The sequence below is a fragment of the Helianthus annuus genome, chromosome 11 (assembly GCF_002127325.2).
Source record: "Helianthus annuus cultivar XRQ/B chromosome 11, HanXRQr2.0-SUNRISE, whole genome shotgun sequence".
In the NCBI taxonomy this organism is placed as follows: domain Eukaryota; kingdom Viridiplantae; phylum Streptophyta; class Magnoliopsida; order Asterales; family Asteraceae; genus Helianthus; species Helianthus annuus.
This window is the reverse complement of record NC_035443.2, coordinates 161,497,735-161,569,823: the sequence shown is the minus strand read 5'-3', so window position 1 is coordinate 161,569,823 and position 72,089 is coordinate 161,497,735. Positions and strand designations below refer to the sequence as shown.

The 72,089-nt window shown below is 40.0% G+C and overlaps 2 long non-coding RNA genes across 3 annotated transcripts; both read right to left on the bottom strand.

The window, feature by feature from the left end:
- Positions 1-67,111: 67,111 nt before the first annotated feature.
- Positions 67,112-67,808, bottom strand: LOC118484110. The gene is made up of 2 exons (XR_004872742.1): positions 67,686-67,808; positions 67,112-67,589 (listed from the first exon to the last, which is right to left on the bottom strand). It is a non-coding gene; the product is annotated as an uncharacterized LOC118484110 (long non-coding RNA).
- Positions 67,809-69,173: 1,365 nt separating this feature from the next.
- LOC110887252 lies at positions 69,174-70,239 on the bottom strand. Of its 2 annotated transcripts, XR_002563181.2 has the most exons (5): positions 70,039-70,239; positions 69,885-69,962; positions 69,699-69,779; positions 69,517-69,585; positions 69,174-69,443 (listed from the first exon to the last, which is right to left on the bottom strand). It is a non-coding gene; the product is annotated as an uncharacterized LOC110887252 (long non-coding RNA). The 2 variants fall into 2 exon arrangements; XR_004872741.1 differs by having other exon boundaries at positions 69,885-70,239.
- Positions 70,240-72,089: the final 1,850 nt, after the last annotated feature.

The window sequence follows — 72,089 nt, the reverse complement described above, 5'->3', positions numbered from 1 at the left end:
TGTCAAACAGTAAATTATGATATGAGAAATTCTATGTGTTGAGATGAGTGAATTGCAAAGATACACCAAAGGACAATAGAGTTAGTGTATTAGAGTTCCAAATTGTTTTAAATGGTGAAATAATGTGATAGTACCTACTATTAGTGACTATATTTTTCATGCTATGTCCTAGAGATGGAAATATAATAAAAATAAGTTGTTTTGACATGACTAACCATTATATTATATTTTGTAAAGCCAATGTAATATATTATTTGTTTCGCATTTTTACTATATGTAAATGGGTACTACTTTCAAATAAATATTATTTTAGTATTTATTATACTATGTAAAATAACTTATATTTATTATGTAATATAGATTACAAAATACTGTAGTGAAGTTATTACATTTACAAAATATTTTAGTATTATGATTTTGTAAAAGAATCACTATTATTTATAACTTTTAAATGAAAGTTGTGAATAAAAGGGGTAAAAGTATTTGTAAAATATTTTATATAACACTGGGTCAATTCTATGTGATTACTTATTTTTATTTTGAAACCATATAGCGTTGTAAAATGTAGTTACAAATGTTATGGTGACGATTCTTTATGTATTACAATGTTCTTCTAACCCAATGTAGTCGCTGACTACTATATTATTCTTACATGGTTATTTTCTTGCTAGAGTGTTATAGTACATAGTTATCACAAAATATGTGATACATAATTATTTGTATATTTTTATTCGTCCCTCTAATTCTGGTATTGTTTTATAAAAATATGTCTTTTCTTTTTAGTACAAAGTAAAATATTTTTATATATAATTAAAATTTATTAAATAAGTATGATGACTTAATTAACTAGTCATTATCACGGCGGATATTGGTTAGTGCTGCCTTGTTTAAGCATAGGTGGCCAGTCCATGCCTAACTAAGGCTAGGCTATTCAATACATGCCCCTGATAATAACTTTAGTATCTGAAAATAATACTAACACTATTATTATTAATATATTATTACTAATAATAAAACTAATATTAATTCCCAATAATAAATGCATAAGCTTAAATGAGAATATACTTTAAACAAAATTTTATACGTAAAAATATAATTTCTTTACCTTAATGGTTTAAATTTTTTTTTTTTAATTACAGAAATACTATATTGTAAGTTTCTATATATAATCAATTAAGTTTATACAATGTTTTTCGATTGATGAAAGGTAAGAAATATCACGAAAGGCTCGATTGGTTGTAAGGACTACGGAATTTAGGACATGAAATGGTGGAGCATTATTATAGCACATAATTGTGTTAAGATTGCTTTTATAAAATAAATAAATAAAGCGGATTCAATATAAATAAATAATTAAATCTTAGATTAGCGTAATCTTTAATTTTGTGAAAATGTCATCACAAAGTGATCGTGATCAAAGAGATGATTTGATGAATTAGAAGACTAAACAAGCATATTATGGTTTTAAGAGAATTGAAGTGCTTGTTAGGATTATTTTGAATATGATGGTTTCAATCCATCATATGGGACTTTGAATTGAGTACGTATTGCGAGCAAGTTAACTGGGTTTGGATAAAACGAGTTTTAATAAGAAAGTTCAAACATGATCACAAAGAAACCATGTTTCCCTTTCAAAAGAAAATCGAGTTTTTCAATAAATTCATTGATTCGATATTAAAGAGTCATTGCTTTGTAAAAACGCGGTTTACAATGCAAAGATCAAGTATAGCGGAACGATATTTGAACTTTTGATAAAACAACAAATTGAAAGGATGCCTTCCTAAGGTCTTATAACTCAAATGAACCACATGCGCAACAAATAGTGCATGTGTATCGTGTGGATTTACACAAGAAACGAAATGGATCAATATTTGCTATTATGAAAGAATTCTTTATGGTATGATGACCATTAAAAGAACACGAAAGTCAACTTATTATAGGCAGAAGTTAGAATTGCAACGAAAGAAATATAAGAACTTTATCTGAAATCTCGTGTGATAACCGTTGTTACGTGACAGTACCAAGGAATGTCGAATGAAATGAAATGAAATAGGGAATTTGCAAAACTATATGACTTCTTTTGTAGTGCTAATAATTATGAATCAGGTTAGACTATGCACCGATGTTTGTGAAATATTGTTCCAACGTACCTCAGCGACATTTTGATCGTTTGTAAGATCATGTGGCAAAGTGCCGATTTTTGATTTAGGAGTTCTTTTACTGATGGAATTAGTGTAGGTATCATCGTGCCTAATTTATATTTTTCAAAGATCTTGCCTTTGGAAGTCGTGTGTGATAAACTTCGACATCTGTGGATGTATAATTTAAGTTTCATGTGTTTTCTTGTGCATTAACTTTACCAGCTTCTTACTGGCGTTAGTAGTTTATGGTAACGTATTGGAAATTCTTATATTTTTGATGGTGTCCCAACTTAATGGGTTTCCAGTATTATTTTGTTGCACGAGTTACGAGGTAGATGATCAAACGAAAGAATGTTTGATATCAAAATTAAAGATATATGCGAGAGATTCCTGATAAAGAAATCTATATACATATGCTTGTGCTTTATTCTTAATTGACTTTTGGAATTCCTTATAGATATACATATCTATATTATATATTTCACATGTTGTAATATACATACCTTTCATAGGGTTAAATGTATATAATAGATTCATATTTCCAAAAACCAGTCAGATATTTGGTCATGATACTATTTAGGGAAATCTTGTTACTGGTTTGACATACCATTTATCCCGTCTTATCCGGTTCGCGCCGGAGCGGTAATTTCAGTATATCCGGACAAGCTGGAGAGTCTGCTACTCTATACCCAGTTTTGCCGGAGAAAATTTTCTATTTCCCATAAATAGTATCTTTTCAAGATTTTAAAAGTGTCTCTTTTATTAGGACTTTTATCCAGAATCAAGGAAATTTGTATTTCCATAATATATCTTTATTCGTGACCAAGTAATACTAATAAACAAGAATAAGTAGCAATTAAATGCTATTGCCTGCTAGTCGTTATTCTTATTGAATAACAATTATACTTATATATATACTTATATAAGTAATTTTATCATGAAGCTTATATTAAGACAAAATTCTTAAGTTCGAGTCTAAATATCATTCAGGGTGCTATTAGATAATATTAAGTTTCTAATTCTCCGTTTAAACTTAGGTATTATTATAACACCTATTTGTGTAAACAAGTGGCTTAGCTTATACTAAGGCATCTTTTCTTATGTTCAAGTCTAAATGTTATCAGATGTGCTACCAGTTAAGTTAATAGCAATCTCCTAACTCTTTTATTTAAGCTTAAGTATTGTTATCACAACACTTATAGGCTTAAAGTAGTGGCTTAGCTCTGATACCACCTTCTGTCACGACCCCCGACCCCATCTAGCCGGAATTGGTGTCGTGAGCAGTCCAGTGGTACCGGTGATTATTTTGAAAAACATTGCAGCGGAAATTTCATCAGGACCGTGAGTTAGGAAAAATATCAGAGTTTAGAAACACCGGATTTTATTTAAATCGATGGAATAAATTCCAAGTTTTACAAAGGTAGCTTTTAATGAAAACAATATTTCTTAAGTTGATTTAATTAATAAAATAAGCCACTTCTTGAAGTCATTTAGTGCCGGGTCCAATCCTTACTCCAATCTACTGTAATTACCTGAAACGCGTTTTAAAAAGATTTTGTCAGCGGGAAATACTGAGTGAATTATTCATTTTACTGAAAATGACACGTTTTATGATTATTCACAGTGTTAAGATCTTTTACGCATGTTTCTGATATCAACCAACTACCCACAGTATTTGTCACTCGACCGAATCTGTGACAGTGGTCATATCACCATTGGCTGCCCCAATGAATGATGTAAATCAATTAAATTAGGTTCGCCCACCTAAAATGATTTAAACTGTAATATTGTGCACAATACCCCACATACTGGCTGTAATTTGGTGATTACATCAACTTAATCACTGGTATTATAATCTCGGAAAATGAATTTGGAGTATTGGAAAATAGTTAATAACTCACAAACGGTGAGAAAAGAATTTATAAAAGAAGAATAACTCACTAATCATCATGCAGGATTGAGTTAACAAACTTCTTGATTCTACTTTTCCCGATAATTAAGCATGTACTTTATTATTCTGGATCTTCTGATGATTTAATAGTTTGTTTGATTGTAAGGGTGTTGTTGGGAGTGTTTTTGGTGGTTTAACAGAATAGAATACGTATTGGTGTAAAATCCAAATCAAACCTTAACGGTAGTCATGAGATTCGAACCTTAACGAATTTCACAAAAACCGGGTTAATGATCAATACAGCAGTTACGATAATTTCCCGAGATCAAATTCTCACAATGAATGACCAAGTGCAATACTTCAACTCATTTATCAAAATGACAAACGACAAAGTATAGTACTTCAACTCGTATATCGAATTATCGACAACGACAAAGTACAATGCTTCGGCTCATTTATCGGATTACCGACAAACGATAAAGCATAGCCCAATGTGGGCGGCACTTAGGCATTCCTTGGATATATTGATCACTCGGAAAAGGAATCGTAATAGCGATTGAGTGATTATTGGTTAGAACACCAACGTATAGAGAGAAGAAGAAAAGAATTGAGCAAAGAAAAATGAATCCTAAGCTTCTTATTTATAGCAAGCAGGCAGGCAGCTCAATTTCATATTCTGGTCGATGTGGGATTCAAGTGACGTGCTTGCTAGCTAGCTTGACGTGCTAGCTAGCTAGCTTAGTTATTTTATTTCAGCTGCTTAACTCGTTTTTCTTGTATAACTTTTAAAATATAACGTTTTATAAAACGACGAATATGTCTTTAGAACGAGCATATTTTTATCTACGTTTTAACCTAAGTTTCATTAAAAACGGAGTAAGGAAAAAAAATAATATATTTTATTATTAATATTAAACGTTCTTATACGACCTCATATATATCTATTTTTAATAGACCTTTCTTAGCTTAATTAATCTTGTTAGCTTAATTAATATTGATTAACTGATTAATTAATCATACTAAACTTAATTAGGGTTTCCTTATTGCATAATTATCATACTAAATATTAATTTTTTGTGAGGGTTGTTACATCCTCCCCACCTTAATAAAAATCTCGTCCTCGAGATTTGAACTATGATATTTTCTTGGGGTTATGTTTCTTCTTTTAATTAAGAGGAATAATGTAGCGTTGAATGGAATCAAAAGATATTTTGAGGGGTATGGACATTTTAAAAATAAAAATGATTTGTTAATGATTACCCGAAAATCAATATTGTTTACTTAAATGGTAATAGATAACAGGATTTAGTGTATTGTAATCTGAGTACATAATTGTACCAAGAAAATGACGAATCAAACGAATGACTCATGAATAGGGTTTAACACAGGCTACAACTCTATTCGGATGCTACAAAGCGTTGGTAATGATTTGAAAGAATTCAATAATGATGACCGAATAAATTCACCGTTTTCGAAATTGTGAGTTTCAAGGAAGCGAATCTAGATATTTCAAAAGATGAGATGTTCAAACGAATGAGATGAAATGGTATAGTTTTTCAAGGTGATTGGGTTCAAGCCAAAAGATATATGATCTGTAGATTCTTAAAATGAATGTGAAGAACTTTTTGGAATTAGTAAAATTCTTTGTCAGAAGAAGACTTACCTTGATTGGTACCTAAGGAAGACTTAGAATTGACGGGTTCAAAAGGAAATAAAAGCATAAAAATGATTTGTCAAACAGTAAATTATGATATGAGAAATTCTATGTGTTGAGATGAGTGAATTGCAAAGATACACCAAAGGACAATAGAGTTAGTGTATTAGAGTTCCAAATTGTTTTAAATGGTGAAATAATGTGATAGTACCTACTATTAGTGACTATATTTTTCATGCTATGTCCTAGAGATGGAAATATAATAAAAATAAGTTGTTTTGACATGACTAACCATTATATTATATTTTGTAAAGCCAATGTAATATATTATTTGTTTCGCATTTTTACTATATGTAAATGGGTACTACTTTCAAATAAATATTATTTTAGTATTTATTATACTATGTAAAATAACTTATATTTATTATGTAATATAGATTACAAAATACTGTAGTGAAGTTATTACATTTACAAAATATTTTAGTATTATGATTTTGTAAAAGAATCACTATTATTTATAACTTTTAAATGAAAGTTGTGAATAAAAGGGGTAAAAGTATTTGTAAAATATTTTATATAACACTGGGTCAATTCTATGTGATTACTTATTTTTATTTTGAAACCATATAGCGTTGTAAAATGTAGTTACAAATGTTATGGTGACGATTCTTTATGTATTACAATGTTCTTCTAACCCAATGTAGTCGCTGACTACTATATTATTCTTACATGGTTATTTTCTTGCTAGAGTGTTATAGTACATAGTTATCACAAAATATGTGATACATAATTATTTGTATATTTTTATTCGTCCCTCTAATTCTGGTATTGTTTTATAAAAATATGTCTTTTCTTTTTAGTACAAAGTAAAATATTTTTATATATAATTAAAATTTATTAAATAAGTATGATGACTTAATTAACTAGTCATTATCACGGCGGATATTGGTTAGTGCTGCCTTGTTTAAGCATAGGTGGCCAGTCCATGCCTAACTAAGGCTAGGCTATTCAATACATGCCCCTGATAATAACTTTAGTATCTGAAAATAATACTAACACTATTATTATTAATATATTATTACTAATAATAAAACTAATATTAATTCCCAATAATAAATGCATAAGCTTAAATGAGAATATACTTTAAACAAAATTTTATACGTAAAAATATAATTTCTTTACCTTAATGGTTTAAATTTTTTTTTTTAATTACAGAAATACTATATTGTAAGTTTCTATATATAATCAATTAAGTTTATACAATGTTTTTCGATTGATGAAAGGTAAGAAATATCACGAAAGGCTCGATTGGTTGTAAGGACTACGGAATTTAGGACATGAAATGGTGGAGCATTATTATAGCACATAATTGTGTTAAGATTGCTTTTATAAAATAAATAAATAAAGCGGATTCAATATAAATAAATAATTAAATCTTAGATTAGCGTAATCTTTAATTTTGTGAAAATGTCATCACAAAGTGATCGTGATCAAAGAGATGATTTGATGAATTAGAAGACTAAACAAGCATATTATGGTTTTAAGAGAATTGAAGTGCTTGTTAGGATTATTTTGAATATGATGGTTTCAATCCATCATATGGGACTTTGAATTGAGTACGTATTGCGAGCAAGTTAACTGGGTTTGGATAAAACGAGTTTTAATAAGAAAGTTCAAACATGATCACAAAGAAACCATGTTTCCCTTTCAAAAGAAAATCGAGTTTTTCAATAAATTCATTGATTCGATATTAAAGAGTCATTGCTTTGTAAAAACGCGGTTTACAATGCAAAGATCAAGTATAGCGGAACGATATTTGAACTTTTGATAAAACAACAAATTGAAAGGATGCCTTCCTAAGGTCTTATAACTCAAATGAACCACATGCGCAACAAATAGTGCATGTGTATCGTGTGGATTTACACAAGAAACGAAATGGATCAATATTTGCTATTATGAAAGAATTCTTTATGGTATGATGACCATTAAAAGAACACGAAAGTCAACTTATTATAGGCAGAAGTTAGAATTGCAACGAAAGAAATATAAGAACTTTATCTGAAATCTCGTGTGATAACCGTTGTTACGTGACAGTACCAAGGAATGTCGAATGAAATGAAATGAAATAGGGAATTTGCAAAACTATATGACTTCTTTTGTAGTGCTAATAATTATGAATCAGGTTAGACTATGCACCGATGTTTGTGAAATATTGTTCCAACGTACCTCAGCGACATTTTGATCGTTTGTAAGATCATGTGGCAAAGTGCCGATTTTTGATTTAGGAGTTCTTTTACTGATGGAATTAGTGTAGGTATCATCGTGCCTAATTTATATTTTTCAAAGATCTTGCCTTTGGAAGTCGTGTGTGATAAACTTCGACATCTGTGGATGTATAATTTAAGTTTCATGTGTTTTCTTGTGCATTAACTTTACCAGCTTCTTACTGGCGTTAGTAGTTTATGGTAACGTATTGGAAATTCTTATATTTTTGATGGTGTCCCAACTTAATGGGTTTCCAGTATTATTTTGTTGCACGAGTTACGAGGTAGATGATCAAACGAAAGAATGTTTGATATCAAAATTAAAGATATATGCGAGAGATTCCTGATAAAGAAATCTATATACATATGCTTGTGCTTTATTCTTAATTGACTTTTGGAATTCCTTATAGATATACATATCTATATTATATATTTCACATGTTGTAATATACATACCTTTCATAGGGTTAAATGTATATAATAGATTCATATTTCCAAAAACCAGTCAGATATTTGGTCATGATACTATTTAGGGAAATCTTGTTACTGGTTTGACATACCATTTATCCCGTCTTATCCGGTTCGCGCCGGAGCGGTAATTTCAGTATATCCGGACAAGCTGGAGAGTCTGCTACTCTATACCCAGTTTTGCCGGAGAAAATTTTCTATTTCCCATAAATAGTATCTTTTCAAGATTTTAAAAGTGTCTCTTTTATTAGGACTTTTATCCAGAATCAAGGAAATTTGTATTTCCATAATATATCTTTATTCGTGACCAAGTAATACTAATAAACAAGAATAAGTAGCAATTAAATGCTATTGCCTGCTAGTCGTTATTCTTATTGAATAACAATTATACTTATATATATACTTATATAAGTAATTTTATCATGAAGCTTATATTAAGACAAAATTCTTAAGTTCGAGTCTAAATATCATTCAGGGTGCTATTAGATAATATTAAGTTTCTAATTCTCCGTTTAAACTTAGGTATTATTATAACACCTATTTGTGTAAACAAGTGGCTTAGCTTATACTAAGGCATCTTTTCTTATGTTCAAGTCTAAATGTTATCAGATGTGCTACCAGTTAAGTTAATAGCAATCTCCTAACTCTTTTATTTAAGCTTAAGTATTGTTATCACAACACTTATAGGCTTAAAGTAGTGGCTTAGCTCTGATACCACCTTCTGTCACGACCCCCGACCCCATCTAGCCGGAATTGGTGTCGTGAGCAGTCCAGTGGTACCGGTGATTATTTTGAAAAACATTGCAGCGGAAATTTCATCAGGACCGTGAGTTAGGAAAAATATCAGAGTTTAGAAACACCGGATTTTATTTAAATGGATGGAATAAATTCCAAGTTTTACAAAGGTAGCTTTTAATGAAAACAATATTTCTTAAGTTGATTTAATTAATAAAATAAGCCACTTCTTGAAGTCATTTAGTGCCGGGTCCAATCCTTACTCCAATCTACTGTAATTACCTGAAACGCGTTTTAAAAAGATTTTGTCAGCGGGAAATACTGAGTGAATTATTCATTTTACTGAAAATGACACGTTTTATGATTATTCACAGTGTTAAGATCTTTTACGCATGTTTCTGATATCAACCAACTACCCACAGTATTTGTCACTCGACCGAATCTGTGACAGTGGTCATATCACCATTGGCTGCCCCAATGAATGATGTAAATCAATTAAATTAGGTTCGCCCACCTAAAATGATTTAAACTGTAATATTGTGCACAATACCCCACATACTGGCTGTAATTTGGTGATTACATCAACTTAATCACTGGTATTATAATCTCGGAAAATGAATTTGGAGTATTGGAAAATAGTTAATAACTCACAAACGGTGAGAAAAGAATTTATAAAAGAAGAATAACTCACTAATCATCATGCAGGATTGAGTTAACAAACTTCTTGATTCTACTTTTCCCGATAATTAAGCATGTACTTTATTATTCTGGATCTTCTGATGATTTAATAGTTTGTTTGATTGTAAGGGTGTTGTTGGGAGTGTTTTTGGTGGTTTAACAGAATAGAATACGTATTGGTGTAAAATCCAAATCAAACCTTAACGGTAGTCATGAGATTCGAACCTTAACGAATTTCACAAAAACCGGGTTAATGATCAATACAGCAGTTACGATAATTTCCCGAGATCAAATTCTCACAATGAATGACCAAGTGCAATACTTCAACTCATTTATCAAAATGACAAACGACAAAGTATAGTACTTCAACTCGTATATCGAATTATCGACAACGACAAAGTACAATGCTTCGGCTCATTTATCGGATTACCGACAAACGATAAAGCATAGCCCAATGTGGGCGGCACTTAGGCATTCCTTGGATATATTGATCACTCGGAAAAGGAATCGTAATAGCGATTGAGTGATTATTGGTTAGAACACCAACGTATAGAGAGAAGAAGAAAAGAATTGAGCAAAGAAAAATGAATCCTAAGCTTCTTATTTATAGCAAGCAGGCAGGCAGCTCAATTTCATATTCTGGTCGATGTGGGATTCAAGTGACGTGCTTGCTAGCTAGCTTGACGTGCTAGCTAGCTAGCTTAGTTATTTTATTTCAGCTGCTTAACTCGTTTTTCTTGTATAACTTTTAAAATATAACGTTTTATAAAACGACGAATATGTCTTTAGAACGAGCATATTTTTATCTACGTTTTAACCTAAGTTTCATTAAAAACGGAGTAAGGAAAAAAATAATATATTTTATTATTAATATTAAACGTTCTTATACGACCTCATATATATCTATTTTTAATAGACCTTTCTTAGCTTAATTAATCTTGTTAGCTTAATTAATATTGATTAACTGATTAATTAATCATACTAAACTTAATTAGGGTTTCCTTATTGCATAATTATCATACTAAATATTAATTTTTTGTGAGGGTTGTTACAGGAGACCTGTCTCTGACGGGACTTCGACTAGGACTCCTAGACCCCCCATTGTAAGGTGCAGAGCGCGCTCTTACCGGTGAGCGTGAATACAATCATTCTCTACTATACCTTTTTCCTCGAGTGAAAACGACCTATATAATTTAAAAGTATAAATAATAAATACTTCGAAACGTTTTTTCACAACGACAAGAAAGCCAAACCGGAGAATCAAACAATCAAACACAAACCTAGATTGATGCCTTCTCTTGGGAGGAGGTGAATACTTACGGCTACGAGACCGCGATCTTGCATAGTGCGGAGATGGAGAGTAGCGACGCGGTGGCAATCGTCTGCAGTCACTGTATCTGCTTCCCCTTCCACCTCTGTGTTCGTTTGTTCATAAATACCATTTGTGCATTAAATACTTCAAAATTCGGACAAATATAATATTTAATAGTATTAGTGCAGTATATAGTTTGTTCATATATACCATTTGTGTTCGTGAACATTGGTTTGTGTTCGTTTGTTTCATGAAGGTTTGTTTGCTTTCGTTATCCAAACTTAACAAGCGAACACGAATAGAAAATCGCGTTCGCTTAGTGTTCATGAAAAGACCATGAACACATATATTTTCCTTAACAAACGAACACTAACAAGGCCTTCTTCGTGTTCGTTCGGTTCGTTTGCAGCCCTAGGTAATAAAAATTCAAATATACTAGCCTGCGTTCTCTTGATCTCATATCAGCCGGTTTCTTCCGATTCTCCTCAGCAAAAATAAACGTCGGCTTTCTCCCTTGAAAAACCTGACCATCCATCTGCTATTTCGCTTCTGCTGCACCGGCTGAGTCAACAAACTGAACAAATCCAAACCTCTCTGGCTCCCTGCACACACAGTTAAAAAAAAAAAAAAAACTCAACCAACAGTAAAATCCGAAACAACTGACCTTATTTAACCTGTTTTTAACTGATAATTTAATAATTAGATTTCAGTGTTATGGTAGGTCACAGTGTATATGTATGAGTTGAAATTCTTCAACACTTGGAATCTTGAAATCTTCTAAATGTAACACTTGGTACTCAGTTCTTAATATCAAGAGAAACCTTAATACATGATTCATGCCTTCAAAACTTTTACTTCACTTCATTGTTAAATGGCAACAATCTTAATGGACAATCCAATATAAGATATAAGATTAACAATAAAACATCTACAAAACACAAATAAAATAAAGAGTAAATTGCCTTTTTTGTTCATGAGGTTTGGCCAATTTTGTGACTTTCGTCAAAAGATTTGTTTTTCTGCGTCTGGATCCAAAAGGTTTGAAATCTTGTCAGTTTCATCCGGTTCGTTAATTACATCCATTTTTCTCCGTTAAGGTTAAGTCAGGGGTAATCCCGTCTTTTTTGTTAACTTCAAAGGCAATTCGCAAATTCTGGATCTTCCCCAAGGCCTCCGGTATATTTTACTTTGACAACATTGGAGCTTGAGGTTGTTCAACATGAACCTCGTGTTCGGAAAACTACATTATTTAACAAAAGTTTTCAAAAACTTGGTACTTAAACACACACACAGTACTTAAGCGCACACACACACATATTTGAATTTTTTATTACTGTCCTATCTAGTTCTTCTAATCCGTCAACATCATGTTCAATGGAAACATCGTGTGAACCAAATTAAAACTACATTAATTAAAACATATTTATATATATACACATATATATAGTCATGAGAGAAAGAGAAATAAAAAATTGATTGTTCGTTATTAAACAAATGTTATTTATCATATTTTAGAGGGCTACTATTGTAACTTGTAGGATATATATATATATATATATATAAACCTTTTGCATCCGCTGTTTTAGTTAACGAATGAAATCATGAGTTGATATTGAGTTGATATGGTATCAGAGCCAATCAACTCAGTGTTTTAAAAACCGGTAAATACCGGCCGGTTATACCGGTATTACCGGTGCCGGATGCAAATCCGGTACGAAACACCCCGGTAAATGAGTGAAACGGCATAAGATTCGTACCGGTGGTAAAATCCGGTATACCGGTTTGAACCGTAATACCGGTACCGGCCCATGGTTATTTTGGTTTGGGTTTTTAGTATTCTTTAGTTTCATCAGATACATATACAATCGATCAACATTCAAAACCATCATCACTTACGGTTCATCACTTCATCCACAAGATTCAGCTCCATCTTCATCGATTTATCACTCCATCTTCATCATGCTTCCAATTCCATCTTCATCGGTAGTTTTACTTATTTCAGTAAAACAATATGAGAGTAAATAGATTCACAAGTGGGTCAAAAAGTGAAAGACTTGAAGCAATTCGATGTATCTCTCTCTCTCTCTCCATATATATATATATATATATATATATATATATATATATATATATATATATATATATATATATATATATATATATATATATATATGTCTATACGGGTAATACAATGTTATGTGGAAGATTGTATTTTGAAATTTGAAAAAGAAAGAGGACATGATAATAGTTATATTATAATTTAGAGTTAATTGCAAGGACTGTCCTTTATCTTTATAACCATTTGCAGGCGTTGTCCTTTATGTTTAAAGTTGACGAGTTTTGTACTTTATGTTTTCAAATCATACACGTTTGGTCCTTTAGCCCTAACCCAGTTAGATTTTTATGTCAAATCTGGTCATGTGCAATACACATGAGGGTAAAATTGTCTTTTCACCCTATTCTTTAAAAATACATATAAAAAAATTATATATCGTAAAACAAAACCTTCTTCTCCCCCAAATCTCCAATAGATCCCACCATTCTCATCCCCCAATCTTCCCCTTCAACACACGTTATCACCTCAATTGATTTCGGGACTTACTTATTTCTTGATGTTTAGTTATCTTTTCGGTTAGTAATGTAAACCTCGTTGTGCTGATTATATTGCAGATAAACGTGAAGATTAAAATTGTTTCTAGATCGCCATGTGGAGCCACAGCTGCAGAGGCTAAGAAAATTCAAGCTAGCTGGGTTGTATTGGATAAGTATCTTTCATTTTTTCTTTAATTTTTAAATTAATGAAAAACAACTAACATTTAGTGCCAATTTCATCTTCAAATACTGCTGCTTCTGTTTTGTTCTATTGAAACTCATGCCTCATTGTTTGACGGAGCACTTCTAGATCTTGAAAAAGTACAACCTGAATATAATGTAACCATATACACTTTAATTAATAAATTATATAATGAAACAGAGATATTTTTCATTTTTTCTTTAATTTTTAAATCAAAGTATCTTTCATTGAGCAAAATTCAACTTTTGCAGGAAGCTTAAACATGAACAAAAGCGATGTCCACTGCCTTCAACAAATCAATCATCTGAAAAACAAACAAAAAACAAAAACTCATCTCTCGATTCCATTCGTGGGCATGTTGTTACTCCAACAAGCAGCCCCGAAGTATTCACCGCACCTGAAGCCGGAACCTCATCAGTCTCAAGTTCTGATCCGGGTACTTCACCGTTTTTCATCCCGGTAACCAACAGTTTGTTAAAAAAGGATAAGTCATTAGCTGGAATTGAGGTGATAATGTGTGTTGAAGGGGAAGATTGGGGATGAGAATGGTGGGATTTGTTGGAGATTTGGGGAAGAAGACGGTTTTATTATGATATATAATTTTTTTATAGGTATTTTTAAAGAATAGGGTGAAAAGACAATTTTACCCTCATGTGTATTGCACATGACTAGATTTGACAAAAAAAATCTAACTGGGTTAGGGCTAAAGGACAAAACGTGTATGATTTGAAAACATAAAGTACAAAACTCGTCAATTTTAAACATAAAGGACAACGCCTGCAAATTGGTATAAAGATAAAGGACAATCCTTGCAATTCACTCTATAATTTATTATGTTAGTGAAAAAAATTAAAACTGATAAGTTATGTCAATATAATTCATTTACGTATGTATCTCTATGGAATTATAGAGTTAACTAGTTTATCCGGTTGAACCACCCGGTTCTACCGGTTGAACCATTTTTAAGACCATCCCGATATTATTTAAAAGCCGGTTTTTAAAACATTGAATCAACTTGTAAACCCTAAACAACTATTCCTGCCGTCATCAACAACCAAACAATTACTGCTTTTTCCGGCCAACAGCCTTCAACCTGTCAACACAGTGGCGGATCCAGGAAATTTTTCCACTGGGTTCACTTTGGGTCGGATCGGGTAAGGTTCATCACATACTAAAAGTACATACAATAATGAAAAGAAAATCATCATTAGAAAGTAATCTATATAAACCAAGCAAGAAATCGAAGTCAAACTAAGAAACCAGCTCTGAAGAAACACTAGATAAATGGTCGGAACCGAAGTATCTAGGGGGTTTGAATCCGCATAAAAGGGTTAGTTCTCTCTCGATTGATTCAGTTGCTACCAAGCTTCTTCTCCGGTGATTCTGCAAAACAGAGCACCGTTAGCCTCGTCAAGGGGAGAAGAGGGTTCTCTCCTTGACCCGACTCCGGTGTGAGAATAAGTATTGGTAATGGAGAAGATAAAGTATTTGAGAAGTGAATGTGATCTGGGTTTATACCTGAATAGTTCTCGTATTTATAACCGGGAGTTTGGGAGGGAAAACCTGTTATTGAAAAGATAACGGAAGATGCTAACGCCGTAGTGGTTACATTTTCTTCCGTCAAGTTCTTTTAAATCCATGTTAAGTTGCCTTGATCCGATGTGAATGCACACGGATCGTGACTTGATCTATGGCTGGGGAATTGCCACGTGGAAAGTGATTGAGTGGAGATCATTCTCCAATCCCATGCTATTGTTGTGATTTCGGGAACGTTTGTGGTGGTGACACGTGTCCAGATGGTTATAACCGTCTGGGTGGTGCACGATCCTATTCTTTCTAGAAGACTATTGTTGTAATCTAGTGTGACATCTTACTGTGTGTACACAGCTGAATAAATCCCAAGTCTGGGTAAAATGATATCCAAGTTTGGATATTTGGGTGGAAGTATTGATCTCAGGGTTTTAACCCTTTACTAAATGGGAGGCGGCGCAAGGATTTTATGTTTTCCTTTGGGCGCGCGATTATCGCTTGTTGATTACTTCTTCCCTTCTGTAAGACTAATGCGCGGTCGCGCAAGGTTAAAAGGTTGAAAGGCCAGTTGGTGGTACGGTCTCAAATCCTTTTTATGAGGTTTTTGGGACCTTACCCCTTCAAGTCCCCCCAGTCTAGTGTTGTACTTATGCAAATAAGTGGAGCACTGGACTTAGGAGAGAGAAATGTTTTTGGGGCGCGAAAAAATAAGAAATCTTCTGTGAGAAGATTGAATTTTTGTAAAGATTTTTTTTTTAAAAGGAAAAAATGTGGCTTGTAATCATGCTCTGACATGTAATGACGTCAACTGTCAGTAAGAGTGGGTATTTTTCTCATTGGTCTTGAGATTTGTAATGGCGCTTTGTCAGGCTTCATTAATGAAGAAATGACCCTGGTTCCTGTAGCGCCGTTTGGGTGTGACATATTTCTGACAGTTAATGATAGATTTCTCCTTTTTCGAGGTTGAGTTCTTGTGACGCCCCAGGAAAACCGGGAAAACCATACAACTTAACTAGCTTCCTCAGTGAGTGCCATCAAATTTCGGGACGAAATTTCTTTCAACTTAGGGATGATGTGACAACTCGAAATTTAGAACCTTTCCTGTATCTCGATGTAACATGCTTGAACATTTCGTGACTAAGTTAACTTGTTAAAGTTACTAATATAAGTGAACTTTTATGTGAATATGTGTTTTGATTGTATGTATGTATATATATATATATATATATATATATATATATATATATATATATATGTGTGCGTTTTATGTGAACCGAGAACAAAGGACCCGACTCGAGACCATGAGGTCTCGAGTGAACAGTAACTAGTAGACCGGTTTGGGCCTTTGGCCGGTTGGGCCAAATGGGCCGTAAACCCTTAACCGGCTCCTAAGCCCTTTAGGGTGCAATTGTGAAACAAGTATATATACTATGCTTTTAACCATTTTGCCATTCTTTGGGCAACCAAACACACTCACTCTCCTACACACACTCTCCTATCTTCCCTCTCACTAAAACCCTAAGAAACACAAACACACACTTTATTCTTGGTTAGCACTAGGATTTTCGGCTCAAGCTTGGAAATCGACACTTGGAGTTCACCTTTCCTACCTCTTAACCGGTTAGTGATCCTTATTGTGTTTTGTGCTTGGATTGATGATTATGACATTATGGTTGCTTGCTAAGTTGTTTATACATGAAATGATTGTTTATGATAAAGGTGTTGGCTTGATAGAAAATTATTACTTGTTGTCAAAGGATGATATCATATGTATGATAATGATGAATCGGTTAAACATGTCTTGATTTTTGGTTGATGATGTCTTGTGTTTAAATAAAGTTTGAACCACTAGTCTTGATGAGCATGAAATCGGGTTGTATTTGTCATGTAATCGGATTAATATAGGACCGAATTGTGGTATTAAGTTCAAGTGTTTTGATAGTTGTTCATGTTATAATTAGGATAAATGCATAATGTGCTTGAATAAGAGTTGAATGTGTTATGAGTATGTTTTGAATATATGAAGAACATGATGAATAAGTGAAGAACAACTTGAATATGCAATGAAGGTGTTTTGAATATTTGAAATCTACATTGTTTGATCCATTTTGGGTAAATATTAGACAACAAAACATGTTTAGTGGATAGTACATAATTCTGCATGATTTTCATTGGATAGTACAAACTGTGAAGGATCAGCAGGTGCTGGGGAGTCGAAACCCCCGGTTGCGACTCGAGACCACAGCATTACAAGCCGAGACCACAGGTTGCGAGTCCCGTTGCGACTCGAAACCTTAGCATGATCAGCCGAAACCATGGTTGCGACATAGGTTGCGACTCGCAACCATCCATGATCAACACAAACAGCATAACCCGCAACCATGCTTGCGAGTCCGGTTGCGACTCGAAACCTCGCTTATTGGGCTTGCCTAGTTATGGGCCTACGTTAATGGGCCGGGCTTATGGGCTTCTGTGTTAACTGTTTAATACGTGTTTTGGGCTTAAGTAGTTGGACTGAACTTGTGGGCCAAATGTGCTACTGTTAATTGAATATACTGTGCACTGTTGTTGAACTGCCATGATAGAACTTGTATGCCGTGATTGCTACTTGTACGTGCACTGCTTGGTTTGAATCTGATAAATGGTATCTATGTTAGGACATAGTTGACCACTTGCAACTTGATTGACCTTTCTGTGATTAACTGCCGAGCAAACCAAGGTGAGTTCACACCCTCTACAAAGCATGGGATTCCCTGGGTTGGGAACGGGGTTAAGGAACGAGGATTCCTCGTCCTCCTTGGGTAGGACAGCGATGGTTCAGGAATGTAATTCCTCGTCCTGGTGGACGGATAACTCGTACTAGACTGAAACTCTATCACGAAGTCCCTCCTTTTTATATCGACTTAATCGCCGGGCCAATGGCGAGCGGGTCATTAGTTAGATAGCGCTATTTAGGTCTGACAAACCTCACACCGTGCCGCAGAGGACGGGCGTGAACTAATGGATCTGGGGCACGTCAATGATGATAGACATTGACAGTCTCAGGGCACATAATCATGACTACAGTCAGCAGTCGATATGGTAACGAGTCTAGTGTACGCATGGGGTAGCCCCCACGGCCGAAATGCCTGATAACTATCATGGGGTAGCCCCCACGGCTGGAATGCCAGAGTATCTGGGAATGATTAAGTCACGTTTTCAAACTATGGGGTAACCCCCACGGCAGGATGCCAGATAAAGGAAACTGTTTTCGAAACAACTAAAACGAACACCCAACTGTGAACTCACTCAACTAGTTGTTGACCCGTTACTACATGCTTTGTAGGACCATAGGTACTCAGCTGGAGCTTGCATGGAGGAGAGTCGTTGTGGGACATGGATAGCTGTGTGCCATGTTAAACTTGATACAATTAAACTTATGTTTTAACCTTTGAGACTTATGCTTCCGCTTGCAACTTAAACTTTGTTTTGTTTGAACACCAATCGTAATGGTTAGACTTTTATAACTACTTATATGCTTGTTCAATATGATTGGTGGCTGGATCCTGGTCAGTCACACCTCCAAGCGGTAGTACTCCGCGGGTGGAATTTGGGGGTGTGACAGATTGGTATCAGAGCCATTGGTTATAGTGAACTAGGTTTTAATAAAGGAGAAACGTTTTTGTTAAAACCAGACTATAACCGGTATAGTGCTCAACGGTCCACAACGACACTTCACTCCGCATGCAAGGCTCGACATTCTAGGTGATATGATATGTGTATATTGCCTACTTGTTAGTTACATAGTACATTGCCCATGGTATGCTTGATTAGTATAACTACTGTTGTTTGAATACGTGCGTGCTTACTCTATCCTACTATCGTACTTTCACGAACCTCTCTCACTCGTGTTACTCTTGATATGAAGAATCATGTCTGGACGCGTTAACATGACACAAGCCCAGTTGACGGCTTTGATCAACGAACGAGTTGCCGCAGCACTCGCAGCTGCATACGCAGGAGGTATATCCTGCAGTCCGAACTTATCCTAGGATCTTTAGGATCCTACTCTCGTGAACCAACCTTTGTGTTAAACTCTGCCTTTCTTTCACCTACCTTAGGTCAACATGCTCAGGCACCGGTGTGCACTTTTAAGACCTTTATGGACTGCCGACCCACTACTTTTAGCGGAACTGAAGGAGCAGTAGGTCTCCTCCACTGGTTTGAGAAACTAGAATCTGTGTTCGAAATGTGTGAATGCCCTGAAGCGCGCAGGGTGAAGTATGCTACTGGTACTCTCGAGGGTTTAGCCCTCACGTGGTGGAATGCTCAAGTGCAAATGCTGGGGTTGGTTGCTGCCAACGCCACCCCATGGGAAACTTTCAAGGAAATGATCAGGGAGGAATACTGCAGTCGCGATGACATTCATAAGTTGGAAGACGAGTTCTACAACCTCAAGATGACGGGATCAGAGATTGAGGCGTATACTAAGAGATCGCATGAGCTTGCCTTGTTGTGTCCTACTATGGTGGACCCTCCGTATAAGCGAATTGAGCTCTATCTCAAGGGCTTGGTGCCAGAGATCCAAAGTCATGTGACTTCAGCAAACTTGGCCACTATCCAGCAGGTTGTTCAGTTGGCTCACCGTCTCACTGATCAGGCGGTGGAGCAGAACAAGTTACCAAAGCGCATAGGTGCTGCAACTACTTCTGGTACCTCTAGTGAGAACAAACGGAAATGGGATGGAACTTCAAGCAAGGGTTCAACTTCTGTGCAATCTCAGTCTCAGCAGAGAAAGACTGACGACCACAAGAGCCCCAGTCAGCAATCGTCTGGTGGTCAAAGTCATGGTGGGTACAAGGGGAATCACCCCAAATGCAATCGTTGCAACCTACACCACAGTGGGCCATGCACCAGGGGCAACTGTCATCGGTGCAACAAGCCTGGTCATGTTGCAAAGGATTGCAGGAGCGCATACCCCGCCAATCAGAATCGTCAGCAACCTCAACAGAATCAGCGGCAGCAACAGGGTAACAACAAAGGGTGCTTTCAGTGTGGAGTTGAAGGCCACTTCAAGAAAGATTGTCCCCAACTGAACCAGAACAACAACAACAACAATCAGGGGAATGGTAACAATGGGAACCACAACAACAACAATGGTGCCAGGGGACGAGTGTTCGTGATTGGTCAAGGTGAAGCAAGGAATGATCCCAACGTGGTGACGGGTAAGTTCCTTCTCGACGACTTTTATGTTACAGTCTTATTTGATTCGGGTGCCGATACTAGCTATGTGTCACTAGAAGTTAGTAAAATGCTTAAGCGTATTCCAACACCCCTGAGCGACAAGCACACTGTAGAGCTAGCTAATGGTAAGAGTTTGGAGGCCTCACACGTAGTCAAAGGTTGCCAACTTATTCTCGCTAACCAGACCTTCTCTATTGACCTTATTCCTATCGTCTTGGGTAGTTTCGACGTTGTCATTGGGATGGATTGGTTATCCCAACACCGAGCAGAAATTCTTTGCAACGAGAAGATCGTTCGTATCCCTGGTTCTGGTAATGAACCACTCATGATTCGTGGCGACAAGAGAAGTGCTGTTGAGAACATCATCTCTCTCCTTAAGGCCCAGAAGTGCTTACGAAAGGGCCACACTGCGATTTTGGCTCTAGTTACTGATACCTCGGAGAAAGAGAAGAAGCTAGAAGATTTTCCAGTGGTACGTGACTATCCTGAGGTATTCCCTGAGGAATTACCTGGTCTTCCACCCCATCGCCAAGTCGAGTTTCAGATTGAACTAGCTCCTGGAGCTGCGCCTATAGCCCGTGCACCTTATCGTTTAGCTCCATCAGAGTTGGAAGAACTCTCTACGCAACTACAAGAACTCTTGGATAAGGGTTTTATTCGTCCTAGTTCATCGCCCTGGGGAGCTCCAGTACTATTTGTGAAAAAGAAGGACGGTACCTTCAGAATGTGTATCGACTATCGTGAACTCAACAAGGTGACTGTGAAGAACCGTTATCCTCTACCGCGTATTGACGACTTGTTCGACCAGTTGCAGGGGTCGAGCTACTATTCGAAGATCGATCTGAGATCGGGATATCACCAGCTGAGAGTTCGAGAAGAGGATGTCTCCAAGACAGCCTTTAGAACCCGTTATGGCCACTATGAGTTCTTGGTCATGCCGTTTGGGCTAACAAACGCACCCGCAGTTTTCATGGACTTGATGAACCGAGTATGCAAGCCTTATCTGGACAAGTTCGTTATAGTCTTCATCGACGACATCCTGATCTATTCTAAGAGTCAGGAGGAACACGAACAGCATCTACGACTTATTTTGGAACTCCTTCGGACAGAACAGCTTTATGCAAAGTTCTCGAAATGCGACTTCTGGCTTCGTGAGGTCCATTTCCTAGGCCACGTGGTAAACAAGGATGGGATTCACGTTGATCCATCCAAGGTAGACTCTATTAAGAACTGGCCTGCGTCACGCACACCAAAGGAAATTCGCCAATTCTTGGGATTGGCAGGTTATTACAGGAGGTTCATTAAGGACTTTTCTAAGATCGCACAGCCTCTCACTTCGCTAACGCAGAAAGGCGTTGTTTATCATTGGGGAGATGCACAAGAATTAGCCTTTCAACATCTAAAGGATAGACTTTGTAGTGCACCTATCCTTTCACTGCCAGAGGGCACAGACGATTTTGTGGTTTACTGTGATGCATCAATTCAAGGTCTTGGTTGTGTATTGATGCAACGAGATAAAGTCATAGCCTACGCCTCACGCCAACTCAAGGTTCATGAAAAGAACTACACTACGCATGATTTAGAGCTGGGAGCTGTCGTTTTCGCACTCAAGCTATGGCGACATTACCTGTACGGAACCAAGTGCGCCATCTACACCGACCATAGGAGCCTAGAGCACATATTCAAGCAGAAAGAACTGAATATGCGACAACGACGATGGGTCGAGCTGCTGAATGACTACGAGTGCTCCATCAGGTATCACCCGGGCAAGGCCAATGTTGTGGCTGACGCCCTAAGTCGAAAGGACACTGCGCCTAAGCGCGTAAGAGCTTTACAACTCACGATCCATTCTAGTCTACCTTCGCAAATACGAGCTGCTCAGATAGAAGCACTGAAACCAGAAAACGTAAGGGCCGAAGCCCTACGCGGGTCAAGACAACGCTTAGAACAGAAGGAAGACGGTGCTTACTACGTAACAGGACGCATTTGGGTCCCACTCTATGGCGACTTACGAGAACTTGTGATGGATGAAGCACACAAATCTCGCTACTCGGTACACCCTGGTTCGGACAAGATGTACCACGATATTAAAACTACGTATTGGTGGCCTAGCATGAAGGCCCACATAGCAACTTACGTCAGCAAGTGTTTGACTTGTGCGCGAGTCAAGACGGAATATCAGAAACCCTCAGGCCTACTCCAACAACCAGAGATACCACAATGGAAATGGGAGCAAATTTCCATGGATTTCGTTACTGGCCTACCTAGATCCCAACGCGGAAACGATACCATTTGGGTGATCGTGGATCGACTCACAAAATCCGCACACTTTTTGGCAATTAAGGAGACGGATAAATTCTCCACTTTAGCGGAAATATACCTCAAGGAAGTTGTTTCGAGGCACGGGGTGCCCACCTCTATCATCTCTGATCGAGATGCACGTTTTACTTCGGAATTGTGGCAAGCAATGCACAAGTCTTTTGGCTCACGTCTAGATATGAGCACAGCGTATCACCCACAGACGGACGGGCAGTCCGAGCGCACTATTCAAACCTTAGAGGATATGCTACGTGCCTGTGTAATCGACTTTGGCAACAGCTGGGAAAAGCACCTGCCACTCGTGGAATTCTCGTACAATAACAGCTACCACACTAGCATTAAAGCTGCTCCGTTCGAGGCATTGTACGGACGTAAATGCCGGTCACCTCTTTGTTGGGCAGAAGTGGGGGATAGTCAAATCACTGGTCCGGAACATGTGGTAGACACTACTGAGCGGATTGCTCAAATACGACAACGCATGGCGGCCGCTCGAGACCGTCAGAAGGCCTACGCCGATAAGGGCAGGAAACCACTTGAGCTCCAGGTTGGGGAGCGGGTATTACTCAAAGTTTCACCCTGGAAGGGTGTGGTTCGTTTTGGTAAACGAGGCAAACTCAACCCACGATACGTTGGACCTTTCGAAATCATTGAGAAAATAGGCAAGGTGGCCTACAGACTGAACTTACCAGCAGAACTCGGTGCAGTTCACAACGTTTTCCATGTGTCGAATCTGAAGAAGTGTCTGTCAGATGAGACCCACGTAGTTCCTCTGAAGGAACTCACGATCGACGAACAGTTGAAATTCGTCGAGGAACCAGTCGAAATCACGGACCGGGATGTTAAGGTCCTCAAGAGCACTAGAATACCTCTCGTTCAAGTTCGTTGGAACTCACGTCGCGGCCCAGAGTTTACCTGGGAGCGCGAAGATCGGATGAAACAAAAGTATCCCCAACTGTTTGCAAACGGTACGACCACTACTGAGGCTGAAGCTACGGAATTTCGGGACGAAATTCCAGATCAACGGGGGGAGGATGTGACGCCCCAGGAAAACCGGGAAAACCATACAACTTAACTAGCTTCCTCAGTGAGTGCCATCAAATTTCGGGACGAAATTTCTTTCAACTTGGGGATGATGTGACAACTCGAAATTTAGAACCTTTCCTGTATCTCGATGTAACATGCTTGAACATTTCGTGACTAAGTTAACTTGTTAAAGTTACTAATATAAGTGAACTTTTATGTGAATATGTGTTTTGATTGTATGTATGTATATATATATATATGTGTGCGTTTTATGTGAACCGAGAACAAAGGACCCGACTCGAGACCATGAGGTCTCGAGTGAACAGTAACTAGTAGACCGGTTTGGGCCTTTGGCCGGTTGGGCCAAATGGGCCGTAAACCCTTAACCGGCTCCTAAGCCCTTTAGGGTGCAATTGCGAAACAAGTATATATACTATGCTTTTAACCATTTTGCCATTCTTTGGGCAACCAAACACACTCACTCTCCTACACACACTCTCCTATCTTCCCTCTCACTAAAACCCTAAGAAACACAAACACACACTTTATTCTTGGTTAGCACTAGGATTTTCGGCTCAAGCTTGGAAATCGACACTTGGAGTTCACCTTTCCTACCTCTTAACCGGTTAGTGATCCTTATTGTGTTTTGTGCTTGGATTGATGATTATGACATTATGGTTGCTTGCTAAGTTGTTTAGACATGAAATGATTGTTTATGATAAAGGTGTTGGCTTGATAGAAAATTATTACTTGTTGTCAAAGGATGATATCATATGTATGATAATGATGAATCGGTTAAACATGTCTTGATTTTTGGTTGATGATGTCTTGTGTTTAAATAAAGTTTGAACCACTAGTCTTGATGAGCATGAAATCGGGTTGTATTTGTCATGTAATCGGATTAATATAGGACCGAATTGTGGTATTAAGTTCAAGTGTTTTGATAGTTGTTCATGTTATAATTAGGATAAATGCATAATGTGCTTGAATAAGAGTTGAATGTGTTATGAGTATGTTTTGAATATATGAAGAACATGATGAATAAGTGAAGAACAACTTGAATATGCAATGAAGGTGTTTTGAATATTTGAAATCTACATTGTTTGATCCATTTTGGGTAAATATTAGACAACAAAACATGTTTAGTGGATAGTACATAATTCTGCATGATTTTCATTGGATAGTACAAACTGTGAAGGATCAGCAGGTGCTGGGGAGTCGAAACCCCCGGTTGCGACTCGAGACCACAGCATTACAAGCCGAGACCACAGGTTGCGAGTCCCGTTGCGACTCGAAACCTTAGCATGATCAGCCGAAACCATGGTTGCGACATAGGTTGCGACTCGCAACCATCCATGATCAACACAAACAGCATAACCCGCAACCATGCTTGCGAGTCCGGTTGCGACTCGAAACCTCGCTTATTGGGCTTGCCTAGTTATGGGCCTACGTTAATGGGCCGGGCTTATGGGCTTCTGTGTTAACTGTTTAATACGTGTTTTGGGCTTAAGTAGTTGGACTGAACTTGTGGGCCAAATGTGCTACTGTTAATTGAATATACTGTGCACTGTTGTTGAACTGCCATGATAGAACTTGTATGCCGTGATTGCTACTTGTACGTGCACTGCTTGGTTTGAATCTGATAAATGGTATCTATGTTAGGACATAGTTGACCACTTGCAACTTGATTGACCTTTCTGTGATTAACTGCCGAGCAAACCAAGGTGAGTTCACACCCTCTACAAAGCATGGGATTCCCTGGGTTGGGAACGGGGTTAAGGAACGAGGATTCCTCGTCCTCCTTGGGTAGGACAGCGATGGTTCAGGAATGTAATTCCTCGTCCTGGTGGACGGATAACTCGTACTAGACTGAAACTCTATCACGAAGTCCCTCCTTTTTATATCGACTTAATCGCCGGGCCAATGGCGAGCGGGTCATTAGTTAGATAGCGCTATTTAGGTCTGACAAACCTCACACCGTGCCGCAGAGGACGGGCGTGAAGTAATGGATCTGGGGCACGTCAATGATGATAGACATTGACAGTTTCAGGGCACATAATCATGACTACAGTCAGCAGTCGATATGGTAATGAGTCTAGTGTATGCATGGGGTAGCCCCCACGGCCGAAATGCCTGATAACTATCATGGGGTAGCCCCCACGGCTGGAATGCCAGAGTAACTGGGAATGATTAAGTCACGTTTTCAAACTATGGGGTAACCCCCACGGCAGGATGCCAGATAAAGGAAACTGTTTTCGAAACAACTAAAACGAACACCCAACTGTGAACTCACTCAACTAGTTGTTGACCCGTTACTACATGCTTTGCAGGACCATAGGTACTCAGCTGGAGCTTGCATGGAGGAGAGTCGTTGTGGGACATGGATAGTTGTGTGCCATGTTAAACTTGATACAATTAAACTTATGTTTTAACCTTTGAGACTTATGCTTCCGCTTGCAACTTAAACTTTGTTTTGTTTGAACACCAATCGTAATGGTTAGACTTTTATAACTACTTATATGCTTGTTCAATATGATTGGTGGCTGGATCCTGGTCAGTCACGCCTCCAAGCGGTAGTACTCCGCGGGTGGAATTTGGGGGTGTGACAGTTCTCTTTATATGTATTTTTGAGACACTTTGTTTTCTTAGTTGATTCTTATCAAAGGAAATGAAACGTTCTTACCATACTCGTCTCTTGCTAGATGCTCTTAGGGTGTATGACGCTGCCGAAGGTCTCGTTCTTCTTTCTCGTTCACCACCACTTACCATTGTTCCGGTAAAGAAGCTGGTCAAACCTGCTTCCCCTGCAGTTGTTGATTCTGACTGCAAATTTCTCCAGCACACTGATGTTACTGCTGGTGCTGATACTGCATTGGATGTTGATGGATTAATGGCCCGGTTCCCGATGCTTCAGAGAGGGGAATGCCGGTTGGTGTATCGACACCGGAAAATTCGTCGGGGTGGACAGGTGTCCATTGTTGATGACGGTTCCGGTGCTGATTAAACTTAGGACCTGCTTCTGTCTTTTGTTAATGCTTTTCTTTTTTTTTTTTTTGAAGATCATTGCTATGATCTTGTTAAGTGCTTATGTTACACTTTTTTGATAATGTATATTGTGATATACTTCTATTCCCGTAGGGTTTAATTTTTGTATATGTGGATTACAATATGTTGCATGTTTATAATTACTTTTGGATAGGTAAGGTGAATGAGGGATGGTATTGTGCTCATGTGTGAACGTTTGTCAACAGCTTGTCTGTTTTTAGACTGTTCATGAGGTGTACAATGTTTGACCATATCGTTTTCGCGCGAACCAAAGGAATTTCATGCAATTTGTAATAAACAGTGATGTAAGTAAAAATGATGTTCGTATTGATAAAAGCGCAAGGCTTGTGATACAAGATATAATAAGGAAATATATTGCCTGTATGTTCTTTCCGCTTTTGTAGACTTGGTTCACATGTAACACCTGCGCAACTGTTGTGCGTTCCAGGTACGGGGAACTAGGGTCCCATCAATCCTTTTTAGGGTATATGCCCCTCTGCCTAAGACTTCGTTAATGACGTATGGTCCTTCCCACCTTGGTGCTAATTTGCCAGGTTTTTCGGCGTTTGAAGCCTCGTTGTCGCGCAAGACAAAATCTCCGGGGACAAAGGTGCAAACACGCACACGCGCATTGTAATATTTTTCGAGCTTGGATTTGTACCTTGCTTCTGTTATGGCAGCATTCTTGCGCCTTTCTTCCAGAAGATCCAAATCCAGTCTCCGTTCTTGTTCGTTGTTCTGTCTTTCCATAGCCAACATACGCGGTGATGGTAAGCCTATCTCGGCTGGAATGACGGCCTCTGAGCCATAGACTAGACTGAACGGAGTTTCTCCGGTGCTAGTCTTTGGCATTGTTCGATGCGCCCAGAGGATGCTGGGAAGTTCGTCAACCCATCCTCTGCGCGTTGTGCCAAGTCGCGCTTTTATGCCATCAACGATTTGTTTGTTTATGCTTTCTACCTGACCGTTCGCTTGAGGATGCGCAAGGGAGGCAAAGTTGTGCTCGATTTTCATTTCTTTGAACCATTTTTGAAGGTCTTCCGCGGCGAAGTTTGTACCATTGTCGGAAATAATGCGCAATGTTAATCTAAATCTGCAAATGATATGTTCCCATATAAATTTGCAGATTACCATTGCTGTTGTTGAGGCTAAAGCTTTAGCCTCCACCCATTTTGTGAAGTAATCCACCGCGACGATGATGAATTTTACTGCCCCTGGCGCGTCCGGAAATGGGCCGACGAGATCGATGCCCCACTGTTGGAAAGGCCAAACGGAAGTAACGGGAATTAGCGGATTTTTGGGTTGAAGTGTCTTTGGTGCGTGGCGTTGACATGCTTCGCATCTTCTTAATAGATCCACTGGGTCCATGTGCATTCCTGGCCAGTAGTACCCGGCGTTCATTATTTTTGCCACGACCATGCGCGGTCCCGCGTGTATTCCGCATAATCCCTCGTGGATTTCTCTGACTAGGTACTGAGCGTCTGTTTTATCAACACAACGTAGTAATGGGCCCATGAATGATTTCCGATAAAGGACGCCATCCGCCATCTCGTAGTTTATTGCTTTATGTTGTATTTTGCGGGCTTCTGCCTTTCCTTCCGGGAGTTTTCCGTGTTGAAGGTACAAAATAATTGGAGACATCTAGGATGGATTTCCCATTTCTATGACGCTTACTTGCTTGAGATGAATGGAAGGATTGGATAATACCTCTATGCATATCTCCTTTGCTAAGTGTTTAAAGCTGGTAGCAGCTAACTTGCTTAGCGCGTCAGCATGTTTGTTCTCGCTTCTGTTTATGTGATTGACTTTGAATGTTTGAAATTGGTTGATCAACATCCGCGCTTGTTCAAGGTACAATGCCATAGCTTCTCCCTTCGCATCATAACGACCGTTAACTTGTTCAGCTACTAGCTTTGAGTCAACGTTGGCTTCAAGGTTTCTTGCCCCCATTTTGAGTGCTAGACGAAGACCTGCTAAAAATGCTTCGTATTCTGCTTCATTGTTGGTGCTTTGGAAATCTAAGCGTATGGCATATGTAAGTTCGTGATTATCCGGACTGACTAATCGGAGACCTGCTCCTGCTCCGTCGTCGTTGGAAGCACCATCTGTGTGTAAGGTCCAGACTCTGTCGTCAAAAACAGGCGTCGGGTTCTGGATTGCCTCACATTCTTGTATTTTATCGATGGGAACTTCAGTGGCGAAGTTTGCTAGAACTTGCCCTTTGATTGCTGGTCTTGGTCTGTAAAAAATGTTGTAGCCTCCCAGCTCGATGGCCCATTTAGCTAATCTTCCCGCCACATCAGGTTTTGACAAGATTTGGCCCAAATGATAATTTGTTAGAATTGTGATGACATGGCCTGAAAAGTACCTGCGCAAATGTCTGGATGCGTGTACTAGCGCTAGAACCAGTTTTTCTATCATTGAGTAACGGGTTTCAGGGCCGGTGAGCATTTTGCTGATATAGTAGATTGGAGTCTGGATATTTTCCCGTTCTACCATTAATACTGCGCCTACTGCTACCTCCGCGGCTGACAGATATAAGATTAATGGTTCTTTTTCTTTTGGCGCAGTCAGTGTTGGTAACTGAATTAAATATTCTTTCATTTGCTTGAATGCTGTTTCTGCTTCAGGTGTCCATTGAAAAGGAGTTTTCTTTCCGCAGTTTCGCAGCGTACTGATAAATGGATAAGATTTTGCTGCACGATTGGCCAAAAATCTGTTCAGAGCTGCTAATCGTCCGGCGAGCCTTTGCATTTCTTTGACTGTTGCAGGTGATGGCATTAGCTGAATGGCCTGTACTTTCTCTGGATTAACCTTAAAGCCGTCTTTTGTAACTATGAAACCCAAAAATTTTCCTTCTTCCATGCCGAAAGAGCACTTTGTCGGGTTCAGTTTTAAGTTTACGCTTCGTAAGGAATCGAACGTGCGCTGGATATTGTTGAGCATTGTCTCCTCTTCATGGCTCATGATGACGAGGTCATCCATGTATACTTCGACAGTTTTGCCAATATCTTCGCTAAAGACTGTGTCCATTAAGCGCTGATACGTTGCGTCTGCGTTGCGCAAGCCAAACGGCATTTTTGTGTAGCGGAAGATGCCTTTATCTGTGCGGAACGCGGTTTTTTCTTCGTCTTCCTCTTTCATCTGAACCTGGTGGTAGCCCTTATAACAGTCGAGAAAGCATTTCCATCTGAACGATGCTAAAGAATCGACTTTCTTGTCTATCTCTGGAAGCGCGTAGCAGTCTCTGGGGCATGCTTTGTTGAGGTCTTTGAAGTCTACACACATTCTCCACCCGCCGTTATGTTTTTGCACCATAACTGGATTGGCAACCCATGTATGGTATTTTACTTCGCGCAAGATTCCCGCATTGAGTAACTCTGTTACTTGCTCGTCCATCGCTTTTGCTTTTTCTTCACTGAAGCTGCGCCTCCCTTGAGCAACCGGTTCTACTGACGGTTTAATGTTTAAACAATGTTGTGCGATGTCGCGTGGAACTCCAGTCATGTCTGCTGGGCACCGGGCAAATATATCTTTGTTGTTAGACAACAACCTTTTCAGTTGTATGCGTATTGTTGGTGACATGGCTTGTCCTAGCAGAATAGTTTGTTCTGGGTATTCGCTGTTCAGAACCCATTTCTCTGGTTCATTTGGTGCCGAAGATTTGACTGCCTTTGCTGGTGGTTCATCGTCCACGGACATGACTTCTTTGCTTGAATAGAGAATTGCAACTCCGGTTTCTGTCGGAAATCCACAAGCAGCATGTGGAATGGAAGGGATCATACTGAATTCTCTTTGTGACCTTCTCCCGAGCAAAACATCATGACGCGATGTTGCTGGCATGACCATGAAATTTACAGTAACTGTTCGTGAATGTTTGCCGTCTGATAAGGTCACCGGGAAAGCGATTTGTCCTAACGGGAAAACAGCTTCATTACAGAATCCGGTGAGGGGAAAATCGACCGGTTCTAAACGTGTTTTATCTTCTGAATCGAGCTGTTTAAAGCACTGTTCATATATGATGTCTATCGAACTTCCTGGATCTATGAACATATAGTCTGTTCGGTAATGTCCAAAAATACCAGTGATAATCACCGGTCGTTCTTCCTGAGGGCCCCCAGGAACAACAGGGAACACGACTTGTTGTTCTCTCCAGTGTTGATCATAGTTTCGTTTATTTGGTCTTTGTGACGGACCTCCTTGAACCATGTGTATTTGCTTTCGATGTCTGCTATCTCTGTACTGGCTGAATTGGACGTCTCCCCAAGGTAGGGTTGATGGGTCTAATTCTGCAGTGTTGATTCCTTCCCCAGATCTGATGTTTGGGGAACCAGATCTGGCGATTGTGTGTAAAGCAGCTTGGCATCTGTTAACCCCATGTTCTGGGGATCCTTCTATTTGGAAATTGTTTCCGATGCTTGGTCGAGGACCAGGTTGTTGGTGAGAATATGAATTTTCTGCCATGTGCAAAAACAGAAAAATGGAATGAACTGAATCGAAACAAGGTAGAAACTAGAAAAACTGAGAAAACGGTGGGCGCCAATGAAGAAACACTAGATAAATGGTCGGAACCGAAGTATCTAGGGGGTTTGAATCCGCATAAAAGGGTTAGTTATCTCTCGATTGATTCAGTTGCTACCAAGCTTCTTCTCTGGTGATTCTGCAAAACAGAGCACCGTTAGCCTCGTCAAGGGGAGAAGAGGGTTCTCTCCTTGACCCGACTCCGGTGTGAGAATAAGTATTGGTAATGGAGAAGATAAAGTATTTGAGAAGTGAATGTGATCTGGGTTTATACCTGAATAGTTCTCGTATTTATAACCGGGAGTTTGGGAGGGAAAACCTGTTATTGAAAAGATAACGGAAGATGCTAACTGTCACACCCCCAAAATCCACCTGCGGAGTATCACCGCTTGGTAGCGTGACTGACCAGGATCAAGCCACCAATCATATTGAACATATAAATATATAGTAAAAGTTATCCATCAATACGAAAGGTGTTTATCAAAACCAACATAGTTAAGTGTAGCGGAAGCATTAATGTAAAACCCAATCATAAGTATTAATGTATGAAATGACATAAGTAATCTGTATCCATTTGCCCACAACGACCTGCTCCTCCTTGTGCAAGCTCCATAATGTACCTAAGGTCCTGCAAGGCATGCAGCAGATAATCAACAACTAGTTGAGCGAGTTCACAGAAAGTAAGTTCATAACAGTAATGCGTAAGTTCATCTAGTGGGGGCTTCCCATGCAAGTATATACTACTGGTGGGGGATTCCCACATTTATCCTTAATAATGGGGACTTCCCATTATGGTACTTACTAGACTATTTGCAACCATGTGTTCTTCTTAAACCGAGAACAGGAATACGTACAAGGTCACGCAGGATTTACGTGAGTGCCCTTCCCCGAGGACAGTGGTACGCGTGGGGTTTACGTAGGATTTACGTAAGTGTCCTTCCGACCCGGAAGACAGTAGTGGGTGTTAGGTTACGCAGGATTTACGTAAGTGTCCTCCCGACCCGGGAGACAATGGTAGATACTAGTTTACTTAGGTTTTACGTAAGTGTCCTGACTATCCTGAGGACGATGGTCTATAGTCTAGTGAATGCGTAAGTACGAGTAATCATTTCATATCAAACATTCCAACCCAATTCCCAACCCGGGAATCCCATGCCTTGGCTGGGTGAACTCACCTTGGTTTGCTCGGCAGATACACAAAAAGAGAGGGTTCTTGAACTAACAGTGGTCAACCACGTCCTAACAGGGTTACCATACAAGTCAGGTTTTGGCTCAAATAAAGTACACAGGTATACCACAAGATAGCATATAGGAAACACATTCGGATCATGGCAAGCACACAATGTCACGTTCAACAGTTAACTAGAAATTCCGGATTGGGCTCGCATAAGCTTAGGGCCTTGTGAGAGTGATCCATAGAAGCCCAAACTACCCGGCCCAACTTATAACACGCAAGTGCCATTGTGCGATCCAAGCAGACTTGTGTGATCTGCTTGGGTTGTGCGATTCATCTAAAACCCGGCCCAAAGATTAGAAGCCCAACTGGTGAACATATAGCCCAAATAACAATTAAACAACAATCTTGTGCGACCCGGTTAACCTTGTGCGACCAAACTGGGTTGTGCGATCGGCCCTAATACTCAGCCCATGTCTACAGCCCAACAGATAATATGCGGCCCAACAGTTAACACTATTATGCGATCCAAAGGATCTTGTGCGAGTCAGATGGGCTTGGGCGGTCCAATAACAATAGTAATAACTATCTAACATAACCACGGCCCAATCCAAATAGACCAAGATCAACTTGTGCGATTAGGTCAATCTTGTACGACCGAGAGCTTGTGCAGTTGGATCAGATCTTGAATGATCTGACCTTGTGCGATCGGCTGACTCGTGCGATTGGGCCTCTTGTGCGACAGGAGGTCTTGTGCGATCGATTCCATTATTCCGGATATCATGCTCATTTAGTTACAATTATCAATTACCCTCAACAGTTTCCAAGTTTACAATAGTTAATTAACAGTTTCTATTCTAGCAATCATCGATCAAAACATGGTTGTTACATCCAAATCACATGAACCCTAATCGAACAAGACATGAACACTAATTTATTCCATACCATTTAATTGAATTAACCCTAGAACTTTACACATAACATTCGAGTTCAACCATATCACAGCCGATTGCTTATTTATTCGGTAATATCACAAGATCATCAATCCTTATGTTAATCATACATGACATTTAAGCGATCCAATTAGCAAGAACATCAACAGCAATCAAACATCATCAACTCGCATGCAAGGCATAGCAACATCAAATCGGTTTAGCTTAATATCACATATACGATCCTAATCGGTTTTAATAAAATCATGTAATCACAACATCATTTAACAAGATATCAATATCAAACACTAACCGATATCAAAGAGGGTGAACAAGAATTGATCCAACTTGTAATCTTGGTGCCGTCGGCTTCGCAGGAGAGAAGAGGGAGCTAGGGTTTTGTGACTTGTGTGTGTGGTAATGTTTTTGCAAGTTGTGAGGATGTCACAAACATTCTAAGGGTAAATCGGCTAGGGGAAGTGGGCCGAACCCACTTGGGCTGCCCTAAGGGTCCGCGTATAAGGATAAGCCCAACTGGCTTGTGCGCTCAAGGAATGGTTGTGCGGTTTGGGCTCGATTAACATACATACACATAATACACAAAGCACATAACAACATAACGTTCAATAAATAAGGTTCGCATATAATTATAAAACGTTCACATACGTTACACAAAGTAGGTCTAAAGTTCGAGTTGTCACATTATCCCCAACTAAAAAGAAATTTCGTCCCGAAATTTGGTATGCACTCACTGAGGAAGCTAGGTAAGCTGTATCGTTTACTGGTTTTCCTGGGGTGTCACATCATCCCCCCGTTGATTTGGAATTTCGTCCCGAAATTCAGTAGTAGTAGCTTCAGCCTCAGTAGTGGTTGCATTGGTTTCGAATAATTGGGGGTACTTTTCTGTCATCCTGTCTTCGCGTTCCCAGGTGTACTCTGGGCCACGTTTGGAGTTCCAACGTACTCGAACAAGAGGGATTCTCTTGTTTTTGAGGACCTTCACATCCCGGTCCGTGATTTCAACTGGTTCCTCGCCGAACTGCAACCGCTCGTCGATAGTGAGTTCTTTGAAAGGAATGATAAGGGTCTCATCTGATAGGCACTTCTTCAGATTTGACACGTGAAAGACATTGTGAACTGCCCCGAGTTCAGCTGGTAGGTTTAGCTTGTAGGCCACTTTGCCGATTTTCTCAATGATTTCGAATGGTCCGACATACCGCGGATTTAGTTTGCCCCATTTGCCAAAACGAACCACACCCTTCCAGGGTGAGACTTTAAGTAAAACCCGGTCCCCGACCTGAAATTCCAATGGCTTTCTACGCTTGTCCGCGTAGGCTTTCTGACGGTCGCGTGCTGCCGCCATGCGTTGTCGTATCTGTGCTATCTTTTCTGTGGCGTCCACTACAATCTCTGGACCCGTAATCTGACTATCGCCCACCTCTGCCCAACAGAGAGGTGACCGGCATTTACGTCCGTACAATGCCTCGAATGGAGCGGCTTGTATGCTGGTGTGATAACTGTTATTGTATGAGAACTCCACCAAAGGGAGATGCTTTTCCCAGCCGTTGCCGAAATCGATAACACATGCCCGAAGCATGTCTTCAAGAGTTTGAATCGTTCGCTCAGACTGCCCATCCGTCTGAGGATGATATGCTGTGCTCATGTCTAATCGTGAGCCGAAAGATTTGTGCATCGCTTGCCATAGTTCTGACGTGAATCGTGCATCGCGATCCGAAATGATGGATGTGGGCACCCCGTGCCTCGAAACAACTTCTTTAAGATAGACGTCTGCGAGAGTGGAGAACTTATCCGTTTCCTTTATAGCTAGGAAGTGTGCAGACTTGGTGAGTCGATCCACGATCACCCATATGGTATCATTCCCACGTTGGGATCTGGGTAAGCCCGTAACGAAATCCATGGAAATTTCTTCCCATTTCCATTGTGGTATCTTGGGTTGCTGAAGTAGACCCGCTGGTTTCTGGTATTCAACCTTGACTCTCGCACAGGTCAAGCACTTGCCGACATAAGTAGCGATGTGGGCCTTCATGCTAGGCCACCAATAAGTAGTTCTGATGTCGTGGTACATTTTATCCGACCCTGGATGTACCGAGTAGCGGGACTTGTGAGCTTCGTCCGTTACCAGTTCGCGTAGACCGCCATAAAGTGGGACCCAAATACGCCCCGTTACATAGTAAGCGCCGTCTGCCTTCTGTTCCATTCGTTGTCGTGAGCCGCGTAAGGCTTCAGCTTTGACATTTTCGGGTTTCAATGCTTCAACCTGAGCATCTCGTATCTGTGCAGGAAGGCTAGACTGTATCGTAAGCTGTAGCGCTCGCACGCGCCGTGGTAAAGTGTCTTTCCGACTGAGGGCATCAGCCACAACGTTGGCTTTGCCTGGATGGTACTTGATGGCGCATTCGTAATCGTTCAGTAGTTCAACCCATCGTCGTTGACGCATGTTCAAATCCTTCTGCTTAAGAATATGCTCGAGACTCCTGTGATCGGTGTAAATCGTGCACCTGGTACCGTACAGGTAGTGTCGCCATATCTTAAGCGCGAACACAACAGCTCCCAGTTCTAAATCGTGCGTCGTGTAGTTCCGTTCGTGAATCTTAAGTTGGCGCGAAGCATAAGCAATGACCGTGTCGCGCTGCATTAACACACATCCAAGACCCTGGATGGATGCGTCACAATATACTACGAAATCGTCTGTGCCCTCTGGCAATGAGAGGATAGGTGCACTGCAAAGTCTATCCTTTAAGTGCTGGAAAGCAGTCTCCTGGGGCTCTCCCCAGCGATAGGTGACACCCTTCTGTGTCAGTAGCGTAAGTGGCTGAGCAATCTTTGAGAAATCCTTGATAAACCGTCTGTAGTAACCCGCCAAACCCAAGAATTGGCGTATTTCCGTTGGCGTACGTGGTGCAGGCCAATTTCTGATCGAGTCTACCTTGGATGGATCAACATGGATCCCATCCTTGTTCACTACGTGGCCTAGAAAGTGGACTTCACGAAGCCAGAAGTCGCATTTCGAAAACTTAGCGTACAGCTGTTCCTTCCGTAGGAGTTCCAAAATAAGGCGTAGGTGCTGCTCGTGCTCCTCCTGACTCTTGGAGTAAATCAGAAGGTCGTCGATAAAAACAATTACAAACTTGTCAAGATAGGGTTTGCACACCCTGTTCATAAGGTCCATGAATACGGCAGGCGCGTTCGTCAACCCGAACGGCATGACAAGAAACTCGTAGTGGCCGTAGCGAGTTCTGAATGCGGTTTTGGAGACGTCCTCATCTCGGACTCTCAGCTGATGATAACCGGACCTCAAGTCTATCTTGGAGTAGTAACACGACCCTTGCAACTGGTCGAATAAGTCGTCTATGCGTGGAAGAGGATAACGGTTCTTCACCGTCACCTTGTTGAGTTCACGGTAGTCGATGCACATTCTGAACGTACCGTCTTTCTTTTTCACGAAAAGTACTGGAGCTCCCCATGGCGAAGAGCTTGGACGAATAAAGCCCTTTTCCAAGAGCTCTTGTAGCTGCTTTGACAATTCCTCCAATTCTGATGGACCTAAATGATAAGGTGCGCGAGCTATGGGTGCTGCTCCTGGAGCGAGCTCGATTTGAAATTCGACCTGACGGTGAGGCGGTAATCCAGGTAAATCTTCAGGAAACACCTGCGGGTAGTCGCGTACAACTGGAATGTCTTCCAATTTCTTTTCCTTCACTGATGCATCCGAAACGAGTGCCAAGATTGCGGTGTGACCCTTCCGCAGACACTTCTGAGCCTTCAAGAAAGAGATGATGCCTACCACTGCACCACTCCTGTCACCTTGAACTTCGAGGGGTTCTTGACCAGAACGTGGAATACGAATGATCTTCTCGCTGCATAAGATCTCTGCCTGATGTTGGGATAACCAATCCATCCCTATGACGATGTCGAAGCTTCCCAAGGCTATGGGAATAAGGTCGATGGAGAAAACTTGACCGGCTAAGACAATACTACAACCCTTGACTATTTGCGTGGCTTCTAAAATCTTACCATTAGCTAGTTCTACGACGTGTTTGGTGTTTAGGGGTGTTGATGTACGTTTTAACAATTTACTGGCTTTCACAGAAATATAACTTGTATCCGCCCCCGAATCAAATAAAACATTAACATAAATATCGTCAAGGAGAAACTTACCCATAACCACATTGGGATCGTTCATTGCATCTCCTCGTCCTAGCACGAAAGCTCGACCCCTTGCCTCGTTGCCATTGTTGTTGTTGTTTCCCCCGTTGTTGTTGTGCCCGTTGCCCTGGTTATTGTTGTTGCGATTCTGGTTCAACTGAGGACAATCGCGTTTGAAATGACCTTCAGCCCCACACTGGAAACATCCCCGGTTTCCACGCTGTGGCTGCTGCTGTGGGTCTGTGGAGCTGGTTGTTGCGGTTGCTGGTTCTGATTTGCAGGCCGTGGGCTCCTACAGTCTTTGGCCTCGTGACCCATCTTGAGACATCTTTGACAACGACCCTTGTTGCACTGGCCGCTGTGATGTCTGTTGCAGTTGTGACACTTGGGGTGAAACCCTTGATACCTTCTCTGTCTATGACCACCAGAGGATTGCTGACTAGGACTCTGGTAGTGGTCAGTCTTTTGCTGCTGAGCTTGGGATTGAACCGTTGCTGAACCTTTGCTAGAGTCCCCATCCCACTTTCTCTTGTTGTCACTGGGTGTAGTGGGAGTAGCGGCTGAAGTGGTAGCACTGATGCGTTTGGGCAACTTGTTCTGTTCCACCGCCTGATCCATGAGGCGATGAGCAAGACGCTGGATATCCTGAATGTTGTCGAGGTTAGCCGATGTAACATGGCTCTGAATTTCTGATGCTAGACCCTTGAGGTACAACTCGATGCGCTTGATCGGAGGGTCTACCATGGTAGGACACAAAATAGCCAGTTCGTTCGATCGCTTCGTGTAAGCTTCTATCTCTGACCCCGTTATCTTCAAGTGATAAAACTCATTCTCCAACTTGTGGATATCATCCCTTGTGCAGTACTCACGCTTGATAAGTTCCTTGAATTCGTTCCAGGGTGTGGCGTTAGCAGCTGCCAACCCTAAGATCTGAACTTGGGCGTTCCACCAAGTTAGTGCTATTCCTTCTAGCGTGCCAGTGGCGTATTTCACCCTGCGAGCCTCAGGGCATTCGCACATTTCAAACACTGACTCGAGCTTCTCAAACCAATGGAGTAGTCCCACTGCTCCTTCCGTGCCACTAAAAGTACTTGGACGACAGTCCATGAAGTTCTTAAAAGTGCAGACAGGCTGCTGCGCTGGTTGACCTATTGTGTATGAATAGGACGAGATTAAATACGAGAGTGAATGCAGGATCTAAGGATCCTAGTGTAAATCTATACTGCAGGGTATACTACCTGCTTGAGCAGCTGCAAGTGCCGCAGCAACTTGAGCTTGTACGAGAGCCTCTAGCTGGGCTTGAGTCATGTTAATCCGTCCAGACATGATCTTCATTGTAAAAGTAATGTAAGTGAGAGTGGTTCGCGAGTAGGGTGATGACAGAAAAGTTCTATATAGTTCTAGCATGCAGGTAATAATCATAAACCTTATTACCTAGGATGTCGAGTCTTGCACGTGGAGCGAAGCGTCGTTGTGGATCGTTGAGAGCACTGTTCTGGTTATAGTCTGGTTTTAATAAAACGTTTTCCCATATTAAAACCAAGTTCTCTATAACCAATGGCTCTGATACCAATCTGTCACACCCCCAAAATCCACCTGCGGAGTATCACCGCTTGGTAGCGTGACTGACCAGGATCAAGCCACCAATCATATTGAACATATAAATATATAGTAAAAGTTATCCATCAATACGAAAGGTGTTTATCAAAACCAACATAGTTAAGTGTAGTGGAAGCATTAATGTAAAACCCAATCATAAGTATTAATGTATGAAATGACATAAGTAATCACGATCCATTTGCCCACAACGACCTGCTCCTCCTTGTGCAAGCTCCATAATGTACCTAAGGTCCTGCAAGGCATGCAGCAGATAATCAACAACTAGTTGAGCGAGTCCACAGAAAGTAAGTTCATAACAGTAATGCGTAAGTTCATCTAGTGGGGGCTTCCCATGCAAGTATATACTACTGGTGGGGGATTCCCATATTTATCCTTAATAATGGGGGCTTCCCATTATGGTACTTACTAGACTATTTGCAACCATGTGTTCTTCTTAAACCGAGAACAGGAATACGTACAAGGTCACGCAGGATTTACGTGAGTGCCCTTCCCCGAGGACAGTGGTACGCGTGGGGTTTACGTAGGATTTACGTAAGTGTCCTTCCGACCCGGAAGACAGTAGTGGGTGTTAGGTTACGCAGGATTTACGTAAGTGTCCTCCCGACCCGGGAGACAATGGTAGATACTAGTTTACGTAGGTTTTACGTAAGTGTCCTGACTATCCTGAGGACGATGGTCTATAGTCTAGTGAATGCGTAAGTACGAGTAATCATTTCATATCAAACATTCCAACCCAATTCCCAACCCGGGAATCCCATGCCTTGGCTGGGTGAACTCACCTTGGTTTGCTCGGCAGATACACAAAAAGAGAGGGTTCTTGAACTAACAGTGGTCATCCACGTCCTAACAGGGTTACCATACAAGTCAGGTTTTGGCTCAAATAAAGTACACAGGTATACCACAAGATAGCATATAGGAAACACATTCGGATCATGGCAAGCACACAATGTCACGTTCAACAGTTAACTAGAAATTCCGGATTGGGCTCGCATAAGCTTAGGGCCTTGTGCGAGTGATCCATAGAAGCCCAAACTACCCGGCCCAACTTATAACACGCAAGTGCCATTGTGCGATCCAAGAAGACTTATGTGATCTGCTTGGGTTGTGCGATTCATCTAAAACCCGGCCCAAAGATTAGAAGCCCAACTGGTGAACAAATAGCCCAAATAACAATTAAACAACAATCTTGTGCGACCCGGTTAACCTTGTGCGACCAAATTGGGTTGTGCGATCGGCCCAAATACTCAGCCCATGTCTACAGCCCAACAGATAATATGCGGCCCAACAGTTAACACTATTGTGCGATCCGAAGGATCTTGTGCGAGTCAGATGGGCTTGGGCGGTCCAATAACAATAGTAATAACTATCTAACATAACCACGGCCCAATCCAAATAGACCAAGATCAACTTGTGCGATCAGGTCAATCTTGTACGACGGAGAGCTTGTGCAGTTGGATCAGATCTTGAATGATCTGACCTTGTGCGATCGGCTGACTCGTGCGATTGGGCCTCTTGTGCGACAGGAGGTCTTGTGCGATCGATTCCATTATTCCGGATATCATGCTCATTTAGTTACAATTATCAATTACCCTCAACAGTTTCCAAGTTTACAATAGTTAATTAACAGTTTCTATTCTAGCAATCATCGATCAAAACATGGTTGTTACATCCAAATCACATGAACCCTAATCGAACAAGACATGAACACTAATTTATTCCATACCATTTAATTGAATTAACCCTAGAACTTTACACATAACATTCGAGTTCAACCATATCACAGCCGATTGCTTATTTATTCGGTAATATCACAAGATCATCAATCCTTATGTTAATCATACATGACATTTAAGCGATCCAATTAGCAAGAACATCAACAGCAATCAAACATCATCAACTCGCATGCAAGGCATAGCAACATCAAATCGGTTTAGCTTAATATCACATATACGATCCTAATCGGTTTTAATAAAATCATGTAATCACAACATCATTTAACAAGATATCAATATCAAACACTAACCGATATCAAAGAGGGTGAACAAGAATTGATCCAACTTGTAATCTTGGTGCCGTCGGCTTCGCAGGAGAGAAGAGGGAGCTAGGGTTTTGTGACTTGTGTGTGTGGTAATGTTTTTGCAAGTTGTGAGGATGTCACAAACATTCTAAGGGTAAATCGGCTAGGGGAAGTGGGCCGAACCCACTTGGGCTGCCCTAAGGGTCCGCGTACAAGGATAAGCCCAACTGGCTTGTGCGCTCAAGGAATGGTTGTGCGGTTTGGGCTCGATTAACATACATACACATAATACACAAAGCACATAACAACATAACGTTCAATAAATAAGGTTCGCATATAATTATAAAACGTTCACATACGTTACACAAAGTAGGTCTAAAGTTCGAGTTGTCACATTATCCCCAACTAAAAAGAAATTTCGTCCCGAAATTTGGTATGCACTCACTGAGGAAGCTAGGTAAGCTGTATCGTTTACTGGTTTTCCTGGGGTGTCACATCATCCCCCCGTTGATTTGGAATTTCGTCCCGAAATTCAGTAGTAGTAGCTTCAGCCTCAGTAGTGGTTGCATTGGTTTCGAATAATTGGGGGTACTTTTCTGTCATCCTGTCTTCGCGTTCCCAGGTGTACTCTGGGCCACGTTTGAAGTTCCAACGTACTCGAACAAGAGGGATTCTCTTGTTTTTGAAGACCTTCACATCCCGGTCCGTGATTTCAACTGGTTCCTCGACGAACTGCAACCGCTCGTCGATAGTGAGTTCTTTGAAAGGAATGATAAGGGTCTCATCTGATAGGCACTTCTTCAGATTTGACACGTGAAAGACATTGTGAACTGCCCCGAGTTCAGCTGGTAGGTTTAGCTTGTAGGCCACTTTGCCGATTTTCTCAATGATTTCGAATGGTCCGACATACCGCGGATTTAGTTTGCCCCATTTGCCAAAACGAACCACACCCTTCCAGGGTGAGACTTTAAGTAAAACCCGGTCCCCGACCTGAAATTCCAATGGCTTTCTACGCTTGTCCGCGTAGGCTTTCTGACGGTCGCGTGCTGCCGCCATGCGTTGTCGTATCTGTGCTATCTTTTCTGTGGCGTCCACTACAATCTCTGGACCCGTAATCTGACTATCGCCCACCTCTGCCCAACAGAGAGGTGACCGGCATTTACGTCCGTACAATGCCTCGAATGGAGCGGCTTGTATGCTGGTGTGATAACTGTTATTGTATGAGAACTCCACCAAAGGGAGATGCTTTTCCCAGCCGTTGCCGAAATCGATAACACATGCCCGAAGCATGTCTTCAAGAGTTTGAATCGTTCGCTCAGACTGCCCATCCGTCTGAGGATGATATGCTGTGCTCATGTCTAATCGTGAGCCGAAAGATTTGTGCATCGCTTGCCATAGTTCTGACGTAAATCGTGCATCGCGATCCGAAATGATGGATGTGGGCACCCCGTGCCTCGAAACAACTTCTTTAAGATAGACGTCTGCGAGAGTGGAGAACTTATCCGTTTCCTTTATAGCTAGGAAGTGTGCAGACTTGGTGAGTCGATCCACGATCACCCATATGGTATCATTCCCACGCTGGGATCTGGGTAAGCCCGTAACGAAATCCATGGAAATTTCTTCCCATTTCCATTGTGGTATCTTGGGTTGCTGAAGTAGACCCGCTGGTTTCTGGTATTCAACCTTGACTCTCGCACAGGTCAAGCACTTGCCGACATAAGTAGCGATGTGGGCCTTCATGCTAGGCCACCAATAAGTAGTTCTGATGTCGTGGTACATTTTATCCGACCCTGGATGTACCGAGTAGCGGGACTTGTGAGCTTCGTCCGTTACCAGTTCGCGTAGACCGCCATAAAGTGGGACCCAAATACGCCCCGTTACATAGTAAGCGCCGTCTGCCTTCTGTTCCATTCGTTGTCGTGAGCCGCGTAAGGCTTCAGCTTTGACATTTTCGGGTTTCAATGCTTCAACCTGAGCATCTCGTATCTGTGCAGGAAGGCTAGACTGTATCGTAAGCTGTAGCGCTCGCACGCGCCGTGGTAAAGTGTCTTTCCGACTGAGGGCATCAGCCACAACGTTGGCTTTGCCTGGATGGTACTTGATGGCGCATTCGTAATCGTTCAGTAGTTCAACCCATCGTCGTTGACGCATGTTCAAATCCTTCTGCTTAAGAATATGCTCGAGACTCCTGTGATCGGTGTAAATCGTGCACCTGGTACCGTACAGGTAGTGTCGCCATATCTTAAGCGCGAACACAACAGCTCCCAGTTCTAAATCGTGCGTCGTGTAATTCCGTTCGTGAATCTTAAGTTGGCGCGAAGCATAAGCAATGACCTTGTCGCGCTGCATTAACACACATCCAAGACCCTGGATGGATGCGTCACAATATACTACGAAATCGTCTGTGCCCTCTGGCAATGAGAGGATAGGTGCACTGCAAAGTCTATCCTTTAAGTGCTGGAAAGCAGTCTCCTGGGGCTCTCCCCAGCGATAGGTGACACCCTTCTGTGTCAGTAGCGTAAGTGGCTGAGCAATCTTTGAGAAATCCTTGATAAACCGTCTGTAGTAACCCGCCAAACCCAAGAATTGGCGTATTTCCGTTGGCGTACGTGGTGCAGGCCAATTTCTGATCGAGTCTACCTTGGATGGATCAACATGGATCCCATCCTTGTTCACTACGTGGCCTAGAAAGTGGACTTCACGAAGCCAGAAGTCGCATTTCGAAAACTTAGCGTACAGCTGTTCCTTCCGTAGGAGTTCCAAAATAAGGCGTAGGTGCTGCTCGTGCTCCTCCTGACTCTTGGAGTAAATCAGAAGGTCGTCGATAAAAACAATTACAAACTTGTCAAGATAGGGTTTGCACACCCTGTTCATAAGGTCCATGAATACGGCAGGCGCGTTCGTCAACCCGAACGGCGGCGCAAGGATTTTATGTTTTCCTTTAGGCGCGCGATTATCGCTTGTTGATTACTTCTTCCCTTCTGTAAGACTAATGCGCGGTCGCGCAAGGTTAAAAGGTTGAAAGGCTAGTTGGTGGTACGGTCTCAAATCCTTTTTATGAGGTTTTTGGGACCTTACCCCTTCAAGCTCCAAATAACAATAAGCAGCGCGAAGGTTCCCAACCCGAAAACCGACTTAAACCTTCTAAACACACACTCTTTCCACTGATCCAACAACAAACACAACAACCCACAAAGTCTCCCACACCCATAACAAACCCTAGGCCAATGGAGCCCAACAAAAACCTCAACTTTATTAACTAACCCACTAGCAGCTTTCACAGCCACTGCAAAACAACAATAACCCTCCAAGAATACCCACTTCAACCCTTGATTAACCAACCCAATATCTTCCATAATAATTGATTCTAACAACTTCTGTTAGTTAAAGATTCAAGATTATCCATAAAAACCAACCCAATATCTTCCATAATAATTGATTCTAACAACTTCGGTTAGTTAAAGATTCAAGATTATCCATAAAGGTTGAAACTTGATGAAAATAAAGTGTGAAAGAGGGTGTGATGAGCATGAATTAGCTTCACGTGTACGTGATGATGAAAATATATTGTTAGTATGGTAAGGCTATAGGGTATGGGGATCGGCTTTGGACCGTCCCCTACCGTCGTCATTCCCCCCTCCACCTCGCCCCCCTCCATCTCGTCCAATCCGTCTTCTGCTCGCCATCCAGGACGGTCCAAATAAGGACAAAACTCCCTCACAGTGCATATATACATACAATATATAATATATATTTTAGGAACATCCCCCATTTCCATACCTCCATCCTCTTTGCCCCATCCTCATGCCCATCCTATGTGGCGCTTACGTGGCGGACCATGCTCCAAAGGAGGACCATCACCATACCCTCTAGCCTAAGGTTATTAATAAAAAATGCCAATGCACAAACTGATCTAGTAATCTGTATACAACATAATATGATCTCAAAAATTTAATAATTAGGATTCAAACTCGGGTGTCAAGGGAAGAAAAACCCAGATTAACCAGTGGACTATCAAAGCTTTTTTGTTTATAGGTTCCCTGCATATTTTACTTATGTGTTCCTTTTCAGTTTGTTATATATATTTGCACTAAAAATTAAAAACCGAATGGGTTCCTGAGAACCCGATCTTTGTTAATAAGTCCGCCCCTATGTCAACAGCCTTCAACCAAATAATTACTGCTTTAACCTGTCAACAGCCTTCAATCGCAAGTTTCAGGTATTAGTTCAATCGCTTTTCAGTATGACAACAATTATTGCTTTCAACATTCAAGAACGAATATCACATAATTCACATAAGTTTGCGTATAATCTCAACCCTAACAACTATGGTTATTGGAAAGCTATGATGGAACCGTTTTTGAAAGCTAATGCCTTATATTGTTACATTGACAACACTCTACCTTACCCAGAAGAAAAAATTACAACCGAGAATGCTACAACTACAAATCCTAATTTCACAAATTGGATTGCCAACGATGCTCACGTTCGCATGATTCTCATCTCAACGGTTTCAGAGTCGTCGTTTCAACACATCCAAGTAGAAACCGCTCGGGATGTATGGTTGAGTTTGGCACGTGCATATGCTCCATCGACCGCTTCTCATGAGTTCACATTGAAAACGCAACTTCTAAAAATTTCAATGAAAGGTGATGAAAAAGCTATTGATTATCTTAGCCGTGCTTAAGAATATGCCACCGCCCTTGCAAATATTGGTCAACCTGTCAAGGACAAAGATCTAGTAATGCTCACAATCGCCGGCTTACGAGAGGAATATCATGGTTTGAAAAGCAACCTTCTTGCCCGATCACCGCCGGTTCAATTTAATGAACTACATGGTCTTCTCGGTGATCACGATTACATGATTCGCTCAACTATCAATACATCATCGACTCCCCCACAAGCTTTCAATGTTACCACAGCCGTGACTTCGCCTGCGTCTACGCCCACTTTGGCATCCATCCAGCAACAAATTGCCAATCTTCAACTTATGGCCTGCCAACTGGGTATCCAACCTCAGTCCCCTGTTCCACAGCCGCAGTGTCGTTCCTACATTTGCGGTGGCCCTAATCGAACTACGAAGTGGAGGCACTTTTGCAAAATTATCATTTTCAACATATTTAGTAACAAAACCCTCCTCATTGATCCAAGCTTGGGATCGACAATTATAAACTAACAAGTTTATAATTGGCGTAGTTAAATTTGTTTTTGAAAGTTGTTTTTTGTCTTTTTACATAACCGAATTCAGCAGTTCGGATTCGATTTGACATAGCAAATAGCCTAACTACTATCATGGTTTCTAAAAAATATTAAATAGCAAATGAACCTTAGCAAATATCTCCTATCACAGTCTCAGCGCTTGGACTAAGTTAAAAGCGGAGGCCCATATTCAATACTTAGGCACTTGGGCTTGGAAGCTAATATTATTGAAGAAGGAGACCCATTATTCAAAATCTTGAGGCCCTTAAAATTTTGAGGCTCTAGGCCTTTGCCTAGATCCACAAACCAATTGGGCCGGCTCTGCTGTAACACCCCGTGTTTTCGAATGTCAAAGTCAAAGTCAAAGTCCAAGTCAACTTTGACTTTCTTTGACTGTAGATAGTCGATTTTGTGTTTTAGTTGTATTATGTGGAGTAAGTGTTGTAATCAGCAAGAATCGAAGTAATCGAACGTGTTTTAATGCGAACCGATCTACGACTGTGAATGATAGGAAGTAACAATGCGATAAAGTTAACCTAATCAGTAATCAAACCGATCTAACAATCAATCAAACTCGAGACTCGAATTATTGAATTATTTAATTGTGGTATTGTTATACGTGTGTGTGTGCCTTATGTGTTGCTTGTGCGTGCTTACTTTATGTTTGGTGTGGTATTCAAGCAAATCAATCGAAAATCGAATCGAAACTCGAAAAACAATCAAACTCAATCGAAACCGACATCGAAACGTGACTTATCGAAGATTGTGTGTTAGATATAGTGGTTGGGATTAAAAGTAATTTGACTAGGAACTCTATCAAAATCATATCATCATACGTCGGAATCGAAACGTCGAAAATCGTCGCAAAATACTCGAAGTGCGTGGCGGATCGAACAGGAAACATCCTGATCGAACAGGCCAGCCGATCGGCTAAGCACCTTGCCAGCCGATCGAGCTGCCCACTCGATCGGAGTTCCCAGCCGATCGGCTGCCACTTTCCTCTTTTGGAAGCCTATAAATAGGGCTGTCATTGTCATACTTTCCATTTTTGGAAAGCTCTGACCGAACCAGCTATCTTCTTTACCTTTTCTCAGATTTCTCTCAATCCCGGTAAGTTTTCACTCTAATTCTTGTACGATCTTGATCATTACTTGATTCTACACCTTTCTATCTTTCAAAACTTGGTTTCTAACCGTGAAATCACCAAGATCTAAGTGTTCTTGGGTGATGTCATCATGGTGTTCTTGAAGAACATCATGTTTTGGCCTCATACCACCATGATTAGCTTAGATCTAACCGATTTCCACATAAACAAGTTAAGATCCATCATAGATCTAAACATTTTCATGATGTGAAGGATTGAAAGAAGGATTTCCAACTTTCTTTCAACTCTTTTACACTCAATGCTTTCAAATCAATAGAAACGGAGCTTGAACCGGCTAACCAATCCTTCTAACAGTTGAGGGGTTCAAGATTCGGATTCTATATACAAGGTTAACCCGATATTGGTTAAACTCTAAACCAACATTCCAAACCGTTCAACCGGCCGGACTTGGGTGATTCCTGTTCGAGCCAAGGGAACAGGTAGGAACGAAGGTTATCATAGTTCAACACGTTGTCAAGATGCCTTAAAAGAATGACAAATAAACAAACAACCAAGTGTTAGACGAAAGGCCGACCAGGTCAGAAATGCTGGCCGAACGGCTAGGCTGTTCGAACAGCCCAGCCGATCGGACATACCAGCCGATCGACCGGGCCAGCCGATCGGCTAGCACATGGTCCCACATTTCCAAACTTTCGAAGTATAGTATTAACAAAGTAATGTTCAACCAAATGGGTCGCCCGATTGGTAAACATTATTGTTCGTATCATGAGATACTATGCTTCAACACTTGACCATTTTCACAACTTGTTCGTAGTAGAGAATGTCAGCCGATCGAACAGACTGTTCGATCGAGTGACATTCAGTTGAGGGCTAACTTTGAAGCTCCTAGCCGATCGAGTGAGCTAGCCGATCGAACGAACCGTTCGATCGAACGACTTGAAAAGGTAGGAACACTTCAGTGTTCTCAAATACTGCAACAGGAACTTCAAAAGTTCAAATCCTCTAACACAAACACACCAGAGGAAGAAACAATCCACTCGAATGGTCCAGCCGATCGAGCCAACCGGCCGAACGAACAGGACTGTCCAACCGGATATACTAGCCGATCGAACAGGCCGTCCGATCGAACCTGCCGTTCGATCGACCAGCCCATTCGATCCATCCATACTTGTTTACTTTTCCGCGTTACTTATCGTTATGCTATCGAACTATTCAGGCTAATCTTACTCTTAGCGCTCCCTTCAATCCACAATCAATCACTGTGAGTATACTCGATCCCTTTTTGCTTTAGCACTTTTGGGTGTTACATACGTTACCTATCAAATCACAATCAAACACAAACTATTTGAACGCTGACCGAATTGCATGTGCTATTTGACTAAATGAATGCTGTTTATTATGTTTACACGTGGAGTGCTATCTACCTGCCTTAGCAACATAGTACTATAGTCTGGACTCAGCACCCGTTCACACGGGGGTTGTTAAGGACAAATACTTGCATGGATTACGATGGTAATCATGTATTGCGAACTGTCTCCGATGGTCAACCCGCAGTCGTTGGTACCGATGGTCCCATGTCGATAATTAACATGCATCGTTTTCCTCTGTGTACGTGCCTGGTTATGCGTAAACTATTCGAACTCTATATGCTATTATCAAACTTGTGTGCTCACCTTTACATTTTATGTATTGACTTTATTTTAACGTATGTGACAGGTAATTAGGATGCTTACTTGCTAGGAAAGCGGGGCAATAATAAAGCTTTAGAGCCCATCTAGCAGTTGTAGGTCGTAGCCTACCTAGGGGTCTCTAGGAGCGAATAAACTATAGCCATGGAGCCGTTGGAGCTGTTCGATCAAGCATCTATGGCATTAGTTGTTTGTAGATCTTGTCTGGACGAGTCTTAATGACTCTGGGCAGTACTTTAAAACATTTGGTTTGTAATAAATTAAATCTGAGTTGTCGAAACAGTACTATTTGTTTAGTTGTATTCTATGATAACTTGTTTATTTATTTGGGATACGGTATGGGACGTATCACTCAACTGAATTTGTAATAATAGTTGTTGTGGAAACTTCTGGACAATCTGTTTCGCTCAGTGCCGCGCCCCGATGATTCCGCCATCGGTTGGGGTGTGACAGATTGGTATCAGAGCCATAACTATAGGGAATTAGGCAGACACGACCTAGTCCGGGTCGCTGTCTTAGAGACCTAGACTATAGTTAGGAACCATCAGACCCAGTTTAAGTGCCTTATTCTGCAATTCTTCACTATCACTGCACTCGAATTTCCAATTAAAGTCCGGTGATTTGGTTGGGAATAGGTGTGAAAGCCACAAACTCCTGATCAAACTACCTGACTTATTCGTTTATTCATGCTTATCATAATATTTTCAATTTCATATAAGGAGAATTATACCAAATCAGGAGTGAAGCCCTCATTTTGATGGAAATTCTCCCTAAAATTTTCTAAAAACAAGGAAGGAATTGCTAAGCCAAGGGGTGAAACCCTAACCTTGGTAGTTTGTTCTGGATATTACTTATCTCACCAAGGCATTTGACGGACTTCAAGGACCTGAACTCACAAGTATGACCTAGGGAACGCGTGTGGAATGCCCAAGAATCGAGGCAGAAACACGACCTCTAGAGTCGAAAGTGACGACAAGTCTACTGCGAATAGTCGAATTGCCTTGGGTAGTCGATGTCTAGTAGCCGCAGACAATCTATCTCTCGATTTTATATGTTTCGAATTTGACGAGTCATCAAGTATGCTCGTAGATTTTATGTGTTTTTGAGTGCCTTATATGTTTACGTGTTTATATTTTTGGACTTTATTCCACTTCGATCAACACACGCGACTCGCAATTGCTATTCTATCTCAATTCGATATCCAGTTGTCACGAATCTAGATGTTGCCATACTATGCTGTGCTATACGACTAAGTTAGACTATTCGATATAATATTCGAACGGTATTCGAACTTTGAAGGATAGGTTTCTGTTTTCTGACCGCTTCTGAGATTAAATGGTTACGTGTTTTCGTGGTTATGTGCCTCTGTGTTTATGTGCTCCTGTGCTTACGTGCATCTGTGGTTTTGTGCATATGTGTTTACGTGCTTATGTGTTTCGACGTGATTCTAAGCTTTAGATAGAGGTAGACGTGTGAGGTGAGATTCGATTACGTTGTGTTGAGTCCTGTGACGATGTCTGTTGCAGACCATGTCGTCGTCTGGATCCCGTCAACGTCTGACCCGCCAAGAAAAGAGAGACCGACGTCTCGCTGCTATCATCTCCAAAACCGTGGCGAAAGCTGTGAGTGAGGTGTATGAAAACGCTAGCAAGTCGTCAGAAGAATCCCGAACTGAGATCTCCAAGGATTCAAGAAAGGCTGCTTTCAGCTTCAAGCAGTTCAAAGCATGCGGACCAAAAGAGTTCACTGGCGAAGATGGTCCAACAGCCATGTTTCACTGGTTTGACTCGGTCGAAGTCACTCTGCGCCAGAGCGGATGTCCTAAGCATCTCCGTACTCTCAATGCAACAGGCGTCTTCCAGTCCCGTGCTTTAGACTGGTGGACGGCCGAACGAAACAAGCGCGGAAATGATGCAACTTACGGGCTATCATGGAAGGAGTTGAAAGCTATCATGATCGAAGAATTTTGCCCTCCTCATGAGCGCCAAAAGCTGGAGGACGAGTTCTGGGGAATCAAGCAGAAGGATGGAGACAACGCTGCTCTCACTGCTCGCTTCAAGCAGCTTAGCATTATCTGTCCTGATCAAGTCAAGACCTCAGATCAAGCCATCAAGAAGTATATCCGAGCCCTACCCGACTGTGTAGCCGATTTTGTTCACGCAACCAAGCCAGCAACGATCGAGGAAACCTACCTACTCGCCGCTGAGATCAACGATAAGCGAGTCAAGTCAGGTTTCTGGGATAAGCAAACCAAGTCTCTGCATCAAGCCACTGCAACACCCACCGACACATCTGCTCAATCCTCCAAGTCCTCAAGAAGGAAGAAGAAGAACAACAACAACAGCTCCAGCAACAAGAGTTGTGCTGCCGCAACCACCGCTACTCCCCTACAGTCTGTACCAGCTCAACAGCAGCACCAGCGTTCAGCTCCAGTGATTAATGCACCGCCGGCGAAGCGTGCATACACAGGCCCTCACCCACTCTGCCCGACATGTTCGTATCATCATCTAGTGGGTCTAGCTTGTTGTTTTTGCGCTCACTGCAACCTCTACGGTCATTTCACTGCGAACTGCCGTTATGGTCCCCGTCAAACCCCAGCTCAAGCTACTGTCAACCAAGCCCTACTCCCTGCTCCTCAAGGCCAACCAGCAGCTCCAGCACCAGCAGTCAATGCTCGAGTCTGCTTTGCATGTGGTGACCCTAACCACTTTGCCAACAGGTGCCCGAACAGGGTAGTCAAGCAAGAGCCCCAGCAGCAACAGCAACAACAACAGCCTCAGCAGCAGCAGCAAGCAGCCCATGCCCGAACTTTCAACCTCAACACCCGCCAGGCTCAGGCGGATAACAACGTGGTTAATGGTACGTTCCTTGTGAATGGTATTTATGCATCATGTTTGTTTGATACTGGAGCCGATAACTGCTTTGTGTCATTTGAATTCGAGAAGCTCCTTAGTCGTAAGCGCTCTTATCTATCCTCGTCATTCGAAGTCGAAGTTGCTACAGGGAGAACCATTGCCGTTAACTCAGTACTCCGTGATTGTACTCTCGAACTCAACGATCACATCTTTCCGATCGACCTTATTCCGATGCAACTTGGAAGTTTTGATGTCATAATCGGCATGGACTTTCTTCGTGAAAACCATGCTGAAGTTGTGTGCTTTGAAAAGATGATTCGATTCTCACTCGCGAATGGTGATCTCCTATGTGTATACGGTGAAATAACGTCGAAAGGTCTTAAGCTTATGTCGTGTATTCAAGCCAGCAAGTATCTCCGCAAGGAATACCGAGCCTTCTTGGCCAACATCGTAGTAGCGGAGAAGGGAAAGAAAAAGAAAGTTGAAGTCAAAGATGTTCCAGTGGTTCGTGAATTTCCTCAGGTGTTCCCTGATGATCTCCCCGGACTACCGCCAAGTCGTGATATCGACTTTCGTATCGATCTCATTCCTGGAGCTAACCCCGTTGCCAAAGCCCCTTATCGACTCGCTCCATCCGAAATGCGGGAACTCTCGAATCAACTCCAGGAATTACTCGAAAAAGGCTTTATTCGCCCAAGCACCTCTCCTTGGGGCGCGCCAGTCCTTTTCGTCAAAAAGAAGGATGGGTCGTTCCGGATGTGCATCGACTATCGGGAATTGAATAAGCTGACCATCAAGAACCGATACCCTTTGCCCCGAATTGACGATTTGTTTGATCAGCTACAAGGTGCAGCATGCTTCTCTAAGATCGATCTGCGTTCAGGATACCATCAGTTGCGAATTCAAGAGGAAGACATTTCTAAAACTGCTTTTCGAACCCGTTATGGCCATTACGAATTTGTTGTTATGCCCTTTGGTTTGACCAACGCACCCGCGGTTTTCATGGATCTAATGAATCGCGTGTGTAAGCCATACCTTGACCATTTCGTCATCATGTTCATCGACGATGTCTTGATTTATTCCAAATCGAAGGCCGAACACGCGCAACATCTACGTTTGGTTCTCGAGTTACTCCAGGGGAACCAACTCTATGCGAAGTTCTCCAAGTGCGAATTCTGGTTGGAGGAGGTTCAATTTCTGGGTCACATAGTGAATAGTCGAGGTATACATGTCGACCCTGTGAAGATTGAAGCTGTCAAAAGCTGGATTACACCTAAGAACCCGTCTGAAGTTCGTTCTTTTCTCGGACTAGCGGGCTATTATCGTCGATTCATCGAAGGATTCTCCAAGATCGCTGTGCCGCTTACCGCTCTTACCCATAAGGACAAGCCTTTTGTGTGGGGAAACGCACAAGAGACTGCCTTTCAAACCCTTAAACATATGTTGTGCAACGCACCGATTCTTACTCTACCCGACGGAAGCGACAACTTCATTGTCTACTGTGATGCTTCTAACCTTGGTCTCGGCTGTGTTCTCATGCAGCGAGACAAGGTTATAGCCTACGCATCTCGTCAGCTCAAGATCCACGAGAAGAACTATACAACCCATGACCTCGAGCTAGGCGCGGTTGTCTTTGCATTGAAGATTTGGCGACACTACCTGTATGGCACTAAGTGTACAATCTACACTGATCACAGGAGTTTACAACACATCTTTAATCAGAGAGAGCTTAATATGCGTCAACGCTGATAGGTAGAACTTCTCAACGATTACGACTGTGAGATTCGTTATCACCCAGGCAAAGCAAATGTGGTTGCTGATGCTCTCAGCAGAAAGAGTTACGTGCTCAGTACTCGAAACATCCAAGCACAGCACAACCTCGAAACCCTTATCCGCGAAGCCCAACATGCTTGCTTTAACGAGCGTACATTGAAGAAAGAAAGGATCTATCACGATGGAGCTCAGTTAGTAAGCAAATCAGATGGGATATTCTATTATCTGGACCGAATTTGGATCCCTAAGCGGACCGATTTGCGAAAGATTATCATGAACGAAGCCCACAAGTCCCGATATTCTATTCATCCCGGTGCAGATAAGATGTACCAGGACCTGCGTTATAAGTACTGGTGGCCGGGGATGAAAAGGGATATCGCTCTGTACGTTGGAAGCTGTTTAACTTGTGCAAGAGTCAAGGCTGAACATCAAAGACCTTCTGGTTTACTCGAACAACCGCCGATACCTATATGGAAGTGGGAGAGTATAGCTATGGATTTCATAACGAAGCTCCCGCCCACGCCATCAGGTCACGACAGTATTTGGGTCATAGTTGATCGTCTCACGAAGTCAGCCCACTTTTTTCCGATACGAGAAGACTACAAGGTGGAACGACTAGCCCAAATCTACACCGACGAGATCATTCGTAATCATGGTACGCCTCGTGATATCATTTCAGATCGCGACGCTCGGTTCACTTCGCGATTGTGGGAAACGTTTCAAGCGGCCCTTGGTACGTCGCTTAATCTAAGTACCGCATTCCACCCTCCAACCGACGGACAGACTGAAAGAACGATCCGTACTCTTGAAGACATGCTCCGAGCGTGTGTTATAGATTTTGGTGGTAGTTGGAACAAACACCTGCCGTTGGTGGAATTCTCGCACAATAACAGCTATCATGCCAGCATCCAAATGGCACCTTTCGAGGCTTTGTATGGTAGAAGATGTCGATCGCCTATTGTGTGGCACGAGATCGGTCACTCGCAACTAACCGGTCCCGAGATTCTACAAGAAACGATTGACAAAATCCACCAGATAAGAAACAACTTGGTAAAATCTCGGAACAGACAGAAAAGTTACGCCGATAAAAGACGCAAGCCCCTTGAATTTGAAGTTGGTGACTACGTACTCCAAAAGGTATCACCTTGGAAGGGTGTAGTCCGATTCGGCAAGAAAGGGAAACTCACGCCTCGATATGTTGGACCTTTTAGGATTCTGGAAAGAATCGGAAAAGTCGCCTACAGACTCGAATTACCGGAGGAACTCAGTAACGTCCACCCGACTTTCCATGTCTCTAACCTCCGAAAATGCCTTGCTGATCATGATCTAATCGTACCACTCGACGATCTTCAGGTCAACGAAACGTTACACTTCGTGGAAAAGCCTGTCGAAATCATGGATCGCCAAACAAAGCAGCTCAGGCGCTCTCGCATCCCGATCGTGAAAGTCTGATGGGAAGGAAAACGGGGCGCGGAGTTCACTTGGGAACTCGAAAGCGACATGAAGGCCAAGTACCCGCAGTTGTTTAAATAGATAGATCTGAAGCATCAAATTGGTAAATCACGGTGTCGTGTAGCCTTCGAGCCTAATTTCGGGACGAAATTCCCTAAACAAGGGGAGGCTGTAACACCCCGTGTTTTCGAATGTCAAAGTCAAAGTCAAAGTCCAAGTCAACTTTGACTTTCTTTGACTGTAGATAGTCGATTTTGTGTTTTAGTTGTATTATGTGGAGTAAGTGTTGTAATCAGCAAGAATCGAAGTAATCGAACGTGTTTTAATGCGAACCGATCTACGACTGTGAATGATAGGAAGTAACATTGCGATAAAGTTAACCTAATCAGTAATCAAACCGATCTAACAATCAATCAAACTCGAGACTCGAATTATTGAATTATTTAATTGTGGTATTGTTATACGTGTGTGTGTGTGCCTTATGTGTTGCTTGTGCGTGCTTACTTTATGTTTGGTGTGGTATTCAAGCAAATCAATCGAAAATCGAATCGAAACTCGAAAAACAATCAAACTCAATCGAAACCGACATCGAAACGTGACTTATAGAAGATTGTGTGTTAGATATAGTGGTTGGGATTAAAAGTAATTTGACTAGGAACTCTATCAAAATCATATCATCATACGTCGGAATCGAAACGTCGAAAACCGTCGCAAAATACTCGAAGTGCGTGGCGGATCGAACAGGAAACATCCTGATCGAACAGGCCAGCCGATCGGCTAAGCACCTTGCCAGCCGATCGAGCTGCCCACTCGATCGGAGTTCCCAGCCGATCGGCTGCCACTTTCCTCTTTTGGAAGCCTATAAATAGGGCTGTCATTGTCATACTTTCCATTTTTGGAAAGCTCTGACCGAACCAGCTATCTTCTTCACCTTTTCTCAGATTTCTCTCAATCCCGGTAAGTTTTCACTCTAATTCTTGTACGATCTTGATCATTACTTGATTCTACACCTTTCTATCTTTCAAAACTTGGTTTCTAACCGTGAAATAACCAAGATCTAAGTGTTCTTGGGTGACGTCATCATGGTGTTCTTGAAGAACATCATGTTTTGGCCTCATACCACCATGATTAGCTTAGATCTAACCGATTTCCACATAAACAAGTTAAGATCCATCATAGATCTAAACATTTTCATGATGTGAAGGATTGAAAGAAGGATTTCCAACTTTCTTTCAACTCTTTTACACTCAATGCTTTCAAATCAATAGAAACGGAGCTTGAACCGGCTAACCAATCCTTCTAACAGTTGAGGGGTTCAAGATTCGGATTCTATATACAAGGTTAACCCGATATCGGTTAAACTCTAAACCAACATTCCGAACCGTTCAACCGGCCGGACTTGGGTGATTCCTGTTCGAGCCAAGGGAACAGGTAGGAACGAAGGTTATCATAGTTCAACACGTTGTCAGGATGCCTTAAAAGAATGACAAATAAACAAACAACCAAGTGTTAGACGAAAGGCCGACCAGGTCAGAAATGCTGGCCGAACGGCTAGGCTGTTCGAACAGCCCAGCCGATCGGACATACCAGCCGATCGGCCGGGCCAGCCGATCGGCTAGCACATGGTCCCACATTTCCAAACTTTCGAAGTATAGTATTGACGAAGTAATGTTCAACCAAATGGGTCGCCCGATTGGTAAACATTACTGTTCGGATCATGAGATACTATGCTTCAACACTTGACCATTTTCACAACTCGTTCGTAGTAGAGAATGTCAGCCGATCGAACAGACTGTTCGATCGAGTGAGTGACATTCAGTTGAGGGCTAACTTTGAAGCTCCTAGCCGATCGAGTGAGCTAGCCGATCGAACGAACCGTTCGATCGAACGACTTGAAAAGGTAGGAACACTTCATTGTTCTCAAATACTGCAACAAGAACTTCAAAAGTTCAAATCCTCTAACACAAACACACCAGAGGAAGAAACAATCCACTCGAATGGTCCAGCCGATCGAGCCAACCGGCCGATCGAACAGGACTGTCCAACCGGATATACTAGCCGATCAAACAGGCCGTCCGATCGAACCTGCCGTTCGTTCGATCGACCAGCCCATTCGATCCATCCATACTTGTTTACTTTTCCGCGTTACTTATCGTTATGCTATCGAACTATTCAGGCTAATCTTACTCTCAGCGCTCCCTTCAATCCACAATCAACCACTGTGAGTATACTCGATCCCTTTTTGCTTTAGCACTTTTGGGTGTTACATACGTTACCTATCAAATCACAATCAAACACAAACTATTTGAACGCTGACCGAATTGCATGTGCTATTTGACTAAATGAATGTTGTTTATTATGTTTACACGTGGAGTGCTATCTACCTGCCTTAGCAACATAGTACTATAGTTTGGACTCAGCACCCGTTCACACGGGGGTTGTTAAGGACAAATACTTGCATGGATTACGGTGGTAATCATGTATTGCGAACCGTCTCGGACGGTCAACCCGCAGTCGTTGGTACCGATGGTCCCATGTCGATAATTAACGTGCATCGTTTTCCTCTGTGTACGTGCCTGGTTATGCGCAAACTATTCGAACTCTATATGCTATTATCAAACTTGTGTGCTCACCTTTACATTTAATGTATTGACTTTATTTTAACGTATGTGACAGGTAATTAGGATGCTTACTTGCTAGGAAAGCGGGGCAATAATAAAGCTTTAGAGCCCATCTAGCAGTTGTAGGTCGTAGCCTACCTAGGGGTCTCTAGGAGCGAATAAACTATAGCCATGGAGCCGTTGGAGCTGTTCGATCAAGCATCTATGGCATTAGTTGTCTGTAGATCTTGTCCGGACGAGTCTTAATGACTCTGGGCAGTACTTTAAAACATTTGGTTTGTAATAAATTAAATCTGAGTTGTCGAAACAGTACTATTTGTTTAGTTGTATTCTATGATAACTTGTTTATTTATTTGGGATACGGTATGGGACGTATCACTCAACTGAATTTGTAATAATAGTTGTTGTGGAAACTTCTGGACAATCTGTTTCGCTCAGTGTCGCGCCCCGATGATTCCGCCATCGGTTGGGGTGTGACATCTGCACAGCCGGCTCCTCAAGCCAACTTCGCCTCTCGGTCCGCTCCCTCTAGATCGACCCGGGGATTCGGTCGAAACTATCGTGGGTCTTCTCGTGGAAGTCATGGCCGTGGGGGCTCCATGAATCAAGGTTCCCGTCAGTTTGCTTGGGCGTCCACTCAAAACATTGTTTACGATCATTGCAACAGATGCGGTATTGGTCACATTCCATCACAATGTCCAAATCACACCGGACCCTCTCGCGGTTCTCCTCAGGCGAATTATGCTCACTCAGAAGCGGACTCATACACCACTTGGAATCTGGACACTGGAGCTAATTCCCATGGCACTCCTGACTTGGCTAGTATGGACAACTCGGACATCTACACCATTCGTCTACCTTCTTTCTGACCGGTTTCTAAGGTGGCCTTCACTGCTTTTCGAGCTCCATCTACGTCTCATTTGTGTCTAATTTATGTCAGTGGACTTGGGTATTTTTACCATCCCTATTCAAAATTAATTTAAATTTATGCCGTAAGAATTAAACAGGGAAATCATGATCGAAAAATTTAACACCAAGATACGTAAATCGATATCAACAAAAAACATATATTCTAAATCCATGGATCAAACTTTTATCAACTTGAAACAATACGATTTGCGGAATACGAATTGAAAGTTAGGAAAATCGGTGATAAGTATTGTTACTTTATAGTGGTGAACTATTAGGTAAGACTTAAGAGGAAATTATCATATTGACCTCAATGATTAATACGTTTGGAGACATGCCTCATGACAACAATAAACATAACATATGGAGTTTTGGGGACCTTGGTTAAAATTTCAAAGGTGACAACTATATTATTTAACTAGATTATAACCCCGTGTTTTACACGGTTGAATAAACGAATCAAAAAGTTAGTGATGAATATTTAAATTATAAGACGATAATTTTAGACGTTTTTCAAATGCCAAAATAAATTTTGTATCGTGTATGATCAATATGTAATGTGTGTGATCAATATGTGTTATGTGTATCAAGTTTATAAATATGAAAGTATTTAATTCATTGATTAAAGAAACTTCCTTATCTACTTTCTCGTAAGTTTTAGCAGTCAACAACCATTGTTTGTAAGTTTTTTTTTAATTTGAATGAATTATATGTATATACACACACAATGTTAGTATCTCGTGTTTTACACTACACAACTTAAGTAAATGTAATGTTCAGTACTTTTAGAAAATCCATATATTGTTCGAGTTGAATATACATGGTTATTACACCAATGTGAGTATTAAATAATATTACAAATATAATTTGATACTGTATTTATATAATCTGCTAGTAATTTTAGCAGGGGCGGACCTAGTGTAGTCGGAGGCGTAGCCCGGGCTACGGCTCAACTTTTAACCGGTAGTGTAAAAAAAGATTTTTTTTCCGATTTTTATACTAAGGATAGCCCTCAACAACTACTAGGACACCCCTCAAAAAAAAATTAGAAACTGATATTAAGCCCAAATAATTCTGAATATATTGGCCCAAATAACCAAATGGTAGCCCAATATTAGTTAGCCGAAATACTTAAAAAATTAACCCAACAGTGTATTGGGCATTTGGGCGGCACCAGATTGAATTATGCAAGGAGCCAGGGATATCAAAGGTCGATCACAAATGCTCTTTCAAAACACCTTCAACAAAAAGGTAAAGATTTATTAGAAGCGGCCAACTTGATAAATGTACAAAACGAGCATTGAATGCTTTAAGACAAAATGAGTTTGAGCCGATGTTGGAAAAAGTGACTTCCTTTTGAGAAAAATATGACATTACAATGTTGGACATGGCGGAAAGTTATGGTAATCCAAGAAACCGAAAGAATGTCATTACAAATCGACATCATTTCGATGTAGACATTTTTAGTGAGGTTTTGGACATGCAAATTCAAGAATTAGGAAATCGATTTAGTGAGGTAACAACTAGTTTGATAAAAAAATATGTCGGGTTTAAATCTTTCTAACGGTTTTTCTAAGTTTGACCCATCGAAGATATTGGTCTTTGCTAAGATGTACCCGGATGATTTTACTTCACAAGAAATAGGGAGTCTTTTGGGTGATATTGAGTCATTTCGTCACACACACAATAAGCGATGATGATAACTTTGAAGACTTGAATGGAATAAGTGATCTAGCGCGTGTTATGGTTGAAACGGGAACGCATAGTTCTTGTCCTACAATTTATCAGGTAGTTAAGCTAGCTTTGCTTTTACCGGTTGCAACCGCAACAGTTGAAAGATGTTTTTCGAAATTGAAGCTTGTGAAGACGGATTTACGCAATCGAATCGGCCCGGAATTCTTGAACAATGATATGGTTTGTGCGGTCAAAAAGGATTTTTTACGTGAAGTAAAAGACAACGATGTGATGGAACGATTTCTAAGCTATAGAAAAAAGAAGAGGACAAATCTATTAGGTATTTGTTTTACTTTATTTATGTATTGTTGTTTTTTTTAATATTGTATGATTGTACGGTAAAAAAAAAATTTGAGATATCCCTGAGTTAATGTTCTAGTTCCGCCACTGAATTTTAGTATCTTAAGTTATACTATCAATAAAACTATAAGTTTTTGTACATGTTATATGATAATTTATTAGTTGTTATATATTGTTTTTATCCAAATAATATATTCTATGTTATTAAGTTGGTATGCTTGAATCAAATTGTTTGACTTTTTTTACTCTGGTTATTCTTTTTTTTTACTGTTTTAATAATATGTATAAAAAATATTATTATTTTAATATTATTAGTTATAAAACGATTAATATAATAATGTATCAAACAATTTGGAAAAAAATATATATAAAGTAATAAAAGTAAGAAAGCATTTTCACGTTTAGTTGTAATTATTGTTTGTATTTTTATTATTAAATAGTTCTTATTATGATTATAATTTTTTATTGAAAAAGAAAAAAAAATCAAACCCTCTCGATGATTTTGATATTGAAATAGTAAAATGATTATATAGTTAATATAAAAGCTCTATCTATTTTTATTTACATCAATTTTGTTTTAGATTTGTATTTATCTTTTTAGATTTGTTGAGATTTTATAGGAGTTACAATAAAAAAAAGATAAATTGTTTGTATAAATAAAAAATAAAAAATGTGAGATTGAAGGAGAGAATGACACATGGCATTACATGGAGTCTTTTATTAATATTTAGATTTAGATTTAGATTTAATATTTATATACTTTATTTTTTTTGTTTTCATTTTCTCATTTATAAAAAAAACTGTAAGTTCCGTAATATTATTTTTATTTTTACCATTTTGTGTTGCTATAAAAGAATTATTTTTTTGGGTAAAGACTATAAAAGAATTATTAAGTTCTATGTTTTTGGTATTTTGTTAGTAACTTTAAGTTTTAAAAAATTATTAAGTTCAATGTTTTTGGTATTTTGTTAGTAATTTAAAGTTTTACTATTCGTAAATAGTTTACTTGAATATAATAGAAAGTTTATTTGGCTAAGAAGGCTAGAAAGTGATCTTGACTATCCATTTAGTTAATCAAGGGCTAAGATTAAATGATGGAAATTGAACGGAAGAAAAGAGGCGCGTGAGTTTGTTTAGGGGCATTCTAGTCAATCAAAGACAATAGTTTCTCTCTCCTCCAATTCCCCCTATTTTTTAAACGTTAATAACTCTTTCATACGACATTATTTTTTTATAAAAATTGCACCAAAAAAACGAGTGTTTTTTTATCTTTAAAACGAGTATACCATTGCTATATTTTCGAAATTTTTTTTTGAAAACCCAGTTGCGTAAAACACAATGGAAAAAAAACCTAAAAAATGACATTTTTCTAAAACGCAATGCACCAAAAACATAAAGAAATGTCTTATTTTTAAAACGCAATGGCCAGAAAACACAAAGAAATATGTTATTTTTAAAACGCAATAGCCTAAAAACACAAAAAAATGTACTTTCTAAAACGCAATGGCCAGAAAACACTTAAAATGTCTGTTTCCTAAAACGCAATGGACTGAAAACACATAAAAATATGTTTTACCTAAAACGCAATGCACCAAAAATACAAACAAATGTCTTATTCCTAAAACGCAATAGCCACAAAACACTTAAAATGTCTGTTTCCTAAAACGCAATGGACTGAAAACACATAAAAAGTGTTATACCTAAAACGCAATGCACCAAAAACACAAAGAAAGATCTTATTTATAAAACGCAATGGCCAGAAAACACTTAAAAATGTCTCATTCTAAAACGCAATTGCCTAAAAAATAAAAGAAAACGTTCTCTGTAAAACGCAATGGACTGAAAACACCTAAAAATGTGTTTTTACCTAAAACGCAATAACTAAAAACACTTCAAAAATGTGTTTTTTCTAAAACGCAATGGCCAGAAAACACATAAAAATGTCTTAGTTCTAAAACGCAATGGCCTAAAAACACCAAAGAAAATGTTCTCTCTAAAACGCATTGAACCAGGACAATAGTTTTGTCTGTGCTGTGAATTGTCTGAACCAGTGCAGCTCAACCCCAGCCAGGGGCTCTGCCCCTTGGACCCTGCCAGGGGCTACCGCCCCTGGGACCCTGCTACCAGGGGCTGCCGCCCCGGACCCCCGCCAAGATCGTAAAACGCAATGAATAAATCAAAAACCCAGATCGTGAAAATGAAATTAAGGAATTTCTTACATGGATCGAAACTGATTTCTTTAACGATTGACGAAATTTGAATGATTGAAACACTTATCAGCGATTGAATCGAACGGATCGAGTGATTATCTTCAAAATCACGGGAAAAAACAAGATTTTGAATGAAATTAAACTGAGTTTTCTTCAAAAAAAGCTGAAGAACACGTTGATTGGGTGTTTGAATCATTGATTGATGACAAAAATCGCACTATAATGTAGTGATTATTGAGATAGTAAGTGAAGAAAAGGTTGAAGATAATGAGTTTTGAAAATGGTGGGTTTTGAAGTTACTGGGGAGAGAAGAATGAAGAATAAAGGATTTGATTGACTAAAATATCCTTTCTCTTTATTTTAAATTTTGCCAGATGTCATAATCTTATTGCTTCCTATCCTTCATAGCCAAAATAAACTTCCTATTTGATCACCACCCTATTATTCAATTGGTTTTATTCTATTATTATTATTGTATATAAAAATGTAATCCTTGATACATCATGTCTTTATTTAGTAAATAAAACTTCCGTAAAAAAATTGATCAACTACAAATACAATAAAAATATTTTTACAAATTAATTACAAATTTTTTAATCGACAAACCCAAAAAAAAGTACATGTTTTCTTAGTGTTATAACTTTAAAAACCAAAAATTAAGAAATCCCAGCACGCCATCAATATTTACAATAAAATCATACTTTGACGCAATTGTAACGCTATTTAAGCAATTCACATAGTATTAGCAAAGTAAAAAACGTTTTCTAAATTTTTAAGAAGATTGTTTAATTTAATTAGCTACATACGTACTTTTTTCATTGATCAAAAACGCTAGCGATGCTTGTACTTTTTCATTAAGACCATGTTTAGTGAAGATGTCAAAGTCTTCACGTCACCGCTTCACCTACAGCAAAGGCAACGCAAAACCATTACAAGCCAAGCATAAGACAGTGTGAGAGACGGGTTCTACCCCCAACCAACCAATTACAATTTTTTTGTTTATTTAATTTAGCTCTTAGCTAAATCCTTATTCCCTTGTAAAGGATTAATTTAGTTACTTCAACTGCTTAGACATTCACAATCGATTATCTACTCTATCTCTATAATTACACTAAAAATCACTACTTTTTTCTTATCCTTTTTTAAATAAATATTTTTTTACTTTTATAATTACCTTTTGAGTAAAGTATAGTTTCAGTACCTGGGGTTAACACCCGTTCGCAGGTTCAGTCCCTATTTCAAAAAATTCAACACTTCAGTTCCTTACGTTGTCAATTTGATTCAGTTAAACCCCTGAGACAAACTTGTGTCAATCAACTGTTAGTTGAATTGGGCATTTATGTTCTTTTACCTAGAAAACGAAGGGTATTATCGTAATTTTGTATTTTAGAAACCCTTATAACAAATATAATCCCTCTAAAAGCCCCCATTTGCACCTTTCAATCCTTCATTCTTCTCCGGAAACTGAAACACCAATTTCAGCAAATCAACGTACTGGTAATTATGAGTCTATTTAGAGTTCAACTTCCTTAAGTAAAGTTAACATAATCTCAAAACCAATTTATAGTTATTATACAAAGATAAATCAATAAATAAAATCAAAGCAGACTCCATAATCTTAACTGATAGTAGGTGCAATATCACAAATATGAACAGAATGACACCAATTGCTGATGGAAGACATGAGTTTCTATGGCTTTGTAACGGTGAAGTAACGGTAGTTTGCCCCAGGGTTTAATTGAATCAAATTGACAATAAAGTGTTAATTTTTTTTAAATAGGGACTGAACTTACAAGCGGATGTTATCCTCAGGGACTGAAAATATACTTTACTCTTACCATTTCTTTCTCCTCTCCACTCACAGTCACTTTCAAAAAGTATTAAAATTAAAATATTATAGAGGGTGAACAATTTACTGATACATTTTCTCTCTCCTCCGCTCATAACCACTCTACAAATATATAGAATGCACTCACATAAATATAACATATGATTGATTGTGAATGCTCTTAAAGGAGTCACATGACACTAACTATTGAACTTTTTATTATTCTACGAGAAAAATGCCCGGATAGTCCTTGTGGTTTCGCATTTTTTCACCTATAGTCCCCAACTTTCTAAAATTACCTGAATAGTCTCCAACTTTTCATTTTTTGTTCCCGGATAGTCCCTGGGTCTAACTTCAGTTTGTTTTCTCTGTTAAGTGGGTGTGAAATGACCAATTTACCCTTTCCTTTAAAAGGCCAAACCATAGGGACTATCCGGGCATCTTCTACATTTTCAGAGAAAAACCCCACCACCACACTTCATCTTCAACCTCCACCCACCATCACCCTCCTCCACCCTCCACCATCACCGCCACAGTCACTCTCCATCAAATGGGCCCACAAAACATATATCTTTCTTCTTCAATAAACCAATACCCTGCCTCATCGTTCCATGAAGACTGTTACACCACCACCACCACCCTACACGGGAGCTTCCTTTGGCGGCAGATTGAGCCACCGGCGGTCGATTGAGCGGTGAAATCGGGCTCCCGGTGGGTTCCCAGTTAGTATACACGTGTACAGAAGCCGAGCACAAGGTTAATAGACCAAATACTTTTTCTAGTCATAAATAGAGTGATAACATTAATGACCACATTTGGTGCATCAGTAATCAAGCTTTCACGCTGTCATTTTGTCCACTCCATTTCTCAGTGGCTCCTCTTTTCCCCCTTTTCATCCTCATTCTTGAGCTCTGAATATTAAACAATCCATAAAAAAAGTTATAAACCCAGTTGTAGTTACTGTTTCTTCACGCCACATTCCCCCCAAATGTTGCTTCATTTGCAAGTTTCCTGACCCAGATCTTGTATTTTTCAGGTAATACAGTTCACCTGTCACTTCAGTTTGATTTTACTTTTTGTAACTGAACTTTGGATTTTATGTATAAAGATTGAAAACCCAGTTTGATTTACTGATTTTGATCATTGTTTGAAGTGGGTTTTGTTTAATTTGATGTAAAGGTTTGAACTTTAATGCAGTTCATCTGTTTCTTCAGTTTGATTATATTTTTTGTTACTGAAATTTGGATTAGATGTTTAAAGATTGAAAACCCAGTTTGATTTAGTGACTTTTAACATTTCTTGAAGTGGGTTTTCTTCAATATGCTCACTAGTACAGATTTCGCCGCTCAATCGACCGCCGGTGGCTCAATCTTCCACCAAAGGAAGCTCCCGTAGAGGGTGGTGGTGGTGTAACAGTCTTCATGGGACGATGAGGCAGGGTATTGGTTTATTGAAGAAGAAGATATATGTTTTGTGGGCCCATTTGGTGGAGAGTTACTGTGGCGGTGATGGTGGAGGGTGGAGGAGGGTGATGGTGGGTGGAGGTTGAAGATAAAATGTGTGGTGGTGGGGTTTTTCTCTGAAAATGTAGAAGATGCCCGGATAGTCCCTGTGGTTTGGCCTTTAAAGGAAAGGGTAAATTGGTCATTTCACACCCACTTAACAGAGAAAACAAACTGAAGTTAGACCCAAGGACTATCCGGGAACAAAAAATGAAAAGTTGGGGACTACTCAGGTAATTTTAGAAAGTTGGGGACTATAGGTGAAAAATGCAAAACCACAGGGACTATCCGGGCATTTTTCTCTTATTCTACTACACTCAAAAACAGCCTAAACTGTAGTAATCAGTTTTTGTCATAATTGATTACAGAAATAATCTTTTAACCGGCTGGCTTCCGGTGTATATACCACAACGGCACAACAATCAGATCAGTTCAAGATCAAAATCATTAGCATTCGAATCACAAAAATACTCGAAAACTAAAAGGTGCCAACAACACCAAGACAGCCACAACCAACACCTGAACAAAGTGAAATCATGTCCAAATTCTAAAAACACAACAGCAGTTCCACACCCATATCACGCTGGGTGCAGAGTCTTACTCAAGGGCTAAGTGAAGCATCTATCTTTGGTTTGACTCTCGCATGCACACGAGGATCAGGGCTCCTGCTCCTGCTTCGACTTGGACTTCAAATTGGGCTTCGGCCCATTGGTGACCGTTCCTCTCTTTCAGGGCTTTGGCTTGGGCTCCTTGAACCATTATTATAGGGGGGAGGAGACCTGTCTCTGATGGGACTTCGACCAGGACTCCTAGACCCCCCATTGTAAGGTGGAGAGCGCGCTCTTACCGGTGAGCGTGAATACAATCATTCTATACTATACCTTTTTCCTCGAGGTGAAAACGACCTATATAATTCAAAAGTATAAATAATATATACTTCGAAACATTTTTTCACAACGACAAGAAAGCCAAACCGGAGAATCAAACAATCAAACACAAACCTAGATTGATGCCTTCTCTTGGGAGGAGGTGAATACTTACAGCTACGAGACCGCGATCTCGCATAGTGCGGAGGTGGAGAGTAGCGACGCGATGGCAATCGCCTGCGGTCACTGTATATGCTTCCCCTTCCGCCTCTGCAAGACCATTATTCATATAAAAAAATCGATTAGCATATAACTAAGAGCCTGCCGCTGCCTATACCGCAGGCTTCAATATCTAAACAACAAATGTAAATAAAAGGTAATAATCGGGCTGCGAACAAACCTAACGTTAAGTGAACAGTTCGTGAACCATTTTCGCGGGAAGTTTTGTTTGTTTCGTTCATTTAAAACATGAACGGACACAACCAAGAAATTTTGTTCGTTTAGTTATTATTCATATAAAAAAATCGATTAGCATATAACCAAGAGCCTGCTGCTGCCTATATCGCAGGCTTCAATATCTAAACAACAAATGTAAATAGAAGGTAATAATCGGGCTGCAAACAAACCTAACGTTAAGCGAACAGTTCGTGAACCATTTCGCGGGAAGTTTTGTTTGTTTCGTTCGTTTAAAACATGAATGGACACAAACAAGAAATTTTGTTCGTTTAGTTGGATGTTAGAGGTTTATTCGAGATAACCACTCTCCTAAGATAGGACCCTTTGAGCGGGTTAGACTCCAAGAATTAGATAAGAAAAGAAACATAAAACCTGGAACAATTTTCTCTACTTTTCTTAGTAACACAAGATGGTTCTTAAATACATGAATAGAAAACTGAATCTAATTAACGTGTAGCAAAACATGGAAACATGGGATGCATGAAAATAACTAAAACATGTAAACACGAATAGAAAATCGCGTTCGGTAAGTGTTCATGAAAAGATCATGAAGACATATATATTTTCCTTAACAAACGAACACGAACAAGGCCTTCTTCGTGTTCATTCGGTTCGTCTGCAGCCCTAGGTAATAAAAATTCAAATATACTAGCCTGCGTTCTCTTGATCTCATATCAGCCGGTTTCTTCCGATTCTCCTCAGCAAAAATAACCGTCGGCTTTCTCCCTTGAAAAACCTGACCATCCATCTGCTATTTCGCTTCTGCTGCATCGGCTGGATCAACAAACTGAACAAATCCAAACCTCTGTGGCTCCCTGCACACAGTTAAACAAAAAAAAACTCAACCAACAGTAAAATCCGAAACAACTGACCTTATTTAACCTGTTTTTAACTGGAATCTTGAAATCTTCTAAATGTAACCCGACTCAATTTTCTTCATATCTTCACTACCAAACAAACCCACCTTGACAGAACTCTTTACTACTTGATTCATTGGTACTTAGTTCATAATATCAAGAGAAACCTTAATACTTGATTCATGCCTTCAAAACTTTTACTTCACTTCACTGTTAAATGGCAACAATCTTAATGGACAACCCAATTTAAGATATAAGATTAACAATAAAACATCTAAAAAACACAAATAAAATAAAGAGTAAACTGCCTTTTTTGTTCATGAGGTTTGGCCAATTTTGTGACTTTCGTCAAAAGCTTTGTTTTTCTGCGTCTGGATCCAAAATGTGTGAAATCTTGTCAGTTTCATCCGGTTCGTTAACTCCATCCATTTTTCTCCGTTAAGTCAGGGGTAATCCCGTCTTTTTTGTTAATTTCAAAGGCAATTCGCAAATTTTGGATCTTCCACAAGGCCTCCAGTATATTTTGCTTTGACAACATTGGAGCTTGAGGTTGTTCAACATGAACCTCGTGTTTGGAAAACTACATTATTTAACAAACAAGTTTTCAAAAATTTGGTACTTAAACACACACACATATTTGAATTTTTTATTACCGTCCTATCTGGTTCTTCTAGTCCGTCAACATCATGTTCAGTGGAAACATCGTGTGAACCAAATAGAAACTACATTAATTAAAACAGATTATTATTATGTTGATTCTATTATATACATATATATATATATATATAACCATGAGAGAAAGAGAAATAAAAATTGATTGTTAGTACATGATTACCTCATCGTCAACATTTTCGACCATAGTCGTATCAATTTGATGACTTTCATGAGTTTGGTTTTGTTCAGCGACATCCTCAAACTATAAAAGCCAATGAAGTTGTTATAATATAAAACAAAAATAATATAAATTCTAAGCTACCCGGATCTGAGTAACCTGACCCAAAACCCGAACAAGACTCCTAACCTCTAATGAATAACATGTGTTGTCATGAGTTTGTTGTGTCAAGGATGGATTATGCGGAATGGCCTTCGTGTTTGAAAGCTACAGGTTAACAAACATACTAGAAGTCTTACTAAGAGTAAAAAAAAAGTAATATATAATTCGTATATTAGACTACCTTTATTGTAGAAAGTGGCCACTAAATGAAATAACCAATAGCATCACCTAAATCTTCAAGTACATCATAGCATGAAAGTGGAGGAAGAGACGTTTTCTTGGAATCGGGATAGATTTCAGATACTTAGATTTTCACATAACCCTCGGGCATTGGTCCATTATGAATAATCCCAATCGAACTAGAATGAAGATACGTTGTACCGACTATAAGGGAGTGGGTGTAAGAGTTCATAGAAAGTCGGCTCCTGCAAAACGATATAAATTTTTTAAAACAAATATTATACATAAAACAATTGGTATATTACCATCGTACAAATATAATTACCTAGATAGATGGACATTGAATATGAGATCCACTAGACGCATCACCAGCGTGACAAATACCAGAGCTAGACTCCAACCCATTATAACTTCTTGTTTGACTAAAGGCACGTTATTTTGACTTTGTTGTCTACCACCTTGAAACAAGCCTCCCCGAACCTTTGTATGTCCTTCAATAAATAAATTTTCAGAAATATAATTAATATGTATACAAGTATTAAATTTAAAAACTCATATATATATATATATATATATATATATATATATATATATATATATATATATATATATATAGAGTAGGGTTCCTACGGAAAGTGTGGTTTTCCTAGAAAGTCTAGGAAGCGATCTTGTTCATCCGATTGGTGTGTTTAAGGGTTGAGATCAAATCAATGGCAATCTTGTAATAATTTACTATATTTAATAGATTGTTTTAAATGAGGAGGGGCAATTTCGTCCTTATGTGTGTTTTAAATCAATCAAAAATAACCGTAAGAGATATCACATCTCCTTAATACACGCCATTTTCCCTCTCTCTATTTCTCTCTCTAAAATCATACCAAAAATACAACGAAAACCCTCTAAAATCATACCAAAAATACCTAAAATCATGGATCAAGATAAGAGATTTACCAACTTCTGTATACGTAAGATCTTCCCAACATTGTGTTCTGTGTTTTAGTAGGCGATTAGGGTTCAATCGTGTTCTACATTGAAATAATTGATGTTTGAAGGGAAGAGATTCAAAGAACAGAGGGATTTGAACAAGAGGGATGGAAGCAGAGATGAAGTCGCCGGAAGAAAAGTTGAAGTTGCTGGAAGCACAGTTTAAGTCGCAAGAACCCTAGGTGTGTGTTTAAAATAACAAATGTTTGTAGGTATTCCGTTTGTTGTGGATGACTCTGCTTGCTGGGGCGAAATCTGCTGATGTAAAACACATTTGTATGAATCTGCTTGCTGTTAAAACACAGCTGTATGAATCTGAATTGCTGTTAAAACACAGCTGTATGAATCTGAATGATAAAACACATTTGTATGAATCTGCTTGCTTTTAAAACACAACTGTATGAATATGAATTGCTGTTAAAACACGGTTGTATGAATCTGAATGATAAAACACATTTGTATGAATCTGCTTGCTGTTAAAACACAGCTATATGAATCTGAATGATAAAACACATTTGTATGAATCTGCTTGTTGTTAAAACACAGCTGTATGAATCTAAATGATAAAACACATTTGTATGAATCTGCTTGCTGTTAAAACACAGCTGTATGAATCTGAATTGCTGTTAAATCACAGTTGTATGAATCTGAATGATAAAACTCATTTGTATGAATCTGCTTGCTGTTAAAACACACCTGTATGAATCTGAATGCTAAAACACAACTGTATGAATCTGCTTGCTGTTAAAACACAACTGTATGAATCTGAATGCTAAAACACAACTGTATGCATCTGCTTGCTGTTAAAACACAACTGTTTGAATCTGAATGCTAAAACACAACTGTATGAATCTGCTTGCAGTTAAAACACAGTTGTATGAATCTGAATGTTAAAATACAGTACCAAGAACAAGAACATGCTGATAGATTCCAGCAAGAAAACGAAGGAAAGATTGATATTAAGTGAGATAAAAAATCGAAAACAAAAAATTCCGAAATTTATGGATAGTTAGTTATTGAAGATAATTTCCTAAAATAAAAATAGATTGTGAAAGTACATAAATGCCC